This window comes from Myotis myotis, unplaced genomic scaffold, assembly GCF_014108235.1.
Source record: "Myotis myotis isolate mMyoMyo1 unplaced genomic scaffold, mMyoMyo1.p scaffold_m19_p_2, whole genome shotgun sequence".
Lineage (NCBI taxonomy): Eukaryota > Metazoa > Chordata > Mammalia > Chiroptera > Vespertilionidae > Myotis > Myotis myotis.
In genome coordinates, this window is record NW_023416324.1 from 217195021 (window position 1) to 217265402 (window position 70382).

General features: G+C 56.1%; 3 protein-coding genes across 3 annotated transcripts; 2 read left to right on the plus strand and 1 right to left on the minus strand.

Moving 5' to 3' along the window:
• The first annotated feature begins 29465 nt into the window (after positions 1 to 29465).
• CLDN8 (claudin 8) lies at positions 29466 to 31062 on the plus strand. The gene has a single exon (XM_036352136.1). It carries the CDS (start codon positions 30257 to 30259, stop codon positions 30926 to 30928), a length of 672 nt encoding a protein of 223 aa, XP_036208029.1. The 5' UTR covers positions 29466 to 30256; the 3' UTR covers positions 30929 to 31062.
• Positions 31063 to 33851: 2789 nt separating this feature from the next.
• Positions 33852 to 37570, minus strand: LOC118675834. Its single transcript, XM_036348605.1, has 3 exons — positions 37480 to 37570; positions 36248 to 36819; positions 33852 to 34904 (listed from the first exon to the last, which is right to left on the minus strand). The coding sequence occupies exons 1-3, from the start codon at positions 37568 to 37570 to the stop codon at positions 34620 to 34622; spliced, it is 948 nt and encodes a 315-aa protein (XP_036204498.1). The 3' UTR covers positions 33852 to 34619.
• Positions 37571 to 51161: 13591 nt separating this feature from the next.
• CLDN17 (claudin 17) lies at positions 51162 to 53299 on the plus strand. The gene has a single exon (XM_036352328.1). It carries the CDS (start codon positions 51162 to 51164, stop codon positions 51834 to 51836), a length of 675 nt encoding a protein of 224 aa, XP_036208221.1. The 3' UTR covers positions 51837 to 53299.
• The last annotated feature ends 17083 nt before the right edge of the window (positions 53300 to 70382 follow it).

A 70382-nucleotide genomic window follows, 5' to 3' on the forward strand; every position in this document is an offset into this window, starting at 1 on the left:
CTCTCTGCACCCCCTCCCATCTCCATGCTGTTCGGCGCTCCCTCGTGAAAACGGGTGGACGGAGAGGGAAGTGGATGAAGGAGGTTACAGGCTTGACGAAGGGAAGGCCAAGTTTTACTGGATAAAGAAAACTCATGTTGAATTTCGTGAGAGCTCTGGTGCCAGTCGCAAACATTATTAAGAACTGACTAAAGTTTCCGCACATGCGTCGAGAACAATAATCGCACCGACTCCAACAGGGGTGTCCTGGCGATGAAATCAGTTAGTAATACACGCGGAACGGGCGAACGTGTTTGGTGTAGAACAAGGGCTCGGTAAACAGTAGCTAACAAGGTCCCAGACTACAGTCAGGACAATAAGACAAGTACAGAGTGTTTCGTTTGAGATGTAAACATACGTGTGTGTGAGTGTGTGTGTGTGTGTGAGTGTGTGTATGTGTGTGAACGTATGTGTGTGTGCGTGTGTGTGAGTGTGTGAGAGTGTGTGTCTGTGTGTGAGAGCATGTGTGTGTGTGTAAGCGTGTGTGTGTGCGTGTGTGTGTGTGAGAGTGTGTATGTGTGTGAGAGCATGTGTGTGTGTGTAAGCGTGTGTGTGAACGTGTGTGTGAGTGTGTGTGAGTGCGTGTCTGTGTGTGTGACTTAAGGAATGATAATCATACACAGCAAAGGCTGGAGAGATCTAGGTTGGTAGGAAAGTATAAAGAAGGGGCTACGCCCGGCCGGCCTGGCTCAGGGGCTGAGCGTCAACCTGTGAACCAGGAGGTCAGGGTTCAATCCCGGTCAGGGCTCAGGCCCGGGTTGTGGGCTCCGTCCCCAGTGTGGGGTGTGCAGGAGGCAGCTGGTCAATGATTCTCTCCCATCACTGTCTCTCTTCCTCTCTGAAATCAGTAAAAATATATTTTAAAAAAAGAATTGATCTACTCTTTCTTGGTGCTCATTTTCTTCTGGGTTCTTAGAAAAGGATCAAATTTGGGGATATATATTTAACAAATGATACTAAAATATATTTAACAAATGATACTAAAATTGATCATCAAGATCCAAAACCTAGAAAGCTAAACAATCAATAGAAGTGCACAACATTGGGGACCTCGGCAGGCATCTAACATGCAAATCAGGTCAACAATAGGATATATTTTCCATATCTAATTGGCAAAGCATTTTTTAACGTCACGGTAACAATATCCAATGGCATACTGGACGGTATTAGAAATGTATCAAAGTCTTTAAAATATACCGTGAGGGTGGATCAGAGCTTTTTAATGAATAATAAACAGGAATAAAGCGGAAAGATTCCAATGGAAAAAAACAGGCTCCAAACAAATGCTGCTGACTTCACCGGTTGCCATGGAGACACTTGAAAAGACTTCAGGCCTCGGGAACCACTTTACCTGGGGCGGGGCGTTCCCATGAAGAGGGGTTCTCCGTGTCCGCATGTTTTATGGGGAGATCTCCATGCGGATGTGACCTGGGTATAACTCTCGGAAAAATGCGTTGTTTCATCTTGAAATCAGTTTATAGAACCCACCGCACGTGTCCGGTTTTCCCATCTTGCTGGTCACAGGCTGAAAACTTCAGGAACGAGGGGCCGGTCTTGCTCCGTGAGCCGCGGGCCTGGTCTCTGGCGTGTGGTCCCACCACTTTCGGATAAAAACGCGTCTGACCTCCCCGCTGGCACCCCCAGGAGAAGGGGTTCTGTCTCGGCTGCTGGGAACCCCGGCCCCTCGCAGAGTGACAGGCATGGTGGCAGGTGGGGTGGGGGGCAGAGCGCCTGGACACGGCTGTGAGACGGAGCGAACACCGGGGTGTTTCATGGCAGCAGGACAACTATCCATGGAATGCCTCAGGCGGGCTCATCCGGCGGGAGGCGGGAGGGGGGAGGGAGGAGGGAGGAGGGAGGCGGGAGGGGGGAGGGAGGAGGGAGGGGGGGTGCCCCGGAGCTGCCGGGAGCCGCGAGGGGAGGGTGGACCCCCTGCCCAGGAGGAGGCGTACCTGTGAGGAGGTCCCTGGGCTCGGGAAGCCCACCCTGATGGGAGTGCCTGGCAGCTCAGCCCCGCTCCTCAGGGTCACTGTTCCACTCTGTCCGCTCCGCTCTGCTCTGTGAGAGGGGGTCCTGGGGCGCCCACCTGGCTCCTAGCCCCCCACCAACAGCCTGCGGGGAGCCCCGCTGCCTCGAGGGTCCTGAGGGGCACGGGTCTGGGAATTCTGAGGGGTCCTGTCCGGATTGTGTGCGGCGCCCTCCGTTCCCACCTGCCGGACACTTTCTCAGGATGAGGGGGCTGTGGGTCTGCAGGAGAAACACCACAGAGATGACGTCAGAGCACGTGGAACCGACGTGGCTGCTGACTGTAGTACAGGGGACAGTGCTCCACCCACTGAGCCACCCGGCCAGGGCAGGCTGGGGTCCTGGTGCATCAGGTGTTTATCTCCATGGAAACGGCTTCAGCCACGGTGACTTGCACTTCTGGGTCGAGCCAGGAGGGGTCCCAGGACAGGACCGGTTCTCTCACAGCCATGCCTCTCTCCGTCTCTCCCTCCCTCCCACTCTCTCTCAAAATCAACGGGAAAATACCCTTGGGTGAAGATTACCAAGAACAAACAAACAAACAAACAAACAAACTGCTTAATCCTGTGTGTTTAGTGCACAGAGACCAGAGTCGGAGTGAATATCTCAGGCGAGGAGGCTGTGGACCCGGAATGCCGGCCACAAGCCGCGGCTCTGGGGCCACGTTCACGCGTTAGCTGCACCCGCCAGCCGCACGCAGGACACGCCCGCTGGTCCCGGCAGGTGTGTCATCACATGACAACGTGGAAACACCCCCTGCGCTCCCCACGACTTCGGAAATCAGACTCCACTTTTAACTATAAAGATGTTAGGCTGCCGGGGGAGCTCAGGGCTGACGCACAGAGAACGGCTCACGCAGCGGTGCCCTCGGCGGAGCATTAAAACAAGGAGACAGGCCGCCTGGAAATTCCAGTGACGCTGCTTTTAAATATGTTTTTGTTGATTTCAGAGAGGAAGGGAGAGGGAGAGGGAGAGAGAGAGAGACATCAATGATGAGAGAGAATCACTGATCGGCTGCCTCCTGCACGCCCCCCCCCCCCCCACCCACACTGGGATCGAGCCCACAACCCAGGCATGTGCCCTGACTGGGTTTCGAACCCAGGACCCGTCAGTCCACAGGCCGACGCTCTACCCACTGAGCCAACCGGCTGGGGCCCTGAGACGTTGCTGCTCTGACTGCCCACCTGTCCTTGACGAGCTCACTGGACCCTCGCAGCCGCTTCTGCAGACGATACTACTGTTACCCCCTGTGGACACGTGGGAATGGAGTTCAAGGACGTGTGGCTGTTAACGGACGCTCCCAGGGAGCTCAGAGACAGGATTCGAACCCGGGACATCTGCATATGAGCCCCGACTCTCAGCCACGACGTGGGCCCCGGGAATGAGGGTTAAATGAGAGCGGCTTTGGGTCTCCCTCCAACAGGACCAGGCTTCTCTGAGGCAGAGCTGCTCGTCTTTGCATTAACTTTTGGAGAAGACGGGGGTTCCTGTACGTCCGTATTTGCAACAGCAAAGGACACGCATAGCAAGAGTTTTCTTGGTCTGATGGGCGACTGGAAGTCCCTACCTGAGGCCTTCAGACAATTAGAAGAGGAGTGACAGCTGATTGGCGCCCACTACGTGCCTTGCATCCCCAGGTCTCTGCACACTCACTCTCCTCCCATCCTCGCGGGGTCCTGAGACCCGACCCCGTTAGCTCTGGGTTCACGTCAGCATGTCCTGAGGTCCCGAGAGGTTACCACTGACCACCACGTTTCCATGGTGATCAAAAAGGGGTGACCCACCCCCACCGGCAGCCACGGCAGTTCCAGCTCAGATTCTGAGCTCCCATCAACCCCACCTCGGTACAGTCACACCGGCTCCCCTGACAGGCACCCACAAATTCACTCTCGGTCCTGGCTTCCCGCCCGATGGGTTATTATCTCTAAAACGTGCTCTGTCTTGATTTACTTCTGTTTCCTAAATAATGTTTTGGGTTTTTTTTAATTGATTCAGAGAGGAAGGAAGAGAGGAAAATATCAGTGATGAGAGAATCATGGATCGGCCGCCTCCGGCACACCCCCCGCTGGGGGTTGAGCCCGCAACCCGGGCCTGAGCCCTGACCGGGAATCAAGCTGTGACCTCCTGGTTCCTAGGTCAACGCTCAACCACCGAGCCACACAGGCCGGCTGTTTCCTAAAGGTTGTATTTTGTTCTGGAAACCGTTTCTGATCTGCGAAGCCAGCAGCGTGGCTGCCCTTGAGGTTACCCTGGTCCGTCTCAGAATCGCTCTGACTCACTCCTGACCCTCTCAGTGCCGTGCGAGGCTGGATTTGCATGCAATTTGCTTTTATAAATCACGGGATCACTGTCGCTTCGTTCGGCAGCTTTGTGGCAGTGGAACGAGAGCATAATTACATGTGTATCGGGGCAAAGAAGCTAAGCCTGCCAGCCTGACCTATGGGCTGGTCGGTGGCCTCCCTGCCTTTCTTTAAGGGCCGTTTGCGGGGAGGGAGTTCGCTCTGTGACCATCTGTGCTCACCCTCCGGGATGTCTGACCTTCGGAGAAACTGGGGGGCCCTTCCCAGCTCCCCTTTAATGAGCTGCCGAGAAGAGAACTGGCTGCCTCACTCGATAAAGGGAGCTTGTTTCTTGTTCCCCGGAAGGAACGGGGATTTTGGGAAACTGCCTGGGGGCTAGAAGTCTTCTTTCTTATTTTAAAATATGTTTTTATTGATTTGGGAGAGAAAGGAAGGGAGAGAGAGAGAGAGAAACATCCATGTGCGAGAGAAGCATGGATCGGCTGCCTCCTGCACGCCCCTGATGGGGACGCAGCCCGCACCCAGGCCTGTGCCCGACCCGGAACCGTGACCCCCTGGCTCCTAGGCGAGCGCTTAACTACTGGGCCACACCGGCCGGCATGAAAGGCTCCATCATTTCCTGCTGTGAGGAGGGAGAGGGCGCAGTGGGCTTCACAGATGCTGGGTCCATTCTGCTCTTTGCCCTTCAGCTGTTTAATAAAAGCGAGTGAAACAGGACTAAGGCCTAAGGTGTGACAGACACAGGCACAGCGCCTGCGGCCTCTGGCTCCTGTGTCACGAAGGCCCAGGAATCGGGCGACCAGCGGCCCCTGCACCTTCGTCCTGTTCTGCTGCCTCAGGGCCCACATTTCTGCAGAATCCAGGATCCTCCGGGGCCCAATGGTGGGTGACATGCGCTCCCAACAATGACCTTCTCACCCAGACGCCCCCAGACGGTGACTGTGGCGATGGGGAAGGTGCGGGGAGAGCAGGCACCTCACCTTCTGGACGGATGCTGAGAGGCCCCAGGAAAGGTGGGGGCCGGGCACGCAGGGAGGACGCCTGCGGGTGGGCACAGGCGTGCGGTCAACAGCGCAGCCGGGAGCAGAGGACAGGGGGGAAGCCTGCTTGCCTTGTCTGAGGACATCGTCTGCACAGGCAACCCACCAGCTGCTCCCCTCCCCCTCTGACCTCCCAGCTGCCCGCCTCCCCCCTCTGACCTCCCAGCTGCTCCCCTCCCCCCTCTGACCTCCCAGCTGCTCCCCTCCCCCCTCTGACCCACCAGCTGCTCCCCTCCCCCCTCTGACCCACCAGCTGCTCCCCTCCCCCCTCTGACCCACCAGCTGCTCCCCTCCCCCCTCTGACCTCCCAGCTGCTCCCCTCCCCCCTCTGACCTCCCAGCTGCCCCCCTCCTCCCTCTGACCCCACTGCTGTCCATAAACACGCAGCTCTTCCCAGCTCGGCGGAGGCCGTGGGTCTGAATTATAGCCTCTGTTTCCACGAACAAAAGGTCCATCCTTTAGTTTAAATTAAAATCTTGCGAAGTTCCCCTCAGCCTTCACCGTGCGGAGTGAAAGGCGTTATGTAGTACGGACGGTGCCCATAAGGACCGTCTGGGTTTGCAAATGGAATGTTAAACACAGACCCAAAACAGCTACATTTTTCAGCGCTGGAATAAAATGAAGTCCATGTGCAAACAACAACAACAACAGAGCAAGAAGAGTACAACGTATTTCAGAAGAAATACAGGAACATGAGAGACGGCCCGGCCGGCGTGGCTCAGCGGTTGAGGTCAGGGTTCGATTCCCGGTCGGGGCACAGGCCCGGGTTGTGGGCTCCATCCCCGGGGGGGGGGGGGGGGTGTAGGAGGCAGCCGATGATCCATGCTTCTCTCTCATCATTGATGCTCCTCTCCTCTCCCTCTCCCTCTCCTTCATCTCTGAAATCAATAAAGACATATTTTTTTAAAAAGACAGGAAAACGTTACCTCTGACACCATAGGGGTTTACGCTGCGACCACGGGCGGATGTGTCATCTCAGTGGAGCAGGAGGCACGAGGTGAGAACCGGCCTTTCTGGCACTCACCTTGCAGGAGCTCTGCCCAGGGGTCGCCGGGGGGTCCTGGTCCCTTGGCCACACTGACCCGTAGGTCCAGGTCACCTTTGGCCTTGGGGTCACTAGTCTCGGGGGGATTGGGGGCCTTACAGGTGGAATTCCCCGACAGTCAGAGGACGTGGTCACCAGGACAGGCCTGCACCTGAGGGGTCACTCCTGGTGGGGAAGCAGGTCTGTCTCCTGGTGGCTGGTGTCCCACCCACTCCCCTGAGCAGCGATTGGCCGCCAGGGCCCCGGCCTCACTCAGGACACAGGCCCAGGCCCGAGCCCCCAGGAAAGGGGAGCAGCCCAGGTTCCTTGTCCCAGCGACTCCTCGTTAACCTGTAATAACCGGGGAGCAGGACGCACTGGTGCTCCCCGGCTGCAGGCGCCTGTGCCCATGGCATTCCAGCCCTGCCCCCCGCCGCCCTGCAGGGATGAGTGAGGTGGGCGGCCAGGTGGCCATTATCACACTTTGAAGACTCAAAATAAACCTCCGTTTACATGCGTGTGGGGCCAGCGGCGCCGTAGCCACCACACTAATGAGATGTTGCCGCGCTTGTCCCCGGGGGAGAAGGAGGAAGAGTGGAGAGGCGCCTCGGTCACGGGGGGGGGACATATAAGGAGCCCTCGCCACCCCGCCACCCCACCACCCCGCCACCCCGCCACCCTGCAGAGCGGACATGCACCCGGGCTCACTGTGTCTCCTGGGCGCCCCCTGCGCACCCCGCTGCTGTGACCCGGGGGCGCCCTCGGTTGCCGTTTGCTCGGGTGACACCAGCTCTGCCTTTGGGCTCTGCCTACCCAGCTGCCACCAAGGGACCCTCTGGCTCCTGGATGACGGCCAGGGAGGCCACGGACACGCGTGGAGCTGCGAGCCCAGTGCCTGCACCATGAGCTGGGACCCCCAGACCTGCTGTGCGCCCGGCCGCTGTCCCGCTCCCGCAGGGGGGACGGCCTGCAGTGCCTGGGGGACCCCCAACGCGGGACCAGGACCAGGACCCTGCCCCGGCCGCCGCCCCAGCTGCCGCCCATGCACCTGGACCCAGGGGCGCGCACCCCACGGCCCCACGTGCAGCCCGTGCGCCCCTGCAGCCGGCCGGACCCTGGGCGTCGGCCCCCCACGCCTTGCTCGCCTGGGCTGCTTCCCCGGGAGCGCCCTGCCCCTGCCCCCCTGCAGACGGGGCGGCCCCTGGGGCAGAAGCTGCGGAAACCCTGGCTCCATACCTGGCTTCGCCCCCTCCCACTGCGTGGCCAGCAGCTGCCAGTCCCGAAACTGCGTCCTGAGAGACGGCCCCTGGCCCAGGCTCAGGCCCGCGAGCTGCCCGCCACTGAGCTGTGTTTCCAGAAACATCCGGCCGCTGAGCCACCTGCCCGGCACCTTCCCACCGCTGCGGTACCTGCGAAGCGGCTGCAGGGCCTGAGCTGCTGCTGTGCGTGTTGCATCCGCGGCGGCAGCTGCTGGAGAAGGTGCTGTGTAGGGGCCTCTTGACTCTTCCATGGAGCTACTTCCGTCTTAGGAGCCTGGTCGCATTCGCCGCTGCTCCCTCCGGCGCCAGGACCCTGACCCCCCTGACCCCCACGCTGTCCCTCTGCGCTGTCCACGCCGGGCAGACCTGGGGCCGCGTCCTTGCCTCTGAGCCCGCCCCGGGGGAGCGCCCACGGGCACGGCCCCGCTTTCTGGGGTGGCCTCACTGTCACTCTCCCACCCACCTTCCCGGGGAGAGGGGCCCTGGGCTTGGACGCTGACTCCAGCACCTCCTCTCAGATCATGGTCCTGCTGTCAAGTCCTGTCAACTGCGGAGCTCGGTTCCTAGCAGCTGAGGGCGCATCTCAGCGAACGGACGGAGCTGGGTCACCCTCCCCCGCGCTGGTCATGGCTGCGAGCAGGGGGTCCCCGGGTTCGCAGTGGGACCCCCAGCGCCTTCTCTTCCGAGGAAGCCGGGTGCACGCTGGCACACGCTGGTGCTCCTGGGGCCTGGCAGGGCCTGGGCGGAGCCTCGGGACCGGAGACACGTGTAGGAAGGAGGACAAGACACTCGCCGGCGGTCACAGTTAGGGACCGTCCACTCCGGCTCCTGCCTGGTCATCCCTCACCTCCTCCCCAGGCGTGGCTGTCTCCTGGAAAATGCCGGTTCGCAGGAAATAAAGTCATTTCCGTGGGGAAATAGTGATTTTCATTATGTTTTATTTCGTGCTCATGCATTTTATTAGCATTCACGCCCACATGCATACCACTGTCCAAGCACTAGCTTCCTGCCAATTAGTTTCTGTTCTAAATTAAAAAGATAAGGAAGGTGTAATATGAATTCCCAAGACTTTGATTCGTTTTGCTCTATTTTTAAATATATTTTTTACTGATTTCAGAGAGGAAGGGAAAGGGAGAGAGAACCACGGGTCGGCTGCCTCCTGCACACCCCACGCTGGGGGTGGAGCCGCAGCCCGGGCCTGTGCCCTGACCGGGAATTGAACCCTGACCTCCTGGTTCCTAGGTCGACGCTCGAGCACGGAGCCACCCGGCCGGGCCTGTCCTATTTTACGCGCTAACTAATACCTATCTTAGAGAGGCCGCGGCTGATATTTATAGGAGCATTTGGGGAAATCACTATAAAATAAAGCAATTCCATAACAAGCATATGCAGTAATGAGTGCGTGTATGTTTCCTCGCCCAAGAGGTGTAGCTCTTGGTTCCGCAGAGAATGTTTGGGCTTTGAAACAGACTTAACAACGAATTCTCCGGGAGTGATTTCCCCTCCGTGACGCTCTCCACGCAATGAAGATAAAACCACTCGTCCAGGGGCGACAGTGGCACGCGTCCTAAGAGTTTTTATAAGTGAAAAGCAACTTCGCACTTAGGGTCGAGGACAACGGCGCCTGGAGGTGGGTGAGCTGCAGGCGGCTGTGGCTGAGGTGGGCGGGGGGTGGGGGGGGACGGTCCATGTCCGTGTCAGGGACCGAAACGCAAACACGCACGCAGCTTACATATGGGCTCCCGTCCGATTGTTTCCACAGTAGGTCTACCGTGGGCGGGAGGGGTGGGGGGAACTAAAGCACACAGCCTGCGCTGTGTTAGCTTTGGGGGGTCAGTAATACAGTAACGACTGTGTGTGGTGCCAGGTGGGAACTGGAAATACCAGGGGGACAATCTGTAAAGTATATGCCTGTCTAACTGCCATGCTGTACACCTGACCTAATATAAATCCTATATAATAAAAGGCAAATATGCAAGTCATCCCCTCGGGAGTTCGTCTGACCAGGAGTTCGACCGCTTGCTATGATGTGTGCTGACCACGAGGGGGCGGTCCAGAACGGAGGAAGGCCCCATCAGCCTCTAGTAATAATACTGAATGTCAAAAAAATAAATAAAAACGCAACTCCAGAAAACTCGATTATACTCATGTGTTTAAACGTAAAAAATCAATGAACTTTTTAACTGAACAGACCAGTTTTCCTGTCTAAACTGCAAGGCCCGTGGGTGCTGGCCTGGGAAGCCCCATGTCTGCGGGCAGTGGCGTGGCTGACCGGCCACCACAGCACAGCCAGACCCGCGATGGCCACAGGGTTGTGGTCACACCTGGTCACACGGGAGATGGGACTGGCGGTGGTCAGTTCCGATCCTGCCACTGAACAGCCGTGTGACCGAGATGAGGACCCGCCTCCCCTCTGGGCTCGGTGTCTGACCAGCCAGGAGGGGTGAGAGGAGGGAGCCCGCACCCTCTGAGATACCACCATTTTATTCTCCACGGATCCTGAGGGTGGGCTCGGCCCCAGGATAACAACACCCCCCACCCGTGGCCCTGAGGGCGGGTGGCACTGCCTGCAAGCCTCGCCCAGCCTCCTGGCACCCCCCCACCCACCCCCGCAGAGCATGGAGCCCCGACCCAATGGGAACAGCGTGATCCCCGATGCTGAGCGCTTAGGGGACGACAACAGGGAAAACAGCTGCGAACCCAGCACAGGCGCCACCACCTGAGGCCTGACCACCCTGCAAGGCAGCAGCAAAGCACAACCTTCCCCAGACCCTCTCTCCACGCGGGCGGATCCCAAGGGGACCTGCAGCCTGATCCTGACTGTGGGCCTGTCCGACCCGCCAGGTGCTTCCCTGGCTCCCTTCCCGGTTCCCTTCCCCAGGGGAACCTCCTAGCCAGCCCCAGTGAGAGGAGCTTTAACCCCCTGCCCCCCACCTGTTAATGACACGGACGCCCCCCCCACCCCCAGGCAGGAGCCGCCTTTGCTGGGACCCCGTTATTCCATGGCCTTGAGTTCCCGGGAAGCTGTGCACATGACGTGGGTGTTTCTGAGGCTCGTCTACTGATGGGGGGACTTACAACCTGGCAGACAGGGTACCGCTCACACCACCTTAACTCTCAGACACAGATGCTGCGTGAACAGGGGGTTAAGTTTCTCATATGTTAATAGGGGGTTGGGTTTTTCTTATGTTTCCTTTCATGGCCTGTGTGAATCGATGGAGGAGGTGACTCAGCTGTGAATCCAGCGAGCAGAACCCATAGGCAGGATCAGGCCAACCCGCCAGGAGTCAAACCATCATCTCCTCGCCATCATCTCCTCACCATCAACTCATCACCATCATCTCCTCGCCCGATGACTAAGGACAATAGCTGGCGTCCATTGATCCCCGGCCTGCACGTAGCTGCATCCCGTCCCCAGCCTCCCCCAGTCCCGTCCCCTTACAGGCCTGTCCCCTGCACCTGCTGGAAGGCAGGGGTTGATGCTGTAAGCGCCCATCTTCTTGGTGGGCTGGCCTTCTCAGTAAATGCCTGATGGGATGCCACCTGCCTTCGTGATTGGACACAGCAACAGGCAGCCGAGCCCCGCCCCCTCTGGGGTCCCCAGGACTGTGGCCTGGGAGGGAAGGGGCCAGGGCAGGCCCTCGGGGCCCGAATTCCCTCCAGCACCTCATTTTCTGAGGAAGAGCTGCAAACTGCAGGCGCTCCAAGTCCTGCACCCCCACCTCCCCCCGAACACCATAAAACCTCATAAACCACCTCCTCACACCTGCCCTGCTGGGGGGTAGGTTCCCCACCTGCCACAGATGCACCGTCACAGGGTGACGGTCAGGTACACACGGAGGTTTGCCATCCGCTCTCCAACCTGTGAGCCTCTTACAAGAGGAAAGGAAGAACAGTCGGGCATGGTTTTGCAGCGACCTCTCCACGCGGTGCAGCCTGCGGACCTGGGCTTCTTCGTCCGTCAGTGAGAGGGTTACTAACGCACCGCTCCCCCGGGCGGGTCCGAGATCGTCTCTGCTTGTTTTAAAGCAGGAAATGAACGGAAAACACAGAGGGAGGGCCAGCGCGCTGATCGCTGATCCATGGGATCAATCCTGAGACCTGGAGACGAGATGAAACGCTAGAGTGAGCCTGGCCCAGGTGACGGGAGCAGGGCCAGGCCGCCCCGAGGAGACCTTCTTAGGCTAAGAGGCAGAGTGGACGGTTCTGCCACTGTTGCTAACGCTGTTTCCGGTTGCTCGTCACCCCCAGCCATGGCCTTTCTGAGGAAAGCAAGGACAGTGTGCCCCCCCTCCCCCCGATTTATTCTTGCCCCAAGGCAGCATCAGCCCTGAAACACTGTACGGAGGATCCTGGTCAGTGTTCAGGCCGCTCTGAGCTAACCTCTCAGCAGCGGGGCTTATGGCCGAGCCCCTGTCTGCTTGCAGACAGCGAACCTATGCAGCGAGGGCCTTACCGTTCCAGGGCAGGAGGAGTAGGGAAACTGAGGCAGGAAAGTGAAAACAAGGCCAGCCTGGCCGGGTGGCTCAGTGGTTGAGCATCAACCTATGAACCAGGAGGTCAGGGTTCGATTCCTGGTCAGGGCACAGGCCCGGGTTGCAGGCTCCATCCCCAGTGGGGGGGTGTGCAGAAGGCAGCTGGTGCATGATGCTCTCTCATCATGGATGTTTCTCTCTCTCTCTTCCCTCTCCCTTCCTCTGAAATCAAATAAAAAAATATATTTTTTAAAGAGGCCAGTGACAAAACGCACCATGAAATAAGAAACGTATTTTTTCACGCCCTTGCTCTGTGAGAAAACAACAACCTGCTGCTAACACAGCCGGCCAATCGCAGCCCCGGATGAGACTGGGTGAGGCCCACGCAGTCTGACCGGCACTGGCCTTGGACACACATTGTTAACAGAAAGCCAGGACAAGGAGCAGGAGAGTGTGGGCCACACACGTTACAGACGAAGGAGGAGGAAGAGGAACATGACCCCACGCTGACAATCTCCTAAATGTTCCCCCGCGCTTAGGAGCTCACACAGAGAACACGCAGCTGGCCGGAATGGGGGGGAGGGGTAATTCTCGAAATGAGGGACTTACGGGGAAGCGAGGGGAGGGGGGGCAAGGGCTCTCATTTTTCTGTCTTCATCAGCGAATGTGCGTGTATTTAAATGCAAATGCCTTCATGCATTATGCATATAATAAAGCACGTCTTAGCGCGATGGTTTTAAATAGAGGCTCCAGCTGCCTGCGAGTCCAGCCTAAGCCGGTCGGTTATTCTTGCTCTGGATGTAGTTAGTGAGGGGGTTGCTGGTGGCGCACTTGGCCCCCCCGGCCATGGCCACGGCCAGCTCAGCCGGGTGCACGTGGGACCCCTCTGTCCGTGCCCCAGGGATGTGCTCCTTTCAAAATATTAGCGCCTCGTACATTTTCAGTGTGAATCTCAGAGGGCAGGCTGGGGAGGGGGTGGGAAGAAATCAACCAAAGACCTTGTATGCATATAAGCATATGCATAACCCACGGACACGGACACGGACAATCGGAGAGGGAAGGCCTGGGGTGGGGGCGGGGTGGGTGGGAGAGGTCAATGGGGAAGGGGGGAAAGGGGGCGACTGTAATACTTTCAACAATGAATATTTTTTTAAAAAAATGCTAACTTTCCCTCAAGTACTTTTATCAGCCAAAGATGCACAACCTTTACACACACACACACACACACACACACACACACACACACACACAGGAAACTGTTCTGTGGTTTGATATCTCATCCAACAAGTCTTTGCACGGAGTCTGTGGGGGTTTCCAGGAGCAGTGGACCGATCTTGGCTTCCCAGGGGCAGCCCGAGCCCACTGGCCCGCGGGCGCAGACACAGAGCAGTGGCTTTAAATCGAGGCCACTGGGGTCTGCATGGTCAGGACCCCTTGCCCTGGCTTAGGATCCTTCCTGATACCCGTGTGGAGTGTTCTGTCTCGCTTCCTAAGTGTCGCCGTGAGAGAGTCCCATGATTCTCGGGGAGTTTGGGTGAAACTGCAAACGAATGAGAGCATCATGAACGTGCCCTGCCCCCATCACACGCCTCGTCCCTCTCTGCTCACGGGGCTGAGTGGCTGTCCCTCCCCCGGGTCCTTACTCAGGTTTTTTCTGTCCCTTCTTTTTTAAATATATTTTTATTGATTTTGGGGAGGAAGGGAGAGAGAGAGAGAGAAACATCAGTGTTGAGAGAGAGTCAAGGCTGCCTCCTGCACGCCCCGCACTGAGTATAACGCCTGCAACCCGGGCCTGTGCCCTGACCTGGACTCAAACCGTGACCTCCTGGTTCATAGGTTGACATCCAACCACTGAGCCACACTGGCTGGGCTCTTTCTGTCTCTTAGATGCTGTCTGTTGCCCAAAGACGATCAGAATGCCCTTCTCCTTTCTCTATATATGATCCCGCACCCGCGAGTCGAGAGTCACGTGTGGTGGCGGAGGCGTGATGGAGGCACTGAAGTGAGAAATGCCATTGGAATGCTGGCTCCCCAAGGGATCCGGGGAGTTTCCGCCTGTTCCCTAACCTCCCTGAGCTTTATTTTCATGAAAAGTGGGGTTAGTGACACCTACGGAGAGGAGTTCTTCTCAGCATTAAAAATGGAAGCCCGAGGCAGAGGAGCCCTTCAGCGTTTTAGTAGCTGCTCATGCCGGACCACCTCGCTCTCTGTTCTCTGTAGGTCCCTGCCCCATCCATCGAAACACCTTCCTCACAGCGGACAATAATATCATATCCGTTTCGGGTGCACACCCCGGAGATTAGACATGACATATGCACCCAGTGATCGTCCCAGTAAATCCCACACCCCAGCACCGTTCCCGGTTATTACAATAGTGTGGACTATATCCCCTGTGCTGCTCTTCACGCCCCGTGACTGTTCTGTAACAACCAATCTGTACTTCTCAATCCCCTCACCTTCTCCCCCAGCGCCCCAACTCCCCACCCATCTAGCAACCCTCAAAATGTTCTCTGCGTCTATGAGTGTTTCTGTTCTGTTCGTTTATGCTGTTATTTAGAGTCAATTGTTGATAAACATGTCTTTATTGCCACTTTATTGTTCATGTGTTTTATCTTTTTAAAAATATTTTTCTTCTTAAAGAAAGCACTCTAACATTTCACGTAATGCTGGTTTGGTGGTGACGAACTCCCTTAGCTTTTCTTGTCTGGGAAGCTCTTTATCTGACCTTCGATGCTAAATGATAGCTTTGCTGGGTAGAGTAGTCTTGGTTGTAGGTTCTTGCTTTTCATCACTTTGAATATTTCTTGCCACTCCCTTCTGGCCTGCATAGTGTCTGATGAGAAATCATCTGACAGTCTTATGGGTGCTCCCTTGTAGGTAACTGACTGCTTTTCTCTTCCTGCTTTTAAGATTCTCTCTTTGTCTTTAGCCCTTGGCGTTTTAATCATGATGTGTCTGGGTGTGGGCCTCTTTGGGTTCATCTTGTTTGGGACTCTCTGTGCTTCCTGGACTTGCATGTCTATTTCCTTCACCAGGTGGGGGGAGTTTTCCGTTATTATTTTCAGTTTCTTGCTTCTTCTCTTCCGTAAGCTCTTTGTGTTAGATGCCTACCATCCACTTCCAGATCTGACTTCTGAACTCATGACAAGAAAGCAATTAGTGCCCCAACACGTGCAGTTCAACAGGCTTCAGAAAGATGCACTTATGACTGTGTCAAAATACACATTACTCAGGTGATATAGACCTTATTTCATACTTATTTAGGCGAGCAAGATTCTTTAAGGAGATGACTCTAAAGCAGTTAATTATGTTTACACTTATTTGCAACCACTTGAACACTTAAAAATTATAAATATATATATTTGTATACCCCACCCTCGTCCCTTATCACCACACAGTGCTAGCGAACAATTCCTCATTCTCACAGCTCCTTTTCCCAGCCCTGCACCCCAAAACTAAACCAATGAAGCAGGCAACCTGGCCACAGCTCTCTGATTAATGAAGGTTAAGCTGTAGTTAACTGCTAACTAATTAAGAAGGAGGAAACACAGGCGTGCGGGCACGGGCATGTCTGTGAGTGTGTGTAAAAGAGGAACCTAAGGATGATGCCAGAGGGCTTACTTCCCATTTACTTTAAAACTATGCATTTCCCCATTGCTATAATTTGAATAATTATACCTAAGTACCCACTGGAGCATGAAACTAACTGTAGAATCCTAATTCAGCCCCCTAGCAATTTAATGAATTAAATTTGTTTGCTTTTCCTAAATAAAATATCTCCCAGTGTGCTATCTCCTATTAGAGTTTAGCTATTGTTAGTCCTGGTGGAGCATTCTGCGGAAATATGTGTTTAGTGCTTCCTATGCATATTCATTTGCCAAGAAACCAATAAAAATGCTAGAAACAAGGCCACTGAGTGACATATATGACTGACAGGGCATATATGCACCTAGTGACTATGCTTAAATATGCTTTTTATATAAAAATGGGAAGTTTTTCTTTTCTATAGGCATTGTCCTCATAAGATTTAGATCTGCAGATAATACTTAAGCAGCATTATACTCCTGTGTTGTTTTAGGTCATAAATATAATTTACAAATATCTTTTGTATATTTGTCATCAAATGCCCATCAAATGCAAGGATTTAAAAATACTATGTGTTTAGAAGGTAGCCTTGGTGAGTATGTCTCTATTTTCTGAAACTGGGGATCTTAGGCATCTTAATACCAAAGCAGTGTAGTCCACACACATCACATGTCCCTCAAATGACCAGCTGGATGCTCGGTACATGCTTGTTATAGTCGCGATAATCTATATCCTATATAATAAAAGGGTAATACGCAAATAGACCGAATGGTGGAATGACTGGTCGCTGTGGTGTGCACTGGCCACCAGGGGGCAGACGCTCAATTCAGGAGCTGCCCTCTGGTGTCAGTGCACTCCCACAGGGGGAGCGCCACTCAGCCAGAAGCCAGGCTGACAGCTCGCAGCTGGCGAGTGCAGCGGCAGTGGTGGGAGCCTCTCCCGCCTCTGTGGCAGCGACATCACCTGAGGGCTCCTGAACTGAAAGGCCGCAGGCTGGGCTGAGAGAAACCCCCTCTACCCCCAGCACACGAATGTCGTGCACCGTGCCTCTAGTTTATATATAAAAGCCTAAGTGACCGATTGACCATTCGACTGTTCAACCGGTTGCTATGATGCACACTGACCACCAGGGGGCAGACGCTCAATGCAGGAGCTGCCCCCTGGTGGTCAGTGCACTCCCACAGTGTGAGCGCTGCTCAGCTGACTGACGGGCACCAGACGCCGGGTTCATGGCTGGCGAGCGCAGCTGCGGTGGTGGGAGCCTCTCCCATGGACACTCCCCCTACATGCCCCGCCCCCCCCATTCAGTGGGACCCCAGAGGCAGGGACCAGGATTGGGACCAGCATCAGGACCGACGGCGCGAGCCCACGGTCGCTTCTTGGCCCTGGATGCATCGGTATCACCCTAGGACAGGCGCACGGAAACCGCAGTGGGGTGGCAGTGAGCCTACTGAGGGGTGGCAGCAGGCGCAGTGGGGCTGGGATGAGGGGGAGCGGCAGGGCGCCCAGCCCAGCTCCGGCTCCTTCCTGCCACCTGCTGCTTTGCATACAACTACATCCCTCAGGGGATGTCGGGCTGCCAGTGTCGGCCTGATCCCCACCAGTGCACGAATGTGTGGACCGGGCCTCTAGTTTATTTATAAGGAAACTTCTGAGACAGTTAAAGTGGAAACCAGGGCATCCCCCAAAAGTGTATATACACTTTAACAGCTGACAACTCACTTAATTTTCACTCCTTTTGGGGTTTAACTGATTTGAAGTCATGGGAGAGGCCAAACTAAGTTTCGAACAAAGACAATTTATCCTGATGTGCCACTCGGCTGTTCTTATGGGACACAGAGAAGATAGCGGTCGGCGAGCTGGGGGCACACAACACACAACGAGCTGGTTCTTGCTGTCTGAGCTGCCTTTGCTTCCCATTCTCAGCGGCGCCGGGACCAGAACAGCCATCCGTTCGAAAACAGGTGTTAACAGAAAAATAAAAGAATTATTCGCTTCTGTAGATTCTTTTCAATGTTGAACACGCACTGGATGTTGACAAACACTGACTTCATCACCGTCCCAAGTGCGTATGCCCTTTTGGGGACACCCGCTCAGGCCTCAGGAACAGTTCTGCCGGGTCCCCTCCAGCGGCTCAGACCCAGGTTTGATCTCCTCTCCCCCCGACATTCTCCTTTCAGCCGCCCTCGCCCTCGCCCTCGCCCTCGCCCTCTGCACGGCTCCCCCAGCTCCGAGCAAACAATAGGTCTTCTCCGCCTACAACATCCTGGGCCAAAGTGGGAACAAAACCAGGTGGTTCTGGCCCAGGGCCTTCCATGGCCAACACAGAAGGCTCGCCGCTGCCCCCTGGTGGTGAGACGTTGCCTTTAGGAAAGAAAGGCTTGGCTGCCCTCCCAGGCGGTGGAGGGACCGGCCTTCCTGCCTACAGGATCCCGGTCACTAAAGGACGCTCCCCTGTCACAGCAGGTCGCCTGGTAGGTTAGCCCAGGCGCCCTCTCCGCTCTGCACTTCCATGGGAATTCTGGTCCCCGGTTCCGAGCTCCGACTTCAGAGCTCACGTGGGGCAGGGGCAGTAGAGAGATGCTTGGGGACAAGGCAGCAAGGGCAGGCCACACAGACCGGGCGGCCGTCTCAGACCAAGTCCTGTTTCCCTGGATTCCAACCCCGGGGATGTGGGCTGCAGCAGCAGGCATGAGCCCCGGCCCGTGTGGCTCAGTGGCTGAGTGCTGATCTATGCACCAAAGGTCACGGTCAGGGCACAGCCCGGGTTGCGGACTGGATCCCCAGGAGGGGGCGTGCAGGAGGCAGCGATCAAAATTTCTCTCTCATCATTGAAGTTTCTCTCTCTCTCTCCCTCTCCCTTCCTCTCTGAGATCAATAAAATCATGAGTGCATGTGTTTTTAAAGAGGCTCGCACGGAAAGTGAACAAGGTTTCCCCAGCAAGTCCCACGCCAGATGCAGGCCCGGCTGCTGACACTCCCTGGGCCCCCACAGCAGACGGTGGAGATCCCACTTCTGTGCAGAAATGTGCAACCTGCATCCTCTACGGCTCTGCTCTCCCCTGCGAAGGTGTGACTAGGGAGAAAGCAGTACCGAGCCCAGAGTGGCTCTGAGTGACTTGGCCCCCAGGGGACAGGGACCGGCCTGGAGACACCCTTTTTTAAATTTTTATATCTTGTGGGGGGACGGAGGGGATGGTGTCTAGTGAGCAGAGGCCAGAGATCCTGCTGGGCATCGTCCAATGCCCAGGAAAGGTCCCCCAGCCCCCCAAAATGATCCAGCTCAAAATGTCACTAGTTCCAAGGTTTGGAGACCCAGCTAGAGGGGCTCAGAGGTTCTTGAGTCAGTCAGACTGATTTTAGGCCCTAAATCTGTCATCCGGGTCTCCGAAGCGACACAGCCTCACGTGAGAGCAAGAACAACCAGAATTCCTACCTGAGGGTTACGGGCGGGCGGCTCGATGAGCTGAGCCCACAGAGCCTTGTCACGGGGCCCAGGTGAGCATTCGACGGGCATGTTATTATCATCCTGCTTTTATGACCAGTTTTCCATTCAAGAGGCAGAAAGAGCTTTTTAAGTGAAAATGGAAGAAAAACTATAATTAGGAAAACTAGAAAGAGACACGTTTTACTCAATAAAAACTTATCCGCAGTTTTCACCTTCCGGGAGCTCGCTTCCATGGCCAGCCCCTGGCGATGTCCCGGCTTCCGCACGCTCTCCCGCACCTGACATTATCCCTGGGTGGGGCCCAGTCCGTCTCCACCTCGTCTTGGCCACTTCTCGCCCTTTGCGTCTCCGTGTATGTTTTACAAGCACCGGGGCAATTTCTAAAAAAAAGTCCTGATGGGATTTTTGTGGAGACGGTGTTGAACCGATAGATCCTCTGGGAACAGTTGGCTTGTTAACAGTATTGCATCTTCCGATCAACGCGCGGTCAGTGCCTCCATTCATTCAGGCCTCCTTTAATAAAACGTAAAGCGAGAGACTCGTTTAAGTGCAATGAGTCTACTTTTGTATTTTATTTCTTGAGACTTTATTGTGAGTGTCAATACATGCATTGATTTTGCATTCATTGTATACAGCGAACTTGCTGCGTTCACTTACTAATTGCCATCGTTTCCCTATAGTGTACTTTGGACAGCCCGGGCGTGTATGTACATCTAAACGGCGTGCGTATGCTCTTCATTTCTGCTCAAAATTCATCCTCTTTCTTTCCTTCGATTGCCGCAGGGGCAGGGCCTGCGGTTCAGAATCGCACAGCGGGCGGCCGGTGTCTTCCTCGTCCCTCCTCCGCCCGAGGGTTATATTTGTCGCCTGAACACAGGCCGCTGTGGCTCTGCAGACGCCCTTGGTCGGATCAAGAAAACCCTCTTCACTTTCAACAATAAAGATAATTTTTTAAAAAAGTCTTTTTTTTCCAGTTTGCGAAGCTGTTTTGCTTTTTCACAAATGAGGGCGGCGTTTTGTGAAAATGCTCTCACCGCGTCTGTTGGGAATACCCTCAGCTGCCGCTTCCTATTGCCTCTCCGTGGAGAGAACTGAAGTGTCGCTTTTCAGTGTTGAACAAAGCGAGCATCCCTAGAATAAGAGGCTTGGTCTGTGATCTATTGTTCCCTTAAACACGGCGAGAGGCAGCCCGCGGACCTCCGGTTTAAATGCTTCCACTGACATTCATGTGAGAGAGCTGCGTGCGCTCAGGGTTTGGACTGTCACTCTGTGGTTGTCACCTCTCTCTCTGGACAGCGGAGGTGCATCCCCACGGCCTCTGCTTTCCTTTGTCCTGTTTTGGGGACCACTGGCCTCTGTAACTGAACGCGAGGCTCCTAGAGGCTGTGCCCCGATGATCCTTCTCCAGGTGACTCCCCTCAGCTCCGTTCGGCGGCACCCGAGGGCGGGAGAGCACGCTCAGTGGCTCAGCTCAGCCCAGGGCGGCTGCAGTCCTGGGAGGGTCGAGTACCCTTTGGTTCTATCTTTCCCCGAATGTGGGCTGGCAGGGCACTGACTGGAGCCTGGCTGGGGTCCCCCCAGCTGTCTGCCCGGGGTCAGAGCTCCTCTCTCCAGCCCGGAGGCCCAGCGGCTCCGCATCCTTCCCGCCCACAGAGCAGCTGGTTCCCTGAACTCCTGCCTCGTGGCCTGAGCCACGGTGAGTGGAGGAGGCTTCGAGGGGGCGCAGCTCCTCCCCTCTGGGATCCGGCTCTGCTGGCCTGAACGCACCTGGCTCTCCAGCCCCGAAGACGGCCAGCATCTCGCTCAGTACCTTTGCCTGTCGGTCCTGGATCCGCTTGTCTTCTCGGCCTCTGGCCCCTCTTCCAACCTGACAGGCGTGAGGGGAACGGATGCAGAATGTCCCGCTCACCTGAGGGGACCCCTGCCCCTGGCAGGCTGGCTGCCCAGGTCCCGCTACCTGCAGCTTCAGGTGCTATAAACACGCATGTTTCCTGACCCGGCAGGTCAGCTGTTCTGTTGGGGGGCGGGGGGAGGACACAGCGGGGAGGGGCTGTCCTTCTGCATGCCAGCCCGCCCGCCGGGATCAGACGGACAGGAGATGTGAAGCCAACAGCTCTTTCCGTGTCACTCACTGGCTGCCTTCGTGCCCCTGAACTGTAGTCTCCACACTCACACGGCCTCACTAAGCTGCGGGGATCAATACCACGTCCACGCCTCAATCTCCACGGCCTGGGCCCCACCAGAGCCCAGGGAGGCCTGTCTGAACCAAACACCCTCCCGCCGTCCAGCCTCCCACGGAGCTCAGCTGTCCCAAGGGGCCTCCCTGTTCCTGATCAGCTTCCCCCTGGCAGAAGCAGCTTCAGCACGCGCGCACACACACACACCAATGCATGTTCACATACACAGACACATACATACACTCACACACATACACAGTCACACACACACACACACCAATGCATGTTCACACACATAGACACATACATACACTCACACACACACACCAATGCATGTTCACATACATAGACACATACACACACTCACACACATACACAGTCATACACACACACCAATGCATGTTCACATACATAGACACATACATACACTCACACACATACACACACACCAATGCATGTTCACATACATAGACACATACATACACTCACACACATACACACACACCAATGCATGTTCACATACATAGACACATACATACACTCACACACATACACACACCAATGCATGTTCACATACATAGACACATACATATACTCACACACATACACACACACCAATGCATGTTCACATACATAGACACATACATACACTCACACATATACACAGTCACACACACACACACACACACCAATGCATGTTCACATACACAGACACATACACACACTCACACACATACACAGAGGGATGCTACCCTGAGAACCAATGAACAGGGCTCCCCGGCCAAAACTGGGGTCAGGAAGCAGCATCCTTTGGCAACAAATCCTGTGGGTGTAGGAACAGAAGGTGATGCCACGAATGACACGTATTTTTCATCCCAAATCTGAGGGCTTTTTTTTACAAGTATGTGAGGGTCACCCAAAGAAATACAGTGCTTTACACAGAACTGCAGACAGCACATCTTTGAGCAAAAATGAGCTCAGTAAATACTTTTTATCTTTTATTTTAGCTAAAAGAGAGCGGGACAGAAAGGTTCACTGTATCAGCTATAATAACCCCCTTGCCGAGGAGGACAGAGTATTGACTCAAGTCTGTTCAGCTCATCCTCCTGCAGGGACCCCGGGAGCCCCGGCACCTCCCTCGTCCCGGCTCAGGGGGTCGTCCGTCCCTCGTCCCCCCTTGTGCCCCTGAACCTCTCGCGCCCGTGGGGTCTCTGACTCTCCTGTGGGGGGATCCCTACAGACGCAGGCATGGAATTCATTTACTGCTCTTGCTGCTCTGTCTTGTGTGTTTGCTTCTGAGACCAGCCAGACGGACCTTGAGGGCAGATGCTTTCAGATCATGAACTTTCACTTATTATTAGATATTTTTATTGATGTCAGAGAGGAAGGGAGAGGGAGAGAGAGAGAGAGAGAGAGAGAGACACATCAGTGATGAGGGAGAATCGTGGACCGGCTGCCTCCTGCACGCCCCACACTGGGGATCGAGCCCGCAACCGGGCCTGTGCCCTGACCGGGAATCGAACCCTGACCTCCTGGTTCCTAGGTCGGTGCTCAACCCCTGAGCCACGCCGGCCGGGCCAGATTATGAACTTTTATGACCACGGCTGCAACTGTTTTTGAAACTCCGTTTGTGTAACGGACGCTTCCTCCTTCGGCCACCCACTCCCTTCCTCCCTCATCAGGCCCCGAGGACATCAGATTGTGACGGCCCCAAACTGTCCTACGAACACAGCCTCAGGCCTGCCGGCCCCAGAAACAGTTTCAGCCGCGATCGATGAGCTCTTGCCCTCAGCGGTGCTGCAGCCCAGGCCCGGGACAGAACAGCGCGTGGAGCGCACCCTCAGGAACAGAGAACGCCCATCGCGGCACCAGGACCCCACAAAGGTCAGCCGCTCCCTGCCCAGGCCCAGCGCCTCGGCCCCCGAGACGCGTGCTCCTCCCCGTGTAACCATCCCCGGAAGCCGGCGGGGGCCGCGTCCGTGGGACTCCGGGCTCTGTGCCATTTCCCAACGAATACACGCCCTTCCGTGGCTGCGAGCGCGCGAGGCCTGTGGCTCTGACGCACACAGGCCGACGGCCCCTCCCGCCCAGTACCGTGTTCACTCTCGTTTCCCTGCTGCCAAACAAGACCAAACGCTAACCACAACCATCACATGTTCTGACAGAACAAAGTAACACAGAGCAACACAAACTCAGGCCTGCCTCATTTTTAAAAAAAATTTATTTTCATTGATTTCAGAAAAGAAGGGAGAGGGAAAGAGAGAGAATCATGGATCAGCTGCCTCCTGCACGCCCCCCACTGGGGATGGAGCCCGCAACCCAGGCAGGTGCCCTGACCAGGAATCTAACTGTGACCTCCTGGCTCATAGGTCGACTCAACCACTGACCCACCCGGCCGGGCTGATAATTTAAATTATTATTGACTTTCTTCTTGGAAAAAGTGAGCAGGATTTTGTTAAATTGCGCTGCGTGCAATACTGCTTCACCTTCACAGGGAACCTGAGGTTACAGTCACTCTCCCCCCTCCCAGTGGCCAGTGCAGAGCCGGTGGCCGGGGCGGCACAGATAGCATCGGGCCTCGGGGCTGCTCAGCGCCTTTATCGGGACATCTAGGTCCTCTGGGGCCACTGGCTCCTGGGACATTCCAGGTGCGCAGCTTCCGCGTCGTCGGCATGGAAACAAGCCCAGAGGGCCCAGCGACCGGGCCAGCAGGAACTTTCTTGTTGGCGATGGACCGCGGAGGCCGCTGGGCCTTGGCGAGGGGCTGGTCACCGGCGAACCCCGAGCCAAAGTTTCCCACACGCTTTTGTTCAGAACCACCTCATTGGCAGCGTTGAAATCGGAGAATTCCACTGAAAACAACCCAGATTTCTGACTTCTGGTTAAAAGGGGAAAACTCTGGCCCTGGCCGGTTTGGCTCAGGGGATAGAGCGTCGGCCCGAGGACTGAAAGGTCCTGGGTGCGATTCCGGTCAAGGGTGCGTACCTTGGATGCAGGTTCCCAGGCCCTGGTCCTGGGTACATGCTGGAGGCAACCAATCAATGTGTCTCTCCCTCTTTCTGTCTCTCCCTCTCCCTCCCACTCTCTCTAAAAATCAATGGGAAAATATCCTTGGGTGAAGATTAACACGAATGAATGAATGAATGAATGGATGGAAGGGAAAGCTCTGAGGACCCAGGGTGCACCCCCAGGAGCCGCACCAGCTAGACTCGGTGGCTCCTGGCACCTGGGAGCCTGCAGGTCTCCTCCGTCCGCTGGTCTCTGTCCCCTCCCTGGGCCCCGAGGGCACTGGAGTCCGACGCCATGTGTGTGTGTGTGTGTGTGTGTGTGTGTGTGTGTGTGTGACAGATGCTGGGGCGGAGGGGGGTGCCGGTCCGCGTCCAGCTCACAGCAACGCCTCCCGGACGGGCCCCTGCTCCAAGGCCGGGCCTGTGCCCCCTCACGGCTCAGGGCTCTGCTGGGCGCTCACTATCCCATCACCTTTTTCTTTCTGTTTTTGGAAACGAGGTGGAATTTCACTTGAAAACAGCGGGGCTGGTTAGTTTTGATTTGAAATGTCTCCTTCCCTTAGGCCGGCCCCACTCTCCACATTCCTCAGTGTTTACCAAGCACAGATGTTCACGCGTCCTGGCATTTCCCCCAGGGGTGAGGAGAGCAGGTGTCTTCTTTCTATTTTACATTCAACACTGTTTGTATCCGTTTCAGGGGTCCAGCAGGGCGGTCAGATGACCACATACACAGCCCCCCCCGCCCCCCGACATTCCAGGCCCACCCGGCACTGCACGTGCTGTTACGTGACGCCCACGGGGGTGCGTTGGGGGCGGGAGAAAGCAACCTCTTTCTAGGGAACCTCTAGGCCAGCGACGGCGAACCTTCTGAGCTCGGCGTGTCAGCATTTTGAAAAACCCTTACTTAACTCTGGGGCAGCATCACATATAGAAATTGTTTGATATTTGCAACCACAGTAAAACAAAGACTTATATTTTTGATATTTATTTTATGTATTTAAATGCCATTTAACAAAGAAAAATCAACCAAAAAAATGAGTCCGCGTGTCACCTCTGACACGCGTGTCATAGGTTCGCCATCACTGCTCTAGGATAAGATACAAGGGAGAGACGCACCCCCTTCCCACGGGAGGGGCCAGGCGTTCACAGGGAGCATCGCAGCCGTGGAGCCGGCATCGGGGACCGAGAGCCGAGAATTCCACGCTCTGCTCCTCCCGACAACCTCCTTCCCCGCGAGGTCGGGAGCGGGTGTCAGTGAGGCCCTTAACGTCTAACCCTGTTAAATGTGCAGACGCTGGCCGCCTGCGGCAGACGGAATCTGAGTGTAAATTGTAGTGGAAGGTGATTGTTTGGTAAATTAATCAGTAACACAGCGGAGCTGTTTGCCTGGTTAATTACTTTTCCCTGCCTGTCGACTCTGCCTTCACAAGAGAAAGTCATCCGTGTGCTCCGCATTCATGTTTGCTCAGTGGGACGCATGTCTGTTCATGTCCACGCGTGTCTGTGGGTGTCCACGCGTGTCTGTGCATGTGTGGCCTGTGTGTGGCCTCTCACGCGTCCGTTTCCACCTTTGACGGCTGCACGGACAGGGGCTCTGCTGTCGGCGGTGGACACCTTGTTCTGCCCAACTGCCCCCAGAGCCACGGGTGCGCTTCCCTCCGGAGGTGGGCGGGGCTCAGCTTTCACCGCCACCCCCTCTACGTGGTCCCAGTGGCGGCTTGAAGGGGAGCAGGTCACCCCGAGTCAGGTGTGGCCTCCGGGTCTGGAGATTGGGGAGCCCACACCCTCCTTCCTGGCTGGGAGTGGGGGGCTCGGGCCTGTTACTAATCAGACTCGGTTTCCTTAATAAAACTGATATGATAATAGCTCTGCTCTAATAAGGATCAAATCATGGAATCAGTAACTGTATCACTAAATAGTCCTAATTGTTAACATACTTGATAATGACTGAATTGTTTTCATGATTCACATGGTAATACTAAGTCGTATTTTAAAAATATATTATACCGCCCGGCTGGGTGGCTCAGGGGTTGAGTGTCCACCTATGAACCAGGAGATCAGGGTTCGATTTCCCATCAGGGCACAGGCCCGGGTTGGGGGCTCCATCCCCAGTGGGGGGCGTGCAGGAGGCAGCCAATCCATGGTTCTCTCTCATCATGGATGTTTCTCTCTCCCTCTCCCTTCCTCTCTGACACCAATAAAAACATACTATATACATACACACACACATATGCATACTACGTTGAGCACAGGCTGCCACATTGAAGCTACGATTCCACAGCTTTGCCTCTTCTCCTCCTTCGCGTATACGGACTCGCACTTGAACTGCGGTGGGTTCCGTGGAAAGCTGCAGGAAGAGCTCTTGGGACCACTGGTTCCCTGAGGTCACGAGGTCACGAGGTCACGGAGGAATGCGCCCGCCTGGTCAGAACGGGCTCCTGTCCTCGGGAGACGACACCTCATGTGCGCTCCCCGCTGGGCCCTCTGTTCTCATTCACAGACGGCCCCTCACGGGCTCAGAGAGCTCCACGCCCGCTTCCCCAGCAACCACCGCCCCCCAACCTCACATACAACCACGTGGCGGGCAGTGTGGCGCAACTTCGTTTGCCTGTTGGCTTTTGGCCGGAGGCGGAAAATGGCTGAGTGGCTGAGAAGACCTCAGTGGACGGGTCATTCGCCAACTCCTGGGAAACACGGGGTCCCCTGCACCCCAGCAGCCGAGGGCTCTGATGCACCAGCCGTCGGTGTCACTGCACTGAGCTAGTTCAGCTCCTCTTCCAGACAAATGCGTGCTCAGTGGTGGCAGAGCGTTAAGTACCATGATCCCCCCTGAATCTACCCTAAGGATCCCCAAACACCAGTCGGAAAGAAGGCGTGCACCCCCTGTTCATAGCAGCACAATCTACAACAGCTGAGATCTGGAAGCAGCCCAGGTGCCCATCAGAAGACGAGTGGACAGAAAGCTGTGGTGCGTCTACACCGTGGAATACTATGCAGCAGTGAAAAAGGAGGGGATGGGGACATCTGCGATACCCTCACAATAAACACAAATAAATAAAGAGAGAGAAAGCCACAGGCAGAGAAGAGAGCAGGAGGCCGATGAGATAGACGTGCCGATGGGGACACAGAATTAGTGTCGTCAGGAGGAAAGGAAGAGAACTCCCCAGAGCTTCCCCGTCGGCGCAGCCGTGGAGGGCACAGCGCGTGAGCGGCCCGGGAAGGGGCTCTGACCAGACCACACCTGGCCCTGACCCCCCACTTCCCACCGCCTGACGGTGGCGTTTTGCTCGAGGTGACTGAGCCGGAGGCGACGACTGGACTGGGAGGCGCTCGTTTCCGAGCCGCGCAGTCGCGGGACGTCGCAGCGCGTGGCGGACGGGGCACCGCTTGCTAACGACCACGGGGCTGGAGGACGCGCCGTGGGGGACACGCAGGGAGGAGTTCAAGGGCAGGAGCCACGCGCGGCGTTATTTTGGGAGCAACACACAAAGGGGTCTATTGAAATGCACGCTGGCTTTCTCGGGACCAGGGGGCAGCCAAGCGCAGCTAATCAACAGCAGGAAAATAATTAAAAGGCAAATGCAGGGGACTGTCACCAGCCCAGAAAACAGCTCAAACACAACCCAGAAAACAGCAGACACGGGCAGCCGCCTGGTTGGCAGAAGCAAAACTATTTGAAGTCGTGATAAGAACGAACAGGAGGCTCAGAGAAGCAGGTGCTGGCCCAGGATTCGCTGCTGCAGGAATAAGAACGACAAGATCGAGGGCAGAGAACGGCAGGGGGCGTTTACAGGGAAGAAGGCATTGGCCTTGTGACGTCGTCCGCGGGGCTGAAGCGAACGCTGTGGGATCGGCGGCCACACTTACATCAGGCTCTGCTCTGACAACGGAGGAAAGCGGCGCCCTCCGGAGACAGGGTCCCCTGAGCGTGCGGCTCTTTCTCGGGTTCTGGGTCACACTGGGTTCTTCCCAGACACGACGTGCGGGTTACGGAGCTGCCTGTGCGGGTCGCTCTGCGCGTGAAGACGAGACAGTCGGATTGCGCTATGTTGAGGGGCGTCTGCTTCCCTCTGCAGACCTGGTATTAAAGGCTGGTTTCGTGAGCACCTAATAGAATGCAGTTCAACAACTTTAGCCCCTTATCCTATAAGGATTTTACTTAGAAATAGTAGCCATTTGTGCACATTCTTGTCCCATCTGTAGGATTCTAGTTGCTTCGGCCTAAGAAGACAGCAGCAGCATAAGCAGCCGCTGCAAACCCCGCAGCCACTGTGCTGAGTCCCGGCTCCAGCAGGTCATGCAGGCCCTGGTTCTCTCTTCACAGGCGGGAAACTGTCAACGTTTGCACTACGTTCTTTTCTTAGAGACCAGGATTCAAATTCCAACAGGTTCTTTTTTCTTTTCTTTTTTAAAAATATATTTGTATTGATTTCAGAGAGGAAGGGAGAGAGAGAGAGAGAGAGAGAGAGAGAGAGAAACATCAGTGATGAGGGAGAATCATGGATCGGCTGCCTCCTGCACGCCCCCCACTGGGGATGGAGCCCGCAACCTGGGCCTGTGCCCTGACGGGGAATCCAACCATGGCCTCCTGGTTCATAGGTCAATGCTCAACCACTGAGCCACCCTAGCCAGGCTTTTTTTCTTATACAGTTTTTTCCTCCTAAATCCAGGAGTTTCCTGGCTCACAAGAAACCGATGTTTGGCCCCACAGGGGACAACCCTGTGGTTTCACGACGTACTCGGTCCCCGGGCCGTTCTGTTCCGTGACTTCGCCCCGGCCCAGCCCGCCTCCAAGTTGTGGGAAAATTAACCCCACCCCTCGAACCCTGTATGTCCAGAGAACGCAGCTCCCAGGTCTGAGAACCGTCCACCCCCTGCCCTTCCCCCCAGGCCCGTGACAGGCCCGGCCGCCCTCTCAGGCAGCACTTCCACTTATTCCTCGGCCACAGCCGCTCTGGGCCGGGCCTCCCACCTGCCTGGACCAGGGGCACCTGTTCACGTCACGGGATCGGTGGGGGCAGCTCCTGGTGACCTGAGGGCGGCGCCAACGTTCAGGACGATGCCCACGGGCACAGCACCGTCTCCCGGCTTCTTGGAAACCGGAGAAGCACAAAGCGTGTTTCTGTCCGGGTTCCAAGTAGCTCTGGCCGCCTCGCACGCGGGCTGCCTGTGCGTCCCTCATTGGCCGAGAAAGCTGCTGCACCTGCTCTGCCAGTTCACCTGTCACAGGGGAGGGAGGCCGGGCGGCCGGCACTGGATCTAATCTAATAGCAGGAGGCAGCCAGGCAGCTCTGAGTGAGAAGCCAGGTTCTGAGCTCATTCCTGCAGACTGTTCTCTCGGGCTCAGGCTCAGGAGCCCAGCCGGAGAGCCGCCCGGGCCCAGGCGCAGACCAGGACCAGAACCAGAACCAGGACCAGAACCAGGACCCAGACCCAGACCAGGACCAGGACAAGGACCAGACCAGGACCAGGACTGCCGGGGTCCAACCCCAGCAGGTCCAGGGGTCCCCAAAGGTGTGGACGGAGTCGGCGAAGAAGGAAGGGCACGGAGACAGTGTTCAGTTGATCAGCAGCCGAGCCAGGATCTCCAGCCAGGATCTCCAGCCAAGTTCTGGTCTGGATCTCCAGAGAGGTTCTGCTTAGGATCTCCAGCCAGGTTCTGTGTCCATGTTGTCTTGCTAGGTTCTCCAGCCAGGTTCTGTCACTAGGTTCTAGACCTGCTCCCGGCACAGGACCAGACGAGGACCAGGACCAGGACCCAGACCCTGACCAGAACCAGGACCCAGACCCGGACCAGGACCAGGACAAGGACCAGACCAGGACCAGGACCAGACCAGGACCCAGACCCGGACCAGGACCAGACCAGGACCAGGACCATGGCCAGTGCGGCGCTGCAGCTGGTGGGCCTGCTGCTGGGCGGGGCGGGCGCGCTGGGCACCGTGGCCGTGACCATCATGCCGCAGTGGAAGGTGTCCGCCTTCATTGGGAGCAACATCGTGGTCTTCGAGTCGCTGTGGGAGGGGCTGTGGATGAGCTGCCGCAGCCACACCAACCTGCGGCTGCAGTGCAAGGTCTACGACTCGCTGCTGGCCCTGCCCGCTGACCTGCAGGCGGCCCGCGGGCTGATGTGCGCGGCCTGCGCCCTGGCCGCCCTGGCCTCGCTGGCCGCCACGCTGGGCATGCGCTGTACCCGGTGCGCCGGGGCCGAGGCCAAGGGCGCCACCCTGCTGGCCGCCGGGGTCCTGTTCATGGTGGTGGGCGTGGCGGTGCTGGCGCCCGTGAGCTGGGTGGCCGCCTCCATCATCAGGGACTTCTACGACCCCACCCTGGACGACGGCCGGAAGCGCGAGCTCGGGGAGGCGCTGTACCTGGGCTGGGTGTCTGCGCTGCTGCTGGTGTCCGGGGGCGCCGTCCTGTCCTGCGCGTCCTACGTCCCCGGGGAGAGCGGGGGCCCCAGGTACCACCTGCCTGCCCGCCGCGTGGCCCCCAGGAGCTGGCGCTCGGAGAGGAGGCCGGGCAGCGTGCCCTCGCGAAGCCAGTACGTGTAGGTGGGCAGGGTTTTCTTTTCCTCTTTTTATTTTTTATTATATAGAGACCACAATGTTTTATTTTTAAGTGTTTTTTCTTGAGTATTTTCTTTATTTCAGAGAGGAAGGGAGAGGGAGAGAGAGATGGAGGCATCAATGATGAGAGAATCATGGACCAGCTGCCTCCTGCACGCCCTGCACTGGAGCCCGCAGCCTGGGCATGAGCCCTGACCAGGACTTGAACCCTGAGCTCCTGGTTCACAGGTCAACACTCGACCCTGAGCCATGCCGCCTGCGCCGTGTGGAGGTTTTGGCTTCACCTAGCAGGTGGCCGCAATGCCCACCTTTTCCTACAAGCGGAGCCCACGGGCCTGGACTCGCCTTCTCACCTGGGGTGCCCCCACCCACCCGGCCGGCCGGTCGCTGAGGGTGGTTCCCCGGAGCTCAGAGCGCAGCCCAGGAGACAGGCCCCCCCTGCGGGTCCGTCCGGAGGTTTGCTTCTCACCGCGGTGCCGGACTTCCCGCCCTGACCTGAGTCGCCTCCTGCAGACTGTGATCTGTCGCCGGCATTCCTCAGGACGGACGGGACGGACATTCCTGTCTCCCAGAGACCGAGTCGGCTCCTGTGGTTCTTATTCTAACGGAGATGCGGGTCCATCCACGGAGTCCAGAGCCCACAGCGCCCTCGGGGGCCCGGGGTAAGAAGGCTGGAGACTGAACACTGAGGATTGAAACGCGGCTTAGCAGCGAGTGCACCTGGGTCATAACGGAGGTTTGGGCAAAAGGCTTTCATCAGCGGGTGAAGGCAACGCCACGGCTCCGGGAGCCGTTCTCCGGCTCCGGCTGCTCTTGCCCGAGGCCTGCCTTTCCTCCCCGATTAAATCAACAATTTGTAAAGGGCAGGTCTGCGCCAGGGGCTGCGTCTGCAAAGGGCTTTTCGCCAGAACTGCACTCAGGAGGCAGCCGGGCTGAGACCGGGACGCTCTGAAGACGGCCGGGAGTGAAGTGTCTCCTTCTTAGCGGCGTCTGGGCTGCTTTGGATAGAAGTCGCGTACGGATGTGAATCGTGTGGTAGCTGCGTGGATAAAGGCTTCGGGTTTTTACCAACGTAAACAGGACGGAAACGTAAAATGCCTTGATTTTATTTGTTAACCAAAAATTAACCAACCAACCAAAACAACCCCCATGCAAGTTCTCTCCGAACGGGGTCTCCTCGCGCTGGGCTCCTGTCACAGTCGCCATTCCAGGTGCCAGACACGGTCCCCACGTAACCCGTCTCCGTGTGTTTTAGGACGTTTGGAAATACTGTAGCTGTGTGTTTCCTCCAAATTTGATGCAATTGATCATCTCATTCGAAAGTTTGTACCTACATTTTCTTAGCTTACGTGACTGTGTGTCATCTGCTTTCTGTCCTTTGTGTTAATAAATTTGCCTTTTATATAAATTTTATATTTTTCACTATTCTCCATTTTTTTTCTGTTTCATTCACTTGAAATGAGTTTTTGAAAACCTAATGGTTTGGGATCTCTAATTTTAAAAGGAATAACAAGGTCACATCTGAAAGGTAAAGGTAGGATCAGCATTAACTTTTGAGACTGTAAAATACTGTATTGTTTTCAATAATAATACACTTACCTTGTAATCATTGAATTCATACACTACGATTTGATGAATGCAATATACTTGTAATGTATTAAGGCGGGGCCATAGGTCCCAATCCATGCACTGTACATACTGCTCATGCGAAAGCCATTTTAGAAGCATTTTCCAGTGCTCAGTGCATTTCTACCTCCAGGAAGTGGCATTAATTAGTAACGGTGGTTCATGTTTAGGGGCCTGTACTGCATGCTGGGACCTCTACTACTTTACATGGACTGTGTCCTTACGTGTTTTATGATATTGACATGATTCGTTCCATCCACAGACGAGCACAGCTTGGAACAAACAGAAGCAAAATCTCAACAAGTAGAGAAAACATTTCAGAGAATGGCAGTTTCGCAGCTGATTCTAAACACTAGAGGCCCAGTGCCCGGGGGGTGGGGGGGCGGGCGGGTGGTTGGGGGGGCTGACCCTCAGCTCGGCCTGCGCCCTTTCGCAGTCTGGGAGCCCTCGGGGGTGTCCGTCAGTTGGACATCCTTAGTGCTGCTGCAGGGGGGGGAGAGGCTCCCGCCACCACCGCTGTGCTCTGCAGCCGTGAGCCCAGCTTCTGGCTGAGCAGCGCTCCCCCTGTGGGAGCGCACTGACCACTAGGGGGCAGCTTCTGCATCCGCCCCCTGGTGGTCAGTGCGCGTCATAGCAGCCGGTCGCCTGCGGTTCGGTCTATTTGCATATTAACCTTTTATTATATAGGATTAGACTCAAAGGAGGAGACGTAAGGGGGGTTAGTTACACAACGTCCACGGAGTAGGTTAGGGGCGGGAGAAAGCAAAGCAGGGAAACCTCTGGGATGAGGTACAAGGGAGAGACGCACACGCCCTGTGCACGGGAGGGAACGGGCGTTCACAGTGAGCGCTGCAGCCGTGGGGACGCACACGCCCTGTGCACGGGAGGGAACGGGCGTTCACAGTGAGCGCTGCAGCCGTGGGGACGCACACGCCCTGTGCACGGGAGGGAACGGGCGTTCACAGTGAGCGCTGCAGCCGTGGGGACGCACACGCCCTGTGCACGGGAGGGAACAGGGCGTTCACAGTGAGCGCTGCAGCCGTGGGGACGCACACGCCCTGTGCACGGGAGGGAACGGGCGTTCACAGTGAGCGCTGCAGCCGTGGGGACGCACACGCCCTGTGCACGGGAGGGAACAGGTGTTCACAGTGAGCGCTGCAGCCGTGGGGACGCACACGCCCTGTGCACGGGAGGGAACGGGCGTTCACAGTGAGCAATGCAGCCGTGGGGACGCATTCGCGGAGCAGATCGCCGAGGGCCGGGTGGTCTCTCTCTGGGGGAGGGTGGGCCCGGGTCTGGAGAAGGAGACATCGACATTCAAAGGCGAGTTTACAAGCTGTAAACAGACGCCAGCTCAGTTAGGGAGAAGACTGGCTGTCAGGGAGGCTGAGGCCCCACGCGACGCCCCGCGACCCGCTCTGGCCGGGAAGTCTCACGTCACGCCCTCCCGTGGTGCCTCCCGGTCCCGGCGCTGTGGGGGCCGCATGTGGCCCCTGTTTGCTCACAGCTGATTCCCCAGACTCGGCAGGAAGGACACGGCCTGTCTGACTCCCAGCTCCCGCTCCTTCTCTTCAGAAAACACAGGATTTCTTCACACGGCGTCGCGTGCACACGGCACACGCATGTGGACACGCCTGCTCAGCAGCTCTGGCCGGGCCCTCGGCCTCCGCCTGCGGCCGGCGATTCCCCGGCGGGACGTGCTCTTCTGTCCGAGCACTTTGCTCTCGGGCCAAACCACTTGTGAGGGGAGGAAAACAGAAGCCGTTGGGAGAAGCAGCCCGAGGGGCCAAGGCCGGTTTTTCATCAAACAACCGTGTTTCTTAGGGACCCGCCCGCGTGTCCCAGGCCCCCGGTGTCAGCCTCACCTTTCCCTAAAGCGACGCCCCCCGCAGGCTCTCCTCCGGACACGGCTCCAGTGGGTCAAACCCTGCCCCGCCCGCCCCGGGGTGCCAGCGGCACTTCCTTCCCTCCAGGCTGAACAAGCCTCACAAACCTGTGCGCCCGCGGGCCTCTCCCCCAGGTCCCTCTGGGCTTTACTATCGAATGCGAGTCAGGCCCGTAGCCCCGGCCCGGTGTCCGCAGGGCCCTCCGCTGCCTGCACGGGGCGTGGGACCCTCAGCGCAGCTGCCAGGGCCGTTACCGCCTCCACAGCGAGGCTCCCCGTCACATCCGTCAGCGCCAGCGCGACAGCAGCCCACAGCGACGTCCAGACACCAGGGTGACCCACACGCCCACGGGCCTCTGTCCCATCCTTGAGGAGGAGCCTGGGACTGAGGGGGGCTGGTTGGAGGCAAATATGTGCCAGGGGACCTCCTATCGGCGTCACAGTGCAGGTCTGTGGGGAGGAGGGGATGTGATGGAAGCAACACCGTCTGTGGGGGACGGGCGTGGCCCCCCCACCTGACACCCCCACCTGACGCCCCCACCTGACACCCCACCTGACGCCCCACCTGACGCCCCACCTGACACCCCCACTGACACCCCACCTGACGCCCCACCTGACGTCCCACCTGACACCCCCATTGACACCCCCACCTGATGCCCCCACCTGACGCCCTCACTGTACCTCCTGCTGCCCGCCCCCCCAGCCCCTTCCACCGAGTCTCTGTCCAGTATGGACAGTCTAGGGCAGGGGTCCTCAAACTTTTTAAACAGGGGGCCAGTTCACTGTCCCTCAGACCGTTGGAGGGCCGGACTACAGTTTAAAAAAAAACAACTATGAACAAATTCCTATGCACACTGCACATATCTTATTTTGAAGTAAAAAAACAAAACGGGAACAAATACAATATTTGTATTTGCATGTGGCCCGCGGGCGGTGGTTGGAGGACCCCTGGTCTAGGGAGAGAGAAGTGGGAACAGACAAGACGGCTTCAGAGGGGGAATCAGAGCCTTTACTGCGGCCACCGTCCGCTGGGGCCTTCCTTCTTATACACAGATTTTTGTTGGTTTCAGAGAGGAAGTGGGAGGGGGAGGGAGAGGGAGAAGCATCAATGTTGAGAGAGAATCATGGACCGGCTGCCTCCTGCAGGCCCCCCACTGGGGATGGAGCCCGCAACCCGGGCCTGTGCCCTGACCGGGAATCGGACCGTGACCTCCTGGTTCCCAGGTCGATGCTCAGCCACGGAGCCCGTGGGCCGGGCACCTGTGCTGTGCGTTCAGCCGCCAATCCCCCAAGAATTCCTGAATCACACGTGGAGTCCTGACAACGCCGAGTTCAAGGAGACACAGACGTGGACAGTCTCTCTCCCTGTATTTTAACCTCAAAGAGGGTGAACACACGCATGTGCGGGTGTGTGAACATGTAAACGCACTCCCACGGCTGGTTCTATCACGTTGTGAAAATGACACGTGTTTTCAGGAGCTGCCTGTGCAGTCATCCGACGCCTGCCTGATTCTGGGGGCACGCCGTGTGCCTCTGGCTCAGCCTGAGCTCTTCCTCCACAACGCTAACCCAAAGCGCCTGACACCGCAGGCCTCAGGACAGTGGTCGAACGTGGCTTTAAGCTCCAGCCTTAAAAGTACATCGGTCTCTGCCTCTCTCTCTCTCTCTCTCTCTCTCTCTCTCTCTCTCTCTCTCTCTATCATATGCCCCCTCAGAGACCTAGTCTTTCCCCAGATAATCAGCCTCCGTGGCCCCTCCACCCTCACCCCCACCCCACCCTCACCCCTACTCACCCCCGAGGCAGCCTGGGCCCAGTTAGGGTCACAAGGTCGGGACCCTGCAGGCGAAGGGAGCTGGGCTCTGAGCCCTGCCTCCCCGGGACGCGCTGGGATGTGGAGACCCTGCCCCCACCTGGCAGTGTGGATGCCCCGGTCCAGTCCGGTCCGGATGGGAGGCCTCGGCCGCCTAAGCAGAACCCTGCCCCTCCTCCCACCTTGGACGCGGGCACCAGGCCAGGCTGAGCAGCTGCACGTCCCAGAGGCAGCGCCCGGGGGCTTCCTGCTCAGTTCCAGCTCCTGCCGGATCCCAGGGGAGGGCCAGCGGTGGCCTGTGCCCAGCTCCCCAGCTCTGCACACGCCCAGCTCCGCACACGCCCGGCTCCGCACACGCCCGGCTCCGCACACGCCCGGCTCCGCACACGCCCAGCTCTGCAGTAACCAGAAACCCAGGATCCGGCCAGTGAGGCCCGATGCTGGGCCCTTGGATCGGTGGATGGTGGGCAAGGGCCTCCTGCCCCCAGACAGCCCCGGGAAGGACGCCCTCACCTGACACCTCACACGCCTGGCCTCTGCGGTCTCGGGGGGATCTCAGGGCCAGAACACGGAAGAGGCTGCCGAGGTTCCTCCTGACCGGCCGGCGCTGTGACTGAGGGTGAGGGTGCAGCGCGGGCACCACACAGGCACCTCCCGGGGCTCCTGGAGGGAGAGCGAGCTCCTGGCACAGCTGCCAGCCAGCACGGGTGCTGCCCCCGGTGGTCACTCAGGACAGGAACTGACCTCCACCAGGAAGAGCCAGGGGAGAGCAGACCGAGCTGACCAACGGCCGGAGGAGGCGACCTCCAGGAGGGCTTCGCACACACACACCTGGGAGAGCCTAGAGCGGACGGGAGCACAGGATTGAAAAGCTTCTCGGACTAAAATAACGGGACCTCACATGTTAAACGTCTGCAGGGATCTAGCCAGTGTGGCTCAGTGGATAGAGCGTCAGCCTACAGACTGAAGGGTCCCAGGTTTGACTCCCGGTCAGGGCGCAGGCCCAGGTAGCAGGCTCAATCCCCAGTGTGGGGCGTGCAGGAGGCAGCAGGTCCATGATTCTCTCTCATTGCTGATGTTTCTATCTCTCCCTCTCCCTTTCTCTCTGAAATTAATAAAATATATTAAAATAAGTAAATAAAAAGTCTGCAGGGACGGAGAATTCAGGGTCAGGGCTGAGGTAGAAGCTGGATGTTTGGGGGATCCAGGCGCACCGAGCAGACCTGGGAAGACGTGTAATTCACCAGGAAGAATACGGAGGGTGACCTGCAGGAGCCACAGAGGCGCCGACAAGTCCTCGCTCATGACAACGTGTGAGGGGTTGTCTCCAGGGCCCCATAAGGCACGAGGTTCTGTCTGCCGTGGCCATCCGTCTCTTCGCGATCGCCCACGACTGCGCCTCATCCTGCCCTGACGCCCACTCCCCGGTGCAAGTTCTCCTTCTCCACCGCTCTGTGGGGAGCCTTCCCAGGTCGGATGCTTTTCTTTTTATTCCATTTCCCCGACACAGGACACAGTCAGAAAAAACATGAGAAACAAGCCCATCATCTAGAAATGGATGGTCGGTCGTAACTTACATACGTTGTAAGTTCATGTCCATCTAAACACAAGTGATGAGGAGGAGGAGCCGGAAAGAAGCCCAGCGTCCCACAGAGGACGGGGACTGATGACTGTGCGTCTGCCCACTCGGGTCCATGTCTCCTGCTATGAAGACATCCCTGACGACCTGACTGTGGCTACTGACACAGGCTATGCAAGTAGAATAAACACTTTAAAATTTTATATTCATGGAAATCATAAAAACTCTCTCGCACGCACATGGACCACACACACCAACACGCATGCACACACGTCCACATGAACTTAATGTGATTATTATTCACTTACCTAATTTTTTGTGCTTTCATTTCTTAACTAGAGGCCCAAGGCACAAAATTCGTGCACTGGAGGGGGGTCCCTCAGCCCGGCCTGCACCCTCTCGCAGTCCAGAACCCCTTGTCCTTACCACCCGCCTGCTCACTGCTCCTTACTTAGCACTGCCATGGAGGCGGGAGAGGCTCCTGCCACTGTGCTCGCCAGCCATGACCCTGGCTTCTGGCTGAGCGGCGCTTCCCTCTGTGGGAGCGCACTGACCACCAGGGGGCAGCTCCTGCACTGAGCGTCTGCCCGCTGGTGGTCAGTGCGCATCATAGCGGCCGGTCATTCTGGTCATTCCACCATAACAGTTGCTTAGGCTTTTATTATATAGATATGCCAACATGTTCCTAGTGGGAAATCAATACACTTGTGAGTATACTTTCAAGAGGGGAGTCTATTAAAACAATAGATGGCAGGCTTCACGTTGCAGAAAACCAAATCAGGACCAGGAGGAAAGAGAGGAGACAAGGTCATCAAACTCTGAAGGAAATAATAAAACTGTGGGGGAAAAGTGCAGGTAAATAACAAAAAAAAGGTTAAACATGACAGAACACAAGAGGAAGAATGAAGAATATTGCAAAGATCGCTGGGAATCGAGGCCCACGACGGAGAGACAGCTGGTCTACCGCGTCTCAGGAAAAACCAACGATCTTTAGTGACGACTAAGAGCTGGTTTGATAAAAGCTTTATAGCTCACGTTTAACTAAAGGATTTGGGGAATATCAAAGTGAAGATGAAAGTTGTCCAGTCGGGTACACAAACGTAAGTTGAACGTTTTATTTCTACCCTAAAGTAATAACACAAGAGAGCAAGTGGGTTTTCCTTTCATTTGCCCTTTGACTTTTGCATCGAGTCCTTTAAATTGTGTTATTCCACGGAGAAAATGCACTTTGTTTAGCATGGTAACAGGTAAGAATGTAAGCTCCACATTTCCCAAGCAGCTAACTCTTAGCTGCACTTGTTAAGTAACCCATCCCCTGCGGTTTGCTGATGTATTTATTGCGTCGTAGGCGCACACAATCCCCCTGCTTCACTGACCTCTGGATTTTTAAAGGAGATTATCACTAATGGATATAAAGGCTGCTGGTCTCACCAAGTCTGTGGACACTTGTCTGGAATATGCTTCGTGTTCCACCGACGTCGGAATGGAATCGCCCCACTGAGACCTCGCCCAGATCAGGCAGAATGGGAGCAGAGGAGGAGGAAGTGGGGTATGAATGTGGAGACTCCGAGAAAGCCGGCTTCTTCCTTCCTCATTGGAGCAGCTGTGTCAGGCGCACTGGGCACTGACTTGGTCCCGTCTCTTCTAACAAGAATGAAAACCCACAGTGACGTGAAAGCAGCTCCGTCTTGGAACCCGGATGCATGATCCCGTTGGCGCAGGCGCTTATGCATCAACATTTAATTACCGTTCAACGTACTGAATTATTTACTAGTTTTTCCACCGAGAATCCCTCAGGCCCGATGCAGAAGGCTCAGCCCCATCCTGGAGCCTGGATTGACGTGCGTCCCCCAACACGAACTGGATAACACAGGAGACCACACCGGTCTCTGAAGGTCTGGATGGGGGAGAACATCGGGCTCAACAATAAGGGTTCCCTTTGCTGTCCGTCCGCGCCCCCAACGGGAGGTCATCGGTGCGACTTTGGGATCCGGGTCCTTCCGTGCCACTTGCTCTCCTGTATCCCCCCCCATGTGGCCACCTGGAGACCCGACTCGGGGACCCACGTACATGAGCGCCCCCGGCTGAGACAGGCAGGCACGGACCCACTGCAGTGGCCACGGCAACAAGCAATAGTCTTTTAATGCCCGGCCGTGTGGCTCAGTGGTTGAGCTTTGACTTATGAACCAGGAGGTCACATGCCCGGGTTGTGGGCTCGATCCTCAGTATAGGGCAGTGATGGCGAACCTTTTGAGCTCGGTGTGCCAGCGTTTTGAAAAACCCTAACTTAACTCTGGTGCTGTGTCACATAGAAATTTTTTGATATTTGCAGCCATAGTAAAACAAAGACTTATATTTTTGATATTTATTTTATATATTTAAATGCCATTTAACAAAGAAAATTCAACCAAAAAAATGAGTTTGCATGTCACCTCTGACACGTGTGTCATAGGTTCGCCATCACTGGTTTAGGGTGCGCAGGAGGCAGCTGGTCGATGGTTCTCTGTCATCACTGGTGTTTACCTCTATCCCTCTCCCCGCCTCTCTGATATCAATAAAAATACATAAAAATTAAAAAAAGGTTGAGCCCAGAATTCAGTGTGAGGTTCACACCTTACAGCCTCAAAGCCTGACTCCTTCACATGAAAACACAGAAACCCCTTTGTGAGCAGGAAGTCCAAGGTAGAGCAGTGACGTCGCCCAAGCACCAGGGGGCGCTCCAGGCCCCGCTGCCAGGCCCACGCCAGCTGCTCACCTGGGGCTGGGATCGCAGGTGTCCCTCTGAGTGCGAGGGCAGGTGGACCTTGGGAACCACTTTGCGGTTTATATTTAAAGTTCATCACAACTTCAGTAATTGTTCTTTCTCTTCTTTTCTTTTTTTTTATTTCAAAAGTGAGCCGCAGCCCGGCCCGTGTAGGAAGCAAAACTGGCCGAGAGGCTGACAGACGGGACGGGAGGGTGAAAACAAAAGGCATGAGGGTCACAGGCGGACGACAAGGCCTTGGGCTGCGTGACCTCGGCCGACAGTGTGGCCCGAGAAGGGCGAGCAGAGGGGCAGGTGCTGGAGCAGCTGGAGATGCGGCTCCAGGGACGCTGAACTGAGAGGCCTGCGAGGTTCTCCAGGGAAATTATAGGAGCTGCAGGCGGGACAGGACAGGCAGGGCACTCGGAGGGCGGGAGGTAAGGCCCACGGGGCACCTGGGCACAGGGTGGAGGTAAGGCCCCCCCCCCCCCGGGGACACCTGGGCACAGGGTGGAGGTAAGGCCATGGGGGCACCTGGGCACACGGAGGGCGGGAGGTAAGGACCACAGGGCACCTGGGCACAGGGTGGAGGTAAGGCCCATGGGGCACCTGGGCACAGGGTGGAGGTAAGGCCCCCCCCCCGGGGACACCTGGGCACAGGGTGGAGGTAAGGCCATGGGGGCACCTGGGCACAGGGTGGAGGTAAGGCCATGGGGGCACCTGGGCACAGGGTGGAGGTAAGGCCATGGGGCACCTAGGCACAGGGTGGAGGTCAGGCCATGGGGCACCTGGGCACAGGGTGGAGGTCAGGCCCATGGGGCACCTGGGCACAGGGCGGAGGTCAGGCCCCCCCGGGGGCACCAGAGGGGGCTTGGCCAGAGCGTGAAATAGAGAAACTGGAGTTAGGAAGCGAGGGAGGGTGTGGACAGAGGGATGGGAGGTGCTCCCGGCGGGAAGTGAGGACAAGAGGAAAGGGAGCCTTTGAACATGTGAACCGAGGGATTGTGGATTCCATGGGGTCAGAGACTCTCTGGTGGTGAAGGTCAGAGCGTGGAATGTTCCAGAAGATGTGTGGGGAGGGCCAGGTTAATGAGGAGGAAACGGTCGGGCTGCCATCCCCCGGGGCTGCCAATTAGCCTCCCCTGGGAGCTGGAATGGAAGGGGAATTGGGTCAGCGTCTCAGGGGAGGGGACCCACGCTAGCATTTCCGTGGATGGTGGTAGGTGCAGGTGAGACTCGCACGGGGAGGGGGCGCCGGGCGGAGGAGACGCCATCGGGACGGGAGATGCTGGGGGAACTGTGAGGACAGGAAGGCCGCCTGCCAGCCGGACCGGCCTCTCCCGGGAAGAGCAGTGAGGGGCACCCTCTCCTCCTTGGCCGGCAGCGGCCGTGGCCTGTCCAGGATCCGTGTGTCCTCCGCGAAGAGAATCTCCATCTGGTGGGAGTAGAAATGGGCCCCTCCCAGCCCGCGGGCCCCGTTCTGGTGTGGGGCCCCTCTGGCCAGTGTGGCCGTGGGGGGGGTCTCCGGCCAGGCCTGAGGCCGTGTGGGGTGGAAGCTGACCCCCAGCCGGGCTCTGCCTTGCCAAGTCCCTCCCTGTGGCCTGACGGTGACTCGGCGTTTCTGAGCCTGAGGACAGATGGCCCCTGTGAGCAGGAGGCTGGACGGGCCTCCCGGAGGAAGTGCGGACGGGCCAGCCCTGAGCGCCAAACGCCACACGTGTGTTTTAAGGGAGAAAAGTAAACATCTCGCTGTTGACGCAAAGCCGCCGGAATGTACGTCACATGAAGCCACGTGCAGGGCTAGCCAGCATGATCGTCTTCAGAGAGTTTTAAAAATGGCTTCCACTCCCCTGCACTGTCAGTAAAAGTCAGCAGATGACACTATGGATGTATACAGCCCTCACCCAGGGGTATTTTCCCACTGGTTTTAGGGAGAGTGGAGGAGAGAGGGACAGACAGAGGGAAACATCCATGTGAGAGAAACAGCGATTGGTGCCTCGACCAGGGCCCGGGCCGGGGAGCAGCCTGCAACCGAAGTCCATGCCCTTGACCAGGATCGAACCCGGGACCCTGTGGTCCCCAGGCCGGTGCTCTATCCACTGGGCCAACGGCCAGGGCTGATGACCCTATATAACTGTCTGTTCGAGTGCACAGCGGGGTGCAGCGCCCTCACATCCTCCCCCCTCACACGGGAGCGGGGCGGTCACAACGGCACAGTCACGACAGAGCGTTGGGCAGAGGGAGGCGCAGCTCAACCAGCGTTTGTGGGTCTTGCCCAGCCCGCCCCCGGCTGTGCCCAGGCCCGGCTGTGCGAGCCGCGGGCGGAGGACCAGGGAGCCGGGTCCTGGGAGCGGCCGTGGGACACCGGCCGGGCGGGTGCAGGCGTGGCTGCCGGGCGCCGAGGGAAGGGACTGTGTGCCCCTGCGCAGCTGTCACAGCCACGGAGCCTCGCAAACCTCACCAACCCGCTTTGGAGGACGTCCTAGGAATGACAACTGTCATTTCCCTCCTCACCTTATCGGCTGCTGTTTCACCGACACCCAGTGTGGACATGCAGAGCTCTCACCCTCACAGCGGGGACGGTTACGGACGCGCAGCACTTACACTTGTCAGGAACGGCTGGGCCTTTCGACTAACGCGCTAGAATCCAAGGGCCCCGGGCCTCCAGCCCCTTCCTGTGTGGGCATGGATTTGCGGTCAGACTTCATTCCATAGTCTGGCTCCCAGGTTCCCACTGGCCACGCTCCAGGGCACGTCTGCTCATGGCTTTATGCCGTTTTATTGCTGCTCAGTTACAAGGAAAAGGCGAAGCAGAGGACTGCCCTGGACCACGGCTATGCATGTGGGCACTGCATACAGTCAGCACTTCCAGTCACACGCACACGCACGTGTAATCCCAGCCCAGTGCCCGGCGTCACGTGTCACATGACCAACCCAACCTTCGGACACACTCAGCTCACAGGCGCTGGGAGACCCACCAGCTTCCGTCTGACCCCTCCCCTGGGCAGGGTTGTGCTCGATGGAAAAAGACCCACGTCCCCCAAACCGATGGCGGGCTGCGCTCAGCGAAGAGCTGCCTGTGCTGCGCTGTCTGCGTGGCCGCGCCATTCGCACGTTTTCAGGAAGCGCTGTGCCCGGCGGCCCTGCCTGGTGGGACTCGGAGGGATTTCCGCTCCGGTGGCTGGAGGTTTGCAGCTCACTCCCCAGACGGGTCGCACACGGGCAGACCCGACGCATGGAGAGGCGCCCGAGGACCCCGTCGGGGAGGGCGGGCGACTGCGATTCTCTTAGGCTTCTTGTGTGTGCGTGTGTGTGCGTGTGTGCATATGTGTGTGCGTGTGTGCATGTGTGTGCGTGTGTGCATGTGTGTGTGTGCATATGTGTGTGTGTGTGTGTTTTCTGTGTGACTGTGGACCTTCTCTGATGATATTAACAAGTGCAGCTGGTGTATGTGGTGGGTGCTATATTCTCGGCAGCACACAGACTGCCCAGTGGTCACACCTGCCTGGGGCTTTAAAAGGACAAAACATGAGCCCTAGCCGGTGTGGTCAGTGGTCAGAGCGTCTGCCTTTGGAGGAAGGGTTGCGGGTTCGATTCCCAGTCAAGGGCACTTACCTCCTTTGCAGGCTCCTCCCCAGCCCTGGGGGGGGCGTGCACATGGGAGGCAGCCAATCGGTGTGTTTCTCACACATTGATGGTCCTCTCTCTTCCCCTCTCCCTGGAAATCAATGAAAAAAATACCCTCCAGTGAGGACTAACAAAACATAACAAAGGAAAACAACGGAAATGCCTTAAGAATAGACTCTAGGCCGGGCCGGGTGGCTCAGTGGTTGAGCGTTGACCTATGAACCAGGAGGTCAGGGTTCGATTCCCGGTCAGGGCACAGGCCCGGGTTGCGGGCTCCATCCCCAGTGATGGGCGTGCAGGAGGCGGCTGATCAGGATTCTCTCTCATCAATGATGTTTCTCTTCAATTGTCTCTGAAATCAATGAAAACATTGTTTGAAAATCAGCACCTACTTCATCGCGTGGTCGAATGGGACCACCTCTGAGGGACATGGACCTGGACGCCCGGGGGCTCCACACGGGGAGGGGCTGGCAGACGGCAGCACGGGACAGACGGCCAGGCGTACGGCTCCCGGGCCAGACGATGCCGCGATGCCACATGTTTTAAATGACAAACAGCCGTCAGTGTGAGCCCCAAACCACACAGGCCACAGCCGCCCCCCCACGTCCCGGGACGCCCGGGCTGCCCTGAGGCGAGGAGGTGACTTTGGATTTAGATGTAAAGGGGAGGAGCGTCTGCGTTCACACACGGGGCCCCAGGTGCCGCCCAGAGAGCCCGAGACCGCGGCCTGAGAGGGGCACACGCCCCCTTGGGAGCTGGCTGACTGCTCACGGGTCCTGCCTGTGCAGGTGCCAGGACGGAGCCAGGGCTGGGAACACAGCACAGAGCACAGGCGATGTCAGAGGACAGTGCACCTGGAGCCGGTGTCATTTTATTAGCCAAGGCACCCAATAAACTCAGCCAAATAAGCACATAAACACATAAAAATAAAGACACGCCAGGACGCTCCCAGGCAGTGGGTGTCAACCAACTCCACGCCCCGGACGCACGCGCATTTGCAAAAGGCCCTCACCCGCGTCTCCTGCTTCTGGACCCGAGGGAGGCGGAGCTCACTGATTAACGGCCGATTTGGCCTTTTCTCTTTGGCTCAGTGGAGAGACCATCCACCTCCAGACTGAAGGGTCCTGGGTTCGATTCCCGGTCAGGGCACAGGCCTGGGTTGCAGGCTGGATCCCCAGCAGGGGGCCCGCAGGAGGCAGCCGATCCATGATTCTCTCTCATGGATGCTTCTCTCTCTCTCCCTCTCCCTTCCTCTCTGAAATCAATACAAATATATACATATCTATTTCATCATGTAAGTGTTAGGATTGCAGAGCAAACTACAGATACTCCCACAAAAGCATGACTAGTTCAGAGAGACATGGGCAAAGCAGTGGGAACTAAAGCTACTTCCCCACCCCAGTGCCTGCACCTCCTCTTCCTCTTCCTCCTCCCCCTCCTCCCCCCTCAGGCATGTTGGGAGGTGAGATCACCTATGGGCAGCCTTTGTTCCCAGGCCACCACGTCTCTCCCCTGGGGCATCCCCCAAAGAGTCTCCCTGAATCCGGTCCTGTGGCTTCTGTCTGCGGGAGACAGGCGTGTCTGTCTCCTTTCCTTACCACAGAACGAACAGCACAGAATATCATTCTTTGTGACTCGGCTGGGAGCGCTCCCCAGCCCGGTGCCCCGCCTCCGGCTTTGTGTCCCCAAGAAAGAGTGCAGGAGAGGTCAGTGTGGGAGGGGACACAGGTGACACTTTCAACCACAAAGAAGTAAAAGCTCAGGGTGCAGGGGACCCAGGGAGCCGGTGGGGGCCCGGGTTCTGGACCTGCCTGTCCCCGCGGAACGAACTTTCAGGGGAGCCTTGGGGGAACCGACCGTCCCCCACCCGCATGCAATGAAGCCAGCGGTGGGGTGCCGCTGGGATTCCTTCTGGGAGACAAATTCATGCGTTTTTAAGGCTGATGGAGCCTTTCCCGTGAAGTTAACCGAACTCAGAAAAGGCAGCGTGTGGTGCTGGGCAGTGCGGCTCGGGCACTGCGGCCTGAGGCTGCGTCTGGGTTCCCCCCTCCCAGCCGGGGCATGAACCCCGCCTGTGCTGCTGGGAAGAGGGGAAGGGCTGTGCTGTATGTGCTCAGGCTGCAGCGCAAACCCGTGTGGGAGGGACGGGAGGATCCCCAGGCCCAAAGGGAAAATGGGAGCAAAACCAGCCGGTGCTGCAGCTTACGACACGGAGCACGAAATGCACGGTCACGAGTCCCGACGGATGTGAACAGGTGGTTCATGGGTGAGTAAGAGGAGAAGGTGAGCCGTGCAGGAGATTCCCACCTGATGCCTGGAGCCCCTCCCCGAGGGTGGGCTGTGCAGGGACCTCCCTGGAGGGGCCGTGCGAGAGCTGAGGGCCACCTCTCGGTGAGAAACCCGAAATCCCGACAGCGGGTCCCAGCCGGGACCGAGGCCCCATGGCAGCCACAGAGGGCGGCTCCCCTGCAGGTGATGGGGGCAAAGGTCTCACCTCTGGGACCGTCTCCCCAGCCACAGTCTCGTGGAATCAGCAGGGGAACAGGAGACATTGCAGGACGAGGGCGGCCGACCCACCGAGCCGTGCGCAGGCCCCTCAGAGTCAAGGTCACCGAGTGCGGAACGCTCGAGGAAGGTCATGGCCGGGAGGAGCCGGAACCTTAGAGCTGAAGGTCGCAGTGCCCGGGGGGGGGGGGGGGGGAGGGCGGGGGTCTGGGCACAGAGCGAGGACACAGCGAGGAACCAGCAAGTGCGAATAACTGAGCTTCGGTCAATGACAATGTGCGGCTGCTCAGGAGGTTGGGGCATCGTCCCTGCACGGGAAGGTGGCGGGTTCGATCCGGTCGGGGCATGTGCGGGAGGCACCTGATCAACATTTCTCTCTCACATCAGTGTTTCTCTCTCCCTCTCTCTCTCAAATCAATAAACATATCCTCAGCTGAGAATTTAAAAAATAATAAAAATAGCCGTAACCGGTTTGTCTCAGTGGATAGAGCGTTGGCCTGCGGACAGAAGAGTCCCAGGTTCGATTCTGGTCAAGGGCATGTACCTTGGTTGCAGGCACATCCCCAGTAGGGAGTGTGCAGGAGGCAGCTGATCAATGTTTCTCTCTCATCGATGTTTCTAACTCTCTATCCCTCTCCCTTCCTCTCTGTGAAAAATCAATAAAATATATTTAAAATAATAATAATAATTAAACGACTATATTTTTATCAATTTAGGTTCCCAGCACCTGCAGGTCTGCACGTGGCCCGTCTGCGGCCTCCCCTCGCCCCTCGTCACCCCCCCTCCTCTGGCCCCTCCCCAGGAGCCCTGAGCCCTCTGGCCTCACGTCTGACCCCAGCCTGCCTGCGTGACGCACGTGCTCCATCCCACTCCCTGCGAGACGCTCAGGCTAGTTCCGGCTCGGGCCTCCAGCTACGGCTGAGCTACGGTTTTGTCAGCGAGTCTTCCTTTCACTTCACGATTAACGGTAAGGACTCTCTTCTGTTTGGACTCTTCTATACCCTATGTTTCCACGCTCTATTTTTCTGTCTACAGCTGTGTGTCCACTTGTAATTAACACATTTTGGCAATCACCACCTAATATTTACGACTCTCACTGCGACGTGCGTGCGGTGAAGGTCGGATGAGCCACGGTGAGAGAGACGCTTAAGGCTGAGCAGGAGCCGGGTCGGGACGGGGCTGTGTGGGCTCTGAGGAGGCCGGACTGTCCCCTGCAGGCGACTGCGAATTGAGACACGGAGGCGAGGGGAGGCCTGCGAGGGGCTGGTTCAGGGTCTTTTTAAAAAAATATTTGTATTGATTACAGAGAGGAAGGGAGAGGGAGAGAGAGATGGAAACATCAATGATGAGAGAGAATCATTGACCGGCTGCCTCCTGCACGCCCCACACTGGGGATGGAGCCCACAACCCAGGCCTGTGCCCTGACTGGGAATCGAACCCTGACCTCCTGGTTCATAAGTCAAAGCTCAACCCCTGAGCCACACCAGCCAGGCAGGTCACCTGGATCTTTCTAGATACTATAAATTACTAGTGGCCGGTGCACAAATTCATGCACATCAACAGGAAATTAATTAGAAGAAATATTTTAATATCACTATCCGCCCTTTCTCTATAATAGAAGTGTCAACCAAATTCATGATCGACAATGACAGACGGAAACACACGTGTGCGATTGGCGTCAGTGAGAGCTTTATGTGTATCGTGCATGGGTGAGTCAACTTAGCCTTTTATATAGAGAATATATATATAGTTTATACAGAATAAACTTGCTTATTAGACCTGCTTTCTGATTTAGCTAAACTTTTTCCAGCCCAGTGAAGCACCCCGACTTCTCTTTCAGGTAATTGTCAGCAACACAGCAGTAAATTGTCAACATGAAGCTGATTATTATTGTAGCTCACGCAGGGAGAACAAAGGGTAAAATATTTAACTGCAGCAGTGTTTGACTATATTCTGCGCAGTGAGAAAACCTGAAGTCATTTTCAAGGTCCACCATTTCTTCTTTTCAATCGGGTCATGTTTCTAAGCTTTCTAAATCTCCATTGTCCGGCTAATGAAAAGAAAATAGGATTCCACCAACTCTCCTACCTACCTACTCCAGGACTTCTGTGAGGATCAAATGAGATGAGGCAGGGAAAACGCTTCACAGACATTTGGTTACAGTGTGAAATGTCTGCACCTGGCTAGAAAGGAAGTCAGGTTCCTGGGCTGAAGACACTCCAAGGAGGCTAGTTGCTAGGGAGAGGAAGCCAGGTGTTGCTAGGTGACATCATTACCCAGTGCCCACAGTGACCATTTCTGGGCTGGGCTGGGCTGTGGGCTGTGTTTTGCTCCACGGGTTCTTGGCAGCATCGGCTGTGATTGGGTGGCTATCACTCCAGGGTGGTGGCGAGGCCTGTGTCCCACTTGGGGGAAGCCAAGTGTTGCTTTGTGGGCGCCAGCTCTGTGGTGCCATTTCTCAATAGATGGGTGGTGCACGTCACGGCAGCTCCTGTGTTGAGCGTCTGCCCCCTGGTGGTCAGTGTGCATCATAGCAACCGGTCGGACATTCGGACACTTAGCATATTAGCCTTTTATATAGAGAGTGTTGAATCCTACAAAAATATCCCAGTGGTACCGGGTCACACACCAGCTGTTGGCTGGGGTTGACTCAAATGAAGGGCTGTGCAAAGGTAGGGTCTCCCAGCAGGAGTCCGCATGCTGTGCCCTGAGTAATGGCTACACCTTCCCAGAGTTTCCATCCTTGAAATGGATTCCTTGCATCAGGACATAAAAGGAAAAGGGGGGAAGGTCTGCTCCCCACATAAAGCCCCTCCCGCCACCCCACACCCCCCTACCCCCACCTCTAGGAAATGCGTGGAGGGAAGTCAAGGATGACAGTGTCCCTCTTGAACTTTGAAACAGCATTGATTAAAGTTCTCTTGCTTTGAAAAGTATTTGGGAAACTATGAAAGGGGTGGCATTCAATTTCTGGTTTAGTCCCTTCAGAGGAAAAGGCCTGAGAAAACCTTTCTCCCTCCTGTTGTTGACTCAGACAGAGGAAGACGTGCTTAGTAGGTGAACACACACTTAGTAGGTGAATGCGCGCTTAGTAGGTCCAAGATGGGTGTATTCCTGATCAGCACCCGCAGAGCTGGCCTCGCTGTGCCCTCTCATCCTGCATGTGGCCAACGAGACATAAGCCTGGTCACGTGGAAGGTAATTCCCGTCCCTAAGAAGATTCCTCTGAATTTAACCAGTTTCCTCGCTTAATCCAAAGGACACTTTTCATGGTGTTCCGTGAAAATGGGAGAGATGTCTTTCACTTTGATAAATGTGCTGTATTTCAAGCTGCCACTGAAAAAAAAAACACGTATGAAAGTTTATAGACCAACCAGCATTTCACCAGCAAGAAGGGTGTTGCTTAAAAGATAATATGATAATTGCCAGCAAATTAAATTAACAGAAGGCTTCTCTCCGTCCCTCCTTTCTGGATCTTGGGAATAAACTGTGACATTTGAATTTCTTGCTCAGGACTCCTCCTTGTGTAAAGTATCACTGGTTTCAGCAGGAGCCCTGAGACTCACACCTAACATTCCCCACGTCCGACGCTGGGTTGAAGCAGGACGGACGGACTGCAGGAAAGGAAGTTGGCGGAGAAGAGTCACGGATCCTCCAGAGTCCACGGCGTCTTCCTTGCAAAGAACTGGCGAGAGAAGAGAAACAACAACAACAAAACACAAAGAACCCTCCAGGCTTTGGCGTTGTCTTCCTTGTGGCTTAGCTGGTGCATTTGTGCGTTTCTATAGAGAGATCTCAGGCAGGAAGTTCCGGGCTCTGTAATTAACATTCCACAGCGGTTCTCCGTCACTAATTACAGCATCGCCGAGACAATCGGAGGATGAGAAAGGCTGGCGTGAAGGCAGCTGCTCGGCACACCTCTGGCTTCCTCCTCCCTGGCCGGGATGCTCTCTGTGGCTGGCACACAGTCCCCCGGACGCGGGCGAGTGTGGGCAGAGGCAGCATCGCCCGCAGCAGGTCCTGCCGCTGGCCAGGGCCCGGGCTGCCACGGGGACTCATCCTGATGGGCTGTTGCCGTGGAAACCGCCCTCCAAGACTCCTGTAGACGAGACCTCCACCTCCAGGACCTGCGTTTTGGTTTGGTTAATCCTCCCCCGGGGACATTTTCCATTGATTTTTAGAGACAGTGGGAGAGAGAGGGAGGGAAAGGCAGAGAGAAACTTCCATGTGAGAGAAACACACTGACTGGCTGCCTCCTGCGCGCACCCTGACCAGGGCCTGGGCTGGGGAGGAGCCTGCCACCCAGGAACGTCCCCTTGACCGGCATCGAACCCGGGACCCTTCGGTCCACAGGCCGCCGCTCTATCCGCTGAGCCACCGGCCAGGTCAGGCCTTTGGGATCGTGAGCAGCTTCTGGGTTCGACCCGTCTCCCACCCAGGCCATGGCCTTCTACCCGCTGCAGGTGGCGGGGCTGGTGCTGGGCGTCCTGGGCCTGGCCGGGGCTCTGGCCACCACCCTCCTGCCCCAGTGGCGCGTGTCCGCGTTCGTGGGCAGCAACATCATCGTCTTCGAGAGGATCTGGGAAGGGCTGTGGATGACCTGCGTGCGGCAGGCCCGGACCACCCTGCAGTGCAAGCTCTACAGCTCCCTGCTGGCCCTGCCCCCCGTGCTGGAGGCCGCCCGGGCCCTGATGTGCGTGGCCGTGGCCCTCGCCCTCACGGCCCTGCTCGTGGGCATCTGTGGCCTGAGGCAGGTCCAGTGCACGGGCTCCGACGAGAGGGCCAAGGCGTACCTCGTGGGGGCGTCCGGGGCCCTCCTCCTCCTCACGGGCCTCTTTGTCCTCATCCCCGTGTCCTGGACGGCCCACATCGTCATCCGGGATTTCCACGACCCCGCCGTCCACGTGGGGCAGAAGCGTGAGCTGGGGGCCGCGCTCTTCCTGGGCTGGGCCAGCACCGCCGTCCTCCTCGCGGGAGGGGCCCTGCTCTGTGGGTTCTGCTGCTGCAGCCGGAGGAAGCGAGGGCACCGGCCCCCGGCCCCCAGGCACCGCGTGCCTCACCGGGGGCCGCACGGGGACCCGGCCGTGCCCAGGAAGCCCTGCACCAGCTACGTCTAGGCCTGCGCGGCTCCAGCTGGAGGGGGGGCCGGGGGGCGGCCAGTGGGTTTGATAAGGTCCTGCCGGGAACTGTAAGGACGTCGGGCGGAGGGCCCCCCTCACGGCTCCATCCGAGCCGAGATGGAGAGCGAAGGGCACACGGAGGGGCGGTCGCCTCCGGTGGGGACTGGACTCCGACCTCGCGCAGTGAGAGCGTTTCCCGCTGCTGGACTTGGTCTCTATTCCCGTCTGTGTCGTCTACACGCAAGTAGGGCCCCAATCGCAGGGAGGAGTGGACGCCCCGGGCTGGACAATCAGTTATCATCACTAAGAAAGCGAACTGACATCGCATGCCTAAAGCCGAGCCACGAGGCGCCTAAAACACGCCGCGTCCCCTCCACGTGTCTCCCCCGACTCCCTCCACCCACAGCAACGCCCTCGCGCAGAACCATCAGCCGGGAGAGGAACAGACAGGCATTCGGGTTCTGATGGAGTTTTTCAAGCTGTGGCCACGCCCGGCCCAGGGAAGTCTGTGTTCGTTCCTGGGGGACTCCAGGCGCAGCAGCGGGCACGTTAGGGGAAAAGGGGCTGTGACTCACCCTCGGGTGCGTAGGATGATTCTAGGGCAGTTAATGTATCCAGTTAGACTCGCTTAGAATTACAGAATCAAAAAACCCATGTGTAATTAAGAAATAATATGCTTCCGTAACCTATGATTTTCACCTTAAGCAGACCTTCCTGTCTTTTTTTAAATATATTTTTATTGATTTCAGAGGGATAGAAACATCAGTGATGAGAGAAGATCACTGATCGGCTGCCTCCTGCACGACCCCCACTGGGGATCCAGCCCTCAACCCGGGCCTGTGCCCCGACCGGGAATCGAACCTGGGACCCTTCAGTCCGCGGGCCGATGCTCCATCCACCAAGCCCGCCGGCCGGGCCAGGCCTGTCATCTGGATGAGGCCTGGCCATGGACGCAGCGAACACCGTTCTCCTCATGGGGGATGCGCCCCGAGCAGGGCCCTGGGGCCTGGAGGGGAAGGTCCAGTTCCTCGTTTGGTCCTTTAGTCACCGAACAGGCCGCCCCGCGGGGCGAAACCAAGTCTCGGGGTGATGACTCAGGCCGGCCGGTCACGCACCCGCTCCCTCTCAGCTCCAGCAGGCACGCGGCCTGGCGAGGCCCTTGGTTCTGCGTGAATGACACACACTGTGCTCTGTTCCCCGCCTCCGTGCGCATGAGCCCGTGTCGGGGTGAGACGTGCATGTTGGGGTGCGGCGGACGTGGGTGGAGGGGTTCGTGGGTCCCTTTGGAGTAGCTCCCCCGTGTGTGAGCCCATCAGCATTCCTCTCTCCCGTTCTGACCCTTCAGACAGTGTGTTTATTTAGTAGAAAAATGTGTTCCCTTTACTGCACCTCATTGCAATGACCAGACTGAATGTATTCACAGCGTGTCCATCTGATTATAATAAAACACGGCAGTCATCTGTTTCAATCGTGTTAATTGAATGGGGGTGGGGGGATCCCCTTTGAGAATGAATTTCTGTCCTCCAAGGACCATCTGGGACTCTGAACCTTAAAATCAGAAACAACGAGAGGCTGAATGCCAGCCAGGCCTCCACCGCCCTCCACAAGTCACAGCAGGTCGAACCCTCGGAAGCTCCATGCAGATGCGACACCTGTTCGCGTGACCGCCTCCCAGCAGCCAGTCCCGGCTCTGTAGCCCCCGGCTCCCCGCCCAGAAAGCCATTCACTTTCATGCCCCATTGCCCTTAAACTCAGACAGAAACAATACTGTGTTTTCCCAAGTTTCCTACTTCACCAGCTTTCCTCCCTCTTCCTCTGAGTCACGGTTCCTTCAGCCCCTGAGACGCTGACGGCTGGCACCGTGTTTAACCCTGTTTTCCTGGAGTGATAACAGCTTCTCTTTTCCTCCCACAAACCCGGTCGGAGGATCTTAGGAGCCTTCGCCGTGGCCCCTGCCTCCTCCATAGTCGCTCTCTACGTGCAGGACGCTGCTGGACACCCTGTCCCTTCGCCGTTTGCACGCACTGACCCTGAGCTGACCCTGACCCTGCCTGCTCAGCTGACCTAGAGCAACCTCAGAGCCCCCCTATTTCCTGCCCATGGAGGGACAGACTCCCACCTCAAAGTTGTGGCTTCCACTTCAGGACACCTTTGTGGGCGTGATGTTGGCAGATGTCTTCGCTGGGTCAACCACTGAGGAGCACAGACTAGGGGTCCGCCCCTCCCCAAGTGGTGTCATAAGACACACACACTCTCCTCGCCCCCTACGTTCTCCCAAAATGAGGGGCTCACGTCTCAACGCTCATGCACGCCTGGCATCTTAGTGCCAGTTGCTAACAGGCAGCACGATGGCTGTCTGTGCGGACAGGGGCTGTCCTAGCAGGACAGGAGGCTCAGTGAGCTGCTGGGCAGCTGCGTATGCTTGTCTTTGTTTACAGCCTAAATGTGACGGGAATTAGACGATAACTCTGGGAGCATCTCAGCTGTGGGTCTGGCTGCGTTCAGACTTCCTGGTGGGGGTGCCTGCCGATGCGGGGAAGGGAGCGCTGTGGCCCCGCCTCCCGCGTGCTGGCCTCTGAGTAACGAGACGCCCGTCCCGCATGAACCCTCCTTGACGTCAGCTCTCACCTCCCACCACCGGGTATCAGGGACCTAAAGTACCGGCCGCTCCTTTCCTCAGACGCCTGGGTTAGTCCTGCTGCCCACGGCCCCTCTGTTCCCGGCACCAACCACCGGGGGGCCCTGCTCTCAACTCGAGGCGATTGGAGAGAAGAAGGGGTGTCGGATGCTCGGGGATGAACAGGGCGGCAGGTGCGGCTCAGCACCTCTTTGCCCAATAAAGTGGGAGCATCGTCGGCCAAGTGAGGAAGAGCGAGCGAGTTTGAGTCCGTGTTCCTCCCGTGTCCCTTCCGTGCCCCTCCCGTGTCCCTCCCGTGTCCCTCACTCCCCCAGGACAGGCCCAGGTCCAGGATGGAGGCCCCAGGGGCAGGGACTTCGTCGGATCAGCCAAGCCCCTCCTCCCACAGGAACTAACAGAGTATTTGCTACTTTAAGCCAATAAGGGTTTGAAATTTACTTGTTTCTGAAGCAAAACAAAGCCTGTCTGTCTTTATAAAATAACTAGTGGCCCGGTGCATAAAATTCATGCACATTAAAAGGGAATTCATTAGAGGAAATATTTTAATAGTGCTATTTGCCCTTTCTCTATAATAGAAGTGTCAGAGATGAAAGAAAATTAGTAAATGTATATGAAACCTCCCTCCTGTCAGAGTCTGAGGCACACTGCAGGACCCAGAGTCAAGTCCCTGCCCACCCGCGTGAGCCTTGAAATCGCGCGAGACCCAGACCCAGCCAGCTCCACCCCCACTGGGCAAGATCCAGACCCAGCCGGCCACACCCCTGTCAAGCCCTGCCAGGCAGGGGCACAACCTCAAGTCCCCCAGCCTGGCGCCAGGGCAGGAGGCATGGCTTGAGAACCCCGGTCAAGCCCCACCTGGCCAGGAGGGCGGCCTGAGGTCCCTCACCCCGGTGCAGCATCACACAGCCTCAGGTCCCTGCTGATTGTTAGTTACAACTTGTTACGGGAACCCCGCCTCCACTGTGGGTGCAGCCATCTTGTGATGATGTGATGGAGTGAGGGTCAATTTGCATATTACCACTTTATTATATAGGATGACCTGCTAATTGCCACACAGATGAAATAGGAATGCTGAGAGGGAGAGAAAGTTCTGCTGTATTTTTTTAAATTATAGTAATTGATGTTGTTAGTTGCTTATTGATGGCTTACTTATTTACTTTTTTAAACGCATAGCAGTGTTTAGTCGCTGAGGTATGTAGAGAAAGAATATGTCCGAGATTGTGCATATATTGATAAGATATTGCAAGAGGCTATAGACAAGGAATTTTAAGTCCTTAGTAAAATCATTGTTGAAAGGATTGCTAAATCAAGGAGATAAAGCAATAAAGTCAGGGAGGAGTTAGAATGTGGGAAGAAATAATTCACAAAAGTGAAAAACATAAAGAAAATGAAGATCTGGTTCGATAGAGGAAGAGGAGTGAATTGAATAGATCACATTGTTGTTATTAAAAAGTTTGTGGCACAGCCCTGGCCAGTTTTCCCAGTGGTTAGAGCATCAGCCCATGGACTGAAGGGTTGCAGGTTTGACTCCCGGTCAAGGGCATGGACCTCAGGTGCAGGTTCGATCCCTGGCCCCGGTCGGGTTGGGAGCAGGAGGCCACCAATCATTGTCTCTCTCTCTCACGTCGATGTTTCTTTCTCTCAAAATCAATGGAAAAAATATCCTCACTCCTCGGGTGAGAATTTAAAACGAAAATAGTTTGTGGTACAAGATGTGGAACGAAAACAGTTCGAGTGGGGGCAGCATCCCAGGGGCGACCAGGAGAAGGACGGCGGAGACGGAGTGAGCGCTATGAGAGGGCGAGCTGTCGGGGAGGGGTGATGGGTGTCAGAACCCTTCCCGTGAACACCAGTAGCCCCGTTCTGATGGCCGAGTGCTTACCTATTACACAGCATGAGGCAGCTCCCGCCCAATACTAACGCTCCTCATTGGACCGCCAAGAACAACGAGAACACAATCACATAATTAATGTCTTAATCACGAGCTTGTCTCATTAAAGTGTCCGTGTGGTAAAAAATATGCAGAAAACAGGTTGTGTCTGTACGTTTCTGTTTTCCTCTAAACTCCTTTCTTTTAAAAACAGCTCAGTGGCCCTGGCTGGTGTGGCTTCGTTGGTTGAGCATCGTCCTTGGCCCCAAAAGGTCACCGGTTAGATTCCAGGTCAGGGCACAGGCCCGGACTGTGGGCTGGTACCAGTAGGGGGCGTGCAGGAGGCAGCCCATCAGTGATTCTCTCTCACATTGATGTCTCTCTCTCCCTCTCTCCCCCCACTCCCTTGATTTCTCTCTAAAATCAATAAAAACATATTTTTAAAATAGCTCAGTATTTCACCAAGATCTTTTTAAAATTTGCCAACCTGTATAATGAAAGCCTAATATGCTAAGTGTCTGGTCATCCGGTCATCTATTCAACCAATCAAAGCGTAATATATGCTAAGGCCGCTCAACCACTTGCAATGATGAGCACTGACCACCAGGGGGCAGACATTTGACGGAGGCGCGCACCACGGCAGTGGGAGTGCAAGAAGCATGAGGATGCCAGCAGCCTGGGGGGCATGGAGACCTCCGCTCCCCGTGCAGGCGGGTGGGGGCCGCCTCGCTCTGCAGCTCAGGGACTGCAAGCCCGGCCAGTGCTGGCCCTGAACACCCCCCCTCCCCCCAGCGGCTGCTCCGTGGACGGGATGGAGAGCTGGTCCAAGGAAATCCCCTTCTCAGTGAGTCGGTGAACCTCTGAGTGACGCTTCACTCCTCGCGGACCACACCACGTCCTCTGAGAAACTGGGGGAACAGGACGCCACCCGGGGGAGAGAATACACAAGGAGGGGAAGCCACCTACACGAGGCGACCAGCGGGGCCTCTGCCTGCAGGACCAGGAAGGGGCGAGCTCCCTTGTTGTTAACAAACCGGCTGCCGCTCGGCCGGCGTGGCTCAGGGGCTGAGCGTCGACCTAGGAACCAGGAGGTCACGGTTTGATTCCCGGTCAGGGCACAGGCCCAGTTGCGGGCTCCATCCCAGTGGGGGGCGTGCCGGAGGCGGCCGATGGATGATTCTCTCATCATGGATGTGTCTCTCTCTCCCCTCCTGCTCCCCTCCTCTCTGACATCAATAAAGATGTTTTTTAAAAATCAGGGAGAAAGGAGAAGAGGGAGCATGGAGGGGCGGAAGCCACGGCCGGGGTGAGGCCTGCGTGCCCGTCCCTCCCGCGCTTTCACACGTAGACCCGGGCGGTGGCGGTGACGATGGCCGTGCTGCCCACGGAGGGCGGCTGGGGGCACCTCCTCTCACAGCGTCACGACCCGCCATGGCCGTCTGGGGACAGTCGCTGCCGCGTGCCCTGGCAAGGGCCATGCCCTGCGTGTGTTGGGCGCGTTGCTCTGCGAATGACATGGAGATGCCCAACCAGGACAAGGTTGGCTGGTGCTACCCCCAGGCCTCCACGCTTCCTTCTGGCTCGTTCCGGGCGGGGTTCCTGCCTGTGGTTTGGGGCTCTGCTAGGGGGGCCGCACGCGTGGCTCCTCCTTCCTGATGGACGGAGCGTTTTATGTTGACGAACTGGCTCCATTGCGGGTGTTACTTTGCCTTCAAGGTCGTTTTGCTCCCTTCGTGCAGCTGTTCCGGCTTCTCGTGCCGAGTGAGTGTTTTCATGGGCGTTTCTCCGCGTTCCCACCTGTAGCCAGTGCGCCTGCATTTAAACAGCTTTATTTACTGTCTGCAAAGAGCAGCAGCCAAGTCTACCCACACCCACAGGTCTTCCTGGCCTGGTCCGCAGACTGGCGGCAACTCAGACCCTTTCGAGAGAATTTTGTTCATTATCTGCTAGAGGCGCGGTGCACAAAATTCATACACGGGGGCAGGGGGTTCCCTCAGCCTGGCCTGCACCCTCTCCAACCTGGGACCCCTCAGGGGATGTCGGACATCCCTCTCACAATCCCGGACCACTGGCTCCTAACTGCTCACTTGCCTACCTGCCTGATCGCCTATAACTGCTCTCCCCTGCCAGCCTGATCGCCCCTAACAGCCTCTGCCTTGGCCCCCGCCACCGTGGCTTTGTCCGGAAGGATGTCTGGAAGACGTCTGGTCTAATTAGCATATTTCCCTTTTATTAGTATAGATTTTATGCCACCGCCTGCCAGAGGATATTTAAATAGTTTATTTCCTGTGGATTGAACGTTGATCAATGAATAGATTTTCATCTTCGTCCAGAGTTGTGTGGGGAGCGTCTTCTGAGACGTGGACGTTCCTTCTCTCCTGCCTTTCAGCCATTGAAGGTAAAGTCATTATTCTTTGGGTGGAGTTTGGTCCAGACCCGAGTCAGTCCCGGGGAATACATGCCATGGGTGTGGTGCACACGGCACAGCGATAGGGAGACAACTCCTCTGAAATGCCCCGCCCTGAGGCTTAGGTCGTTTCTGTGCATGAACGTGGTGTTTTGTAAATGTGAGCAAAGGGCAGAATTTCAGAGACAAACGCCGGCCTCATTCAGGGCGACCTGGATCCACTCCCAGCTCTCCCTCTGGTCCCCTCCCTCACCCTCCGACCCTCTGCAATGGGAACCGGCTCATTTCCTTCTCTTCGCCCGGCCGCTCCCTTCCGGGGCTCCTCATTGACTCATCTAATCCCTTAATCCCTCCCCACAGCCAGCCCTCCCTCACCCCCCCCAAACCCAGAGATGCTCCCACGTGAAGTATTAGTCAGTCAGACTCATGGTGGCCACACTGGGCTCACTCCCGCCCAACACGCCAGCCTGTTTCCGTGTCAGGCCCACAACCAGGTGCTTAGTAAAGGGTCTGGGTGTTGTCTGTCTTTCCTGGTTTTAAAAATACATAGAGAAGCAGCCCTGTGACCTTAAAGCTGTTCTTGCCTGGCCAGCGGGGCTCAGGGTTTGGGCGTTGACATATGAGCCAGGAGGCCACGATTGGATTCCTGGTCAAGGGCACAGGCCTGGGTTGCAGGCTCGATCCCCAGTGTGGGGCATGCAGGAGGCAGCCGACCCATGATTCTCTCTCATCATCGATGTTCCTCTCTCTCTCTCCCTCTCCCTTCCTCTCTGAAACCAATAAACATATTTTATAAAACCAACTACCACCTGTGTTCTTGTGAGCAGGGAGGCAAGGCGGTCTCTGTCCTAGATGCCGGACGTTGTAATGAGGCGTTGTCACTTCGGAGGGACTCCCTTGGGAATGCTCTGCACCCAATGGGCCTCGCCCAGAACCACAGCTTTGGGTTCAAGTTCCAGAGACACTATTAACCCTGGGACTCGCAGGGCTCGCTTCCACATGGGAAGGCACCCGCCCGTCGGAAAGGCGTGTTTCCGGCTCAGCGGTGACACGGGTGTGAGATGTGAGGGCTGTTGCTATGGAGAAGGGAGCAGAAGGGTCACATGCATCGGTCACGATTCCAAGGTCGTCTGGGGGTGAGCCCATGGCTCTGCCGGGCGCCCCTCAGCCGCTGGGCTGCAGAGAAGGACCCCCCTCCACGGAGGGGAGGGGGAGACGGATCCTGGGGCCTGGGCCAAAGGCCAGGGCTCCTCCACGAAAGTCCGCTCCGTCCACTGGGTGAGGCCCAGCTCCCTTTGCCCCGTGTTCCCTCCTGACAACCCCCTCGGGAGGGAGGCCTATCACAGGGGCCTGGGAAGCAAGGCCCCGAGCGTCTCCGTGGACAGACAGCCCTGCACTCGGAGGAAACGGAAGAGAAGGGCTCACCTGGAAGGCCCATGAGACGCACTGAACATGGACCCGGGAGTGGGCCTGGTGAGCAGCAGGTGAGGGGGGTGAGGGAACACGCGTGGGCCCCGGGGGTGGTTGGAGCCAGCCCTCCCCCCGGGAGTTTAACCCTCCCAGGTCCTCCATCGATGCACACCTGACAGTCCTAAACCACCAGGTTTACTGTGGACCCGCACGGCCAATCCGGACAGGAGCTCAGAGAAGCGTGAGGGGGCCTCCTGTTCCCAAAGCCTGCGAGACGGCTGGACAACGGAAATACCGGCAGCTGTGTGTGCGACACGGTTTTGACCTCAACAGAGTGACTTGAGCAAACAGTTCACACAACGTCTGGGAGTTGACCATGGAACATAATTATTATTTTTTAAATACATTCTCATGGATTTCAGAGAGGAAGGGAGAGGGGGAGAGAGAGAGAGAAACATCAGTGATGAAAGAGAATCACTGATCAGCTGCCTCCTGCATGCCCCTCACTAGGAATCGAGCCCACAACCCGGGCATGTGCCCCGACAGGGAATCGAACTGTGACCTCCTGGTTCATAGGTCGATGCTCAACCGCTGAGCCACACCAGCCAAGCCATGGCACATTACTTTAAAAATATAAATAATCCTATATAATAAAAGCCTAATATGCTAAGTGTCCGGTCGTCTGGTCAACCAATCAAAGCATAATACTAATGATATCCTAAGGCCGCTCAACTGCTCAGTATGACGTGCACTGACCACCAGGGGGCAAGTGCTCTGACTTGCAGGTTAGCTTGCTGCTGGGGTCCGGCCGATTGGGACTGAGCGAGAAGGGCCGGACACGTCCCAGACCTCTCCCACAGTCCCTCCCTGGCTGGCCACCCACCCGCATCCCTCTCCAGCCCCCATCATGCACTGGTGGGGTCCCTCAGCCTGGCCTGCACCCTCTTGCAATCCAGGCTGAAGGACCCCCGCCTGCAGAGTGCACGAATTTCATGCACCGGGCCTCCAGTAATAAATAATTTACACTATGGTTTATAAGAGGGGCAAATAAACATAAAGCATCTATGTCTCTAAATTTACTAAAGTGAATTCCTAAGAAAGTAGACCAGTAAATATCCATTTCAGTTGAATCTCAAGCTTGGAAAATACCAAACGCTCACATCCTTAAATTCTTATTAACAGGAAAATCTGAGTTTAGTCTGTTTTCTAAGAAATTCTATTGCACAGCAGAACGTCATCTCAACTCACTCGATAAGGCCTTGTCTCTATTAACATGCTTCAGTTGCATGATTAAATTAAACATTTCCCAAAGTGTGTCTCAATAATATTCTGAAAAAAATAATATTTTAAATGATTTTACCCATGTCTTCACACTGGGTGATTTGAGATTCCATTAGCATATTAAAATACCAAAGAATGACTGCAGTCAAGAAAACTTAATAGGTTTAACACGAAATTTCCAAAACCCATCAACCGTGAAATCCAGTTATGTGAAATAAATCCAGTTATGTGCAGACCTGGGAAGCTCACGTTCGGAAAATGCTGATATCACTGTATTTTTTGCAGCATCCCAAGTTATAATCCCAAGTTTCTATGTCTTATTTTCTTATTGTAACAAGAGCTTAATTTTAAGCATCATCTTTCGGAATCACTGGGGCTGGTAATGGATAAAAATGTTAAAAGGTTCCCCCGTGGCTGCTACACCATTGTCACTCCGTTTTAAAGAGTTCACTTACTTCAGCACAGACAGTAATTATGGTCAACTCATTCCGTTGGATGTTGACAATAAAAAAAAGACATATCTTTAGAATAATTGCTTTCGAACTAATTTTCACTTTTACCCACAGTTAAAAAGAAAAAAAAGCCAGCGTTGCAACCATAACCCACATACACCTACGGCACCACAAAAAGAAGGGTTCCGAAAGCATCGTCCTGCTATTATTCCTCCTCGGACCGTGGGCTGTCGTGCTCCAGCCCTCACTCTAGTTGTGAGTCCGACTGCGGCCAGCGCGCTCGCCCCTCGGAACAGAAGACACCCGGAGGTTATAAGTCAGCCGAGCCGCCCAGATTGGAGAGTTTAAAGATGCTTTTGTAAATACTGGTCGTTTGAAAAATTCGGCTCCGAAAGCCTTTCACATCCACAGCAAAATGATGTCAGTGAGACATAAACCAGAGTTACCTGTGTTTGTTGTACAAAACGGTGAGAGGCCACGGGGCTGGGAAGGTTTGCTCCACCCCCAAACCACAGGCGCCGGCGCCGAAATTCATCCCTGGGGCTGGGATTCGGGGTTTGTTTCTGGAAATAAGTAACTGAAGTGAGCTCCCTCACCGACAGATTTGTATCGACCAGCAAATGTGTCGTGAAGACCGTCCCTGCACCCACTATGCTCTAAGGGACGAATGTCCCCGTGGCACCCAGTGGGAATCACTCTGAACCTTTTGCATAAATAGTCCGCGTGCGTTGGCCGTCGGGAGCTCCCTCAGGTACTTGGGTCACAGGTGCTCACACTGGGATTTCTGAATCCATGTTCTAGACACAGAGCCTTCCCTGGCCTGTGTGCTACTGGAAAGAGATCTGTACAAAATCCTCACTTGTCAAAGGTGACGGTTAAATTAGCATTTTTCTTCTGTTGGAAAGTTCTTTGATTGATAAGTGATGTTTATTCATTAAAAAATTTTACTGAATTTCTGAGCGGTGTGCTGAGGATCCGTGTGTGTACAGCCATTGGGTCCCACACATTCCCTTCTGTGGCTACCAGCCCACATTTCCTGAAAAGGAAAAAAATCCCAGCAACAACGAAACAACATAAATCAAAGGCCATGGATTCAAATGTTCAGAGAAAAATCTATTAAATAACTAAATGCATTTTTAAAGCTCTCCAATCTGGGGCGCTAACCTGATTTATAACCTCCTGTTTGCTATGCTGCTCCGGGGGCAGAGCGTGTGAATCTGAGAGGCTGGCTCAGCGTTTATAATTACAGCCCCGCAGGCCGGGTGCCAACGCCTGGCCGCGCAGAGGAGCGGAGGGGCCGGGCACAGGCCAGCAAGCGGCGCGGCCGAGCAAATGGATCCACGTGCCTCTCCCAACGCCCAGAGCACGTCCACATCCCCCTCCCCGTCACGTCGGCCACTGGCTTCCTGGGGGCTCCCCTAGGATTCAGGCTGTGCCCCCTCAGGGGCCGGTGGGGGCGTCCCAGCTGCTGGAGCTCAGGCAGGCCCTGTGGAAGGTGAGCCGTGACGTTGCCACTTTGCACGCTCAGGGGTGACCCCTCTTATGAATGTGCATAGTGCAAGGTATTGATGGGATTGGCATTGACTTTCCGATGGTGCTGCTCACCACCAGCCATGCAGACTGAGCCCCTGCACCTCGAGGGGGGAACACACACACACACACACACACACTCACACACACGCACTCACACAGTCACACAGTCACACACATACACACACACTCACACACACACTCATGCACACACACTCATACACACACACGTACACAGACACACACGCACTCACACACACTCATGCACACACACATACACACACTCACACACATGTACTCACACACGCACTCACACGCACTCACGCACACGCACACACACACGTACTCACACACGCACTCACACACACTCACACACACGCACACACACACGTACTCACACACACGCACTCACACACACTCATGCACACGCACTCACACTCATGCACACACACGTACTCACACACACACTCATGCACACACACTCGCACACACACTCATGCACACACATACACACACTCACACGTACTCACACAGACACACACGCACTCACACACTCATGCACACACACACTTGCACACACACTCATGCATACACACACACGCATACTCACACACTCACACACTCATGCACACACACATGCACTCACACACACACTCACACACACTCACACATGTGTACACACACACACACACACACACACACACACACAATATCCAAGGAAAGAGAAGGGATTCTTGTCACCAGGATTCTCCCAACTGTCAAATAAGTTGCCAGACATGGAACTTGTATGCGATCGGTTTCAGGGCCCAACTCTCCCTGGGCGCCCGCAGCCAATTCCACACAAACACACACCCGCCGCCGGCAAACACCTCCGGCCCCAGGGCATCAGCACTGAGGCCCCTCAGCCAGCTCTTCAGGTTTCAGACCTGCCTGAGCCTCCGGGAGGCCCCTCAAGGTGGGGCTTGGGCTGTGGGTGACATGGGCAGGCATCCGCCACAGCGTAAATGCACCGCGTATCAAGTAATTGTCTCTAGAAGGTGTGTGTGCATGTATGTGTGTGCACATGTGTATGCATGTGAGTGTAGTGTGTGTGCACGTGTGTTGTGTGTTCATGCATGTGTGTGACTGTGTGTTGTGTGACTGTGTGACTGTGTGCATGTGTGTGCGTGTATGTTGTGCATGCATGTGTGTATGTTGTGTGTTGTGTGTGACTGTGTGCGTGTATGTTGTGTGACTGTGTGCATGTGTGTGTATGTTGTGCGTGCGTGCGTGCATGTTGTGTGTGTTGTGTGTGTGACTGTGTGTATGTTGTGTGTATGTTATGTGTGACTGTGTGACTGTGTGTGCATGTTGTGTGTGCGTGCATGTTGTGTGTGTTGTGTGTGTTGTGTGTGACTGTGTGTGTTGTGTGTATGTTATGTGTGACTGTGTGTGCATGTGTGTGCATGTGTGTGCATGTGTGTTGTGTGTTGTGTGTGACTGTGACTGTGTGCATGTGTGCATGCGTGTAGTATGTGTTGTGTGTGTGACTGTGCCTGTGTGTGTGTTGTGTGTGTGACTGTGACTGTGTGTGACTGTGTGTGACTGTGTGCGTGTATGTTGTGTGCGTGTGTGTTGTGTGTGACTGTGTGTGTTGTGTGTGTGACTGTGCGTGTGTGTTGTGTGTGACTGTGCGTGTGTGTTGTGTGTGTGACTGTGTGTGTGTGACTGTGTGTGTGTTGTGTGTGTGACTGTGTGTGTTGTGTGTGTGACTGTGACTGTGTGTGACTGTGTGCGTGTATGTTGTGTGTGTGTTGTGTCTGTGACTGTGCGTGTGTGTTGTGTCTGTGACTGTGCGTGTGTGTTGTGTGTGACTGTGTGTGTTGTGTGTGTGACTGTGCGTGTGTGTTGTGTGTGACTGTGCGTGTGTGACTGTGTGTGTTGTGTGTGTGACTGTGCGTGTGTGTTGTGTGTGACTGTGTGTGTGTGACTGTGTGTGTGTTGTGTGTGTGACTGTGTGTGTTGTGTGTGTGACTGTGTGTGTGTGACTGTGTGTGTGTTGTGTGTGTGACTGTGTGACTGTGTATGTTGTGTGTGTGTGTGTGTGACTGTGTGTGTGTTGTGTGTGTGACTGTGTGACTGTGTATGTTGTGTGTATGTTGTGTGTGTGACTGTGTTGTGTGTGACTGTGTGTGTGTGTGTGTATGTTGTGTGTGTGTGACTGTGTTCTAACAGTTCCGTTCACCAGGAGAAGCCCTCTCTCCTCTCCCACTTCGGGCCGATGAGCCGCCGGGTTTGCCTCAGAAACGAACGCCCTGTGAGCGGCCCCGGCGAGAGCGCGCGGTCCTGGCCGCCCCTCGCATGGGAGGAGGGGGCCGTGGGCAGAGGCGCGGACTCAGATGCCCGTGGGACAGTGACTACGGGCCAGCGGCTGCCCGTCCAGGCCCGGCTGCCACTCAGTGGCCGCAGCGGACGGTCCGGATGGACCGGCGGAGCCGGAGGTTTGGGTTGGGCTGCGCTCCTGCCTCGGTGCAGAGCTGGCTCCTTCAAGAGCTGCCGTCGCCAAATCAAACCCCGAGGACGGGCTCCCGCCCGCGGAGACGTGGCCTGAGTCAGGCTCCTCCGCATCGAGAACAGCTTGGGGAGGAGGAGCTGGAACGGCAGCCGGGACGCGAGGGCGTTTTATTGAAAAAATAAAAGCCGCGCCTGTAGCCGGAGCTGGGAGACGCCGGGTCCGAGCCGGGGCCACGTTTACTCTGAGCGGGAGGCGCGGGGACATGCCTGTCCTTCGGGACACATGGCTCCCCCTCGTCTCATTTATCATTTACTGTGTAACTCCTCCCCCGGACATTTTCCCCATTGGGTTTTAGAGAGCGTCCAAGGGAGGGGGGGGAGGGGGAGGGAGGGCGAGAGAGAGAGAGAGAGAGAGAGAGAGAGAGAGAGAAGGAGATTGTGCAGTGGGGTCACTGGTGCCCGAGTGTGGAGCCGGCTCCTGGTGAGAGGGCATTTCTGACGTGTGGACACTTCCCGGAGCTCAGTCCAGAGTGCGAGTCCAGTGAACTAGGTCTGACGCTGGGGGTCCCTGGAGCTGCTCTACAAGGGGGTCCACGTGGTCCAGCCCAGGGTCATTTAGAGACGTCAAATATGTTTATTGGTTTCAGAGATGGAGGGAGAGGGAGAGAGAGAAACATCAGTGATGAGAGAGAATCATGGATCGGCTGCCTCCCGCACCCCCCCCCCCCACACTGGGGATCGAGCCCACAACCCGGGCCTGTGCCCTGACCGGGAATCAAACCTGGGACCCTTCAGTCCGCAGGCCAACACTCTATCCACTGAGCCACACCAGCCAGGGCTGGAGACATGTTAATACACAGCAGAACCATGGCTAAAAACAGGACGCTGTCTCCAGGAAATGGTTAATCCCTTCTCCTTCTCAAACACAATTATTTATTGTTTTATTTGGTTTTAATTACAAAAAAAATGCTCACCATCACTGTTCTCAAAAATACAGAAAACAAATAATAAAATCCTGGGGAGCCACAGCCGGCACTGAGGGGACGCTGCCGAACGGTTCAGCTTCCAATATCCCAGGTTTGAAGAATTACTTTTAAAAGTTGCCATAAATGATTTTACCTAAAACGGGTCTCGTCTTTGACTACACTTTAGGATACATCCACAGCTAAGAACTTATAAGGATATGATTACATAACTCATTTGATACCTTTTCCCAATTTCCCTCAAAAGTTCGTACCAACTTTATTCCCACAAAAGTATACAGAGAGCCCACTGGTCCGCAATTTTAACGTAAGACGCTGGCAGTGAGAGAGCCAATGGTGGTAATGTCGTTCTAAAAGCAGACGACGTCCGTGTGGCTTTGAAAGTGAGTCCTTTGCGTTGCTCACGTCTGTCGCGCCGTCTTGCGAGATGGCAGTTGGTGGCTGGCAGGTGAGCACAGGTATGTTGCACAGAAGAAAACTGGGCAGCATTCATGTCGACTTGCTTATGTGATTAGATATAGAATTTTAGGGTAAAGTCAACTTCGAAGTTTTGAAAAAATTAAACTTACAAAAGCTCAAACGAATTTAGGAAAACCCAAATAGCCCTGACCGGTTCGGCTTAGCAGGTAGAGCCCGGCCCGTGGACTGAAGGGTCCCAGGTTCGATTCTGGTCAAGGGCATGGATCTTGGTTGTGGCTCGATATCCAATAGGGCACGTGCAGGAGGCAGCTGACTGGTGTTTCTCTTTCATCCATGTTTCTAACTACCCCTCCCCCTTCCTCTCTGTAAAAATCAATAAAATATATTTTTAAAAAAACACCAAATAAATATTTGTGTCCACAGCCCTTACTCCGATCCAACCTGCGGCTCACGCTCCGCAGACCCCATCGGTCCCCGCGACCCGCACACCCCCCACCCCGCCCCCCACACACCACCTCCAGCAGCAAAAAGAAAATGAGTGTTATTGTCACGGCAGAGGCTTAAGGTTTTAAAAAGTCGCACTTCCACTCAAACTGGAAATTATACTTCAACCACAATTAGCTCACTTTAAATCTCGGATTTCATTAAGTCTAACGAGAATGAGAACGCTCAGTCCCTAGCAATATTGCCGTGAGCGCGGTCTAGTCCGAGGGCAGGACGCTCCTTGGTCTCTGGCTACTCATTCAGTTCATTGTTATTCAGTTTATGTCGAATGAGGACCAACGCGCCCAGGCGAGAATGAAGGACCAGCGGCCGGCAGGGGTGGGATCCCGCGTGGGCACCAGTCCCGGGCGCAGAAGCCGCGGCCCCTCGATTCCTCCCAGAGCCACGTGGTCATGATGTGCTGTCTGCTAGGTTCCGGGCTTCCAAACATGCAGGCGGGCCCGGCCGGCGGGCTCAGGGCCTGAGCGTCCACCCGTGAACCAGGAGGTCACAGTTCCATTCCGGTCAGGGCGCAGGCCCGGGTTGCGGGCTCCATCCCCAACGTGGGGCGAGCAGGAGGCAGCCGACCCCTGCTTCTCTCTCATCATGGATGTTTCTATCTCTCTCCCCGTCTCCTTTCCTCTCTGAAATCAATAAAAATATTTAAAAAATAAAAAAGACGGGGGTCTTCGCAGGGCTGGTCCCTGCCTCCTACACGGGCCCCGGCCCTCGGCCCCTCACACAGTCAGAGAGAAACATGTGCCCGTGGATGGAACATCCACGCATCGGAAGGGGCCACGGGCATCGCCCTACAACCGTCCACGCTGCGGAAGCTTCCGGGTCGTGTTGGCATCGCTGAGGGAAGCAGCCGGATTCGTGGACGCAGAGCCATTGAGGGGAGGCTGGTCAACGGCAGGGCCTGGTCCTGATGGGGCAGAAACAGAATGGGGACCGGCGGGAATCGTAAGAAATCGCAATCCTGCTCTGTTAACCGTGATTGCTCTGTTCCGACTAAGGGGGCGTGGTCTACCCTGGCTGGGGACCTGGGAGCTCACCTGGGAGGGCGCCCGTCCTCCCCATCAGGGAGCTGCCCATTATCATGGAAAGACTGACAACCCGTAGCAGAAACCAGGACCGCCAGCACTTTGCATATCCCCAGCCTTTGCACACCCACCGGCCTTTGCGAGTCTCCAGCCTGCATTGCCTGTGAACTGCCCATTTGGTGCCCTTTTGCCTCCTTCCCATGTAATCTGTGTCCTTCTACCCGATATAAGCAGCTGGCTCATGGGGAGGGGAAGACAGAGCAGGTTTTGTGGGTGAATCGCTGCTCTCCCAGCTGCCGGCAGGATTGGAATAAACGCCCATCTAGGATTCAACCCTGTCTCTGCTGAATTGGCTCAGGGAGTGACAGGCAGCCCGGACCCATTGATTGCCCGGTTACAGAGGGACAGACAGACAGAGGGACACAGACAGAGGGACACAGGGGAGTGGGAGATCTAGGAAGAGATTACGCCCAAGAGGGAAGCAATAGTCTTACAATTTAACCTCCTGAGCGACCCCCACCCCATCCCCTGAACAGATGCTCAGGGGATACGGGGGTGAAGGGGCTCACAGGGCCGTGAGCACAGCATCTATATATATAAAAGGCTAATATGCAAATTGCCCACTCGGAGTTCAACCAGGAAAGCAGGCATTTGATTGCTCGCTATGACGTGTGCTGACCACCAGGGGGCAGCACGGAGCATGGCAGGTGACCAGTGGTGGGAGTGGGGGTGCTGAGGGAGCGAGGGGAGGAGGCGGCGGGGAGGCCGGGAGGCCAGGCTAGGACCCTACCCTGCACGCATTCCGTGCACCAGGCCTCTGGTGCTGCCGTAAGCACTGCTCCCTCACTTTTTATCTTTTAGTTGCGTATGGGGCGTGCAGGCCGGGTTTGGAGGGGCACGTTCAGAACTTGGGAGGTGAGGCGGGAGCTGGTGAGACTAAGGTCCTGTAGACGGAGATTAGAGAGCAGCTCTGACACGGGGTCCGTCTTCGGTAAATCTAATTGGTGGATCAGGGAACCTATTTTTTTAAATATATTTTTATTGATTTCAGAGAGGAAGGGGGAGGGAGAGAGACACACACATCACTGATGAGAGAGAATCGTGGATTGGCTGTCACCTGCACGCCCCACCCTGGGGATCGAGCCTGCAACTCCGGGTGTAACCACTGAGCCTCGCCGGCCAGGCGAATGCTGTTTTTAACGTGCGACTTGCGAGCTCACACGTTCTGGGAAGGGCTCAGCCCTGTGTGTCTGTCTTTGGCTTTATCGGGACCATGGAGGCCGCCTCTACAGTTGAACCAAATGCACAGATTCCACACACACCCCTCCCCATTTTGCCTGTATTTTCCCCAGTTTCTGTCCCCGTGATTCTCACAGTAGCTAAAACCGCACCTCAGAGCCCAGTGCGCCTTTGAAAACGACTTTTGCCTTTTATTTAATCTCTTGAGCCCGGGCATTCTTGCTTCCCCTCAGAGCTTTGAAAGCGACTGTGTTTTCTCCCCAGGAAACTGGAAGTCACTGCAGTAGGAAAACA

What these genes read in the sequence shown, in the direction of transcription:
- CLDN8 (XM_036352136.1), top strand. Translation starts at nt 30,257, where the DNA reads ATGGCCAGTGCGGCGCTGCAGCTGGTGGGCCTGCTGCTGGGCGGGGCG.
- LOC118675834 (XM_036348605.1), bottom strand. Translation starts at nt 37,570, where the DNA reads ATGAGCGAGGACTTGTCGGCGCCTCTGTGGCTCCTGCAGGTCACCCTC. An exon ending in CGTCTTCCCAGGTCTGCTCG is followed by an intron (nt 36,820 to 37,479) that starts GTGCGCCTGGAT and finishes TCTGGCCCTGAG; the next exon opens with ATCCCCCCGAGACCGCAGAG. An exon ending in GGGCCCAGGCTGCCTCGGGG is followed by an intron (nt 34,905 to 36,247) that starts GTGAGTAGGGGT and finishes TCCTCCCCACAG; the next exon opens with ACCTGCACTGTGACGCCGAT.
- CLDN17 (XM_036352328.1), top strand. Translation starts at nt 51,162, where the DNA reads ATGGCCTTCTACCCGCTGCAGGTGGCGGGGCTGGTGCTGGGCGTCCTG.